At 40.6% G+C, this 72,089-nt stretch overlaps 1 protein-coding gene and 1 long non-coding RNA gene across 9 annotated transcripts; both read left to right on the top strand.

Annotated features, from left to right (window-relative positions):
• The first annotated feature begins 14,708 nt into the window (after positions 1-14,708).
• On the top strand, positions 14,709-20,366 carry LOC118570709. The gene is made up of 4 exons (XR_004943221.1): positions 14,709-14,771; positions 15,084-15,288; positions 16,401-16,545; positions 20,218-20,366. It is a non-coding gene; the product is annotated as an uncharacterized LOC118570709 (long non-coding RNA).
• A 13,340-nt stretch (positions 20,367-33,706) lies between these two features.
• On the top strand, positions 33,707-64,198 carry Bclaf1 (BCL2 associated transcription factor 1). Of its 8 annotated transcripts, none has more exons than XR_004943166.1 (13): positions 33,707-34,077; positions 42,209-42,269; positions 44,224-44,337; positions 45,177-46,079; positions 47,416-48,081; positions 48,222-48,391; positions 50,626-50,731; positions 51,709-51,793; positions 54,825-55,000; positions 55,134-55,296; positions 56,172-56,352; positions 57,225-57,371; positions 63,748-63,961. XR_004943166.1 is itself a non-coding variant. In XM_036168561.1 (13 exons), the coding sequence occupies exons 3-13, from the start codon at positions 44,234-44,236 to the stop codon at positions 64,111-64,113; spliced, it is 2,757 nt and encodes a 918-aa protein (XP_036024454.1). In that variant the 5' UTR covers positions 33,721-34,077; positions 42,209-42,269; positions 44,224-44,233; the 3' UTR covers positions 64,114-64,198. The 8 variants fall into 8 exon arrangements, 4 of the variants coding, with proteins under 4 accessions (XP_036024456.1, XP_036024455.1, XP_036024454.1 ...); XR_004943163.1 differs by having other exon boundaries at positions 33,709-34,077; positions 45,171-46,079; XM_036168561.1 differs by lacking the exon at positions 55,134-55,296 and adding an exon at positions 64,108-64,198 and having other exon boundaries at positions 33,721-34,077; positions 63,748-63,960.
• Positions 64,199-72,089: the final 7,891 nt, after the last annotated feature.

The raw sequence follows: 72,089 nt of genomic DNA, 5'->3' as shown, positions 1-72,089 counted from the left end.
TTCTAACTAAAAGTCATTAGCTTACACGATCCGCTGGGTTCTTAAACTTCATTTCAAGCATTTTGACTCCATACGGTTTCCTGGCAACTGCTTCCCTTTCAAGCTGCATTCACCGAGGAAAAACCTATAATATTCCTTATGCTAACCAACACTGCTGTTGACATAGATGATGAATCTGGTATTTCATATGCTAAGGGACTCCCAAGGCAAGATAGAAGTTAAATTACATGTGCATAAATATGCATTGTAAGACTTTTATGGTTTTATTGGGGGGTAGTGTAGTTTGAAATGGGGTATCATTTTGTAACAGACTCATCTCAAACTCATCATCCTCCTGCCTCAGGCTCCTGATCCTGGAATCACAGTGGGTTACCACACCAGCTCACATTCAAAGTTTATAATTGTGACTTTTGAAAATATTTCTTTACAATGGTCTTACTGTTTAGCCCGGGCTGGCCTTGACCTCATGGCAATTCTGTGTCAAACTCAGAGGCTGCTATGACAGGCACTGTTACTAGAACCCCAATCAAATTATTGCATATTAAATTTAACAGTCACTGATAAGTTCACCTATCTTAGTGCAGTTTTTAAAAAGATAGTCTCACTATGTCGTTTGATGCTCCGTTCATATTTTCTTCTTGCTCACTCTTGTGATCACTCTCTACGAGACAGGGTTTTGCTAGCCTCACACTGGCCATCCTCCAGTCTCTGCACACACACCCTCCCACTTTCAACCAATGGAAATCAACTACTCTTAAGTCTTTTCTGTGTTAAACATTAAAATACACAATGAGCTGTAGAATTGGATCAGGTTAGCAAACACATGTTTTTGAAAGTTAACTTTCAAGAAACATCCTCCCTTCCTCCCTGCTGCTTTTGTTCTGAGAACCAAAGGACACTTAAAAATACTTTAGGTTGAGCTGGCAAGATGGCTCAGCCATTAATGGTTCACAACCAAAACATCGAGAGACATTCTAGGTTGTCATTTCTTTACACCTGGTTGGCCCCTCACTGTTTGGAGGAGACACTTCGAAGGCTTTGAGGAATGTGGGAGAAAAGGGTATCATGTAACCAGAAGGGATGTTTTGTGTTGATTGCAAGTAAATTATCTTGTTAATTATTTCCTGATGACTGGTTTTTTATGTCTGACAAATTTGACTACAAATCTTAGCAGTGGTAAGTCACTTTAGCAATCAGTGCTAAGATTAAGAAAGTTAAGAGGAAATGTAACTTATGTAAAGTATGTGCTAAAAGAAGTAGCCATGGCATGGAGAGATGGCTCAGCAGTTAAGAACACTGGCTGCCAGAGATCCTGAGTTCAGTTCCCAGCAACCACATGGTGGCTCACAACCACCTATAATGGGATTTGGTACCCTTTTCTGGCCTGCGAACATGCAAACAGCACTCATACCAAGTAAATAAATAAATAATAACCAGAGAATCCTGTTTGAATGATCAGTTCTCTGATGGTTCACAGGACAGTAGAGAGAGAGGGTCAGAAGAAAGGAGAAATAGAAGAATGACTAAAAGTTGTCATCTGGAGCCCTGCTGGTTCAGATACCAGGTCTGTAGCTAATTAGTTGGTGAGTTTCTTGGGTTTTGTTGGTTTTCATTTCTCTTTTGCCTCTTTGGTCTTTGGGGGGCCCACCACCCAGTTCCCAAATAAATGGAGGCTTATTCTTACTTATAAATGCTCGGCCTTAGCTTGGCTTATTTCTAGATGGTTTTCCTTAAATTATTCCATCTACCTTTTGCCTCTGGGCTTTTTCCTTGTCTTACTTCTGTATATGTTGCTTTCACTCTTACTTCATGGCTAGCTGGGTGGCTGGCCCATAATGTCCTCATCTCCTTGTTCTCTTGCTCCTCGATCTCCTTCCTCCCAGATTTCTCCTCCTATTTATTCTCTCTACCTGACAGCCCTGTCTATCCTTTCTCCTGCCCAGCTATTAGCTGTTCAGTTCTTTATTAGATCAATCAGGTGTTTTAGACAGGCAAAGTAGGGGTTGGGGATTTAGCTCAGTGGTAGAGTGCTAGCAACATAAAAGAATGTAATAAAAACAAATGTTCCACAACATAAACAAATGTAACACAACTTAAATATTCCACAACACTTGTGTTTCTCCTAAACTTTTCTCTCTAAATGGGAAACAAATGCCCAGCTCAGTAACTAGAGTTGAATGGTAAAGCCTTAAGCACATTAGTAATTGTTCAATAAATGATACAATAGTTTTGAGATGCCTGTGGAAGACGGCCTTGGAGAAAGCAGACTCGTAAGCAATGGAACTGATGGGTGGGAATGTCACTGTTTTCGCTTTCTAGCAGTATCCTTAAATGACATATGCACTGTAATGAGATGCCCACTGTGGGCATTCTACCAGGTGAGCTAAGGGGAAAGGAACCATTGTCTTGAGACAGTATAGCAAGCTTAGGGTTCCTAACCCTTTTCAGGTGTTACTGTATGTTACTGTTACAGTTTATCATCAGGCTTGCCCCAGCCTCTCCCAAGAATTACAGGTACTTGTTATTTCTGTATATTTGAGGTATCCTTTAACACTTGTCCTATTGACATGAGGCATGCTAACCGTATTTCCAGAAGTCACCATCATCAGCCGTGCTCACAGAAGGTTCTAGAGGAAGCTGGAGAAGCAAGTGGGCACCGGAGCAGGCAACAAGGGAAGGAGGGAGCACTTCACGTTCTGGCTTTATTTAGAAATGGCCTTTCTGTGTGCCCTGTTGCATGGGAAGATAATGATAGACTCAAAAACAATATAAAAAAAAGGGGTTGGGGATTTAGCTCAGTGGTAGAGAGCTTGCCTAGCAAGCGCAAGGCCCTGGGTTCGGTCCTCAGCTCTGGAAAAATTAGTAAATAGATAGATAAGTAAGTAAGTAAATAAAAAGCGAAAAGGGCTGAATCTTGTTAAATAAATAAATAAATAAATAAATAAATAAATAAATAAAAAAAAAGTGAAAAGGGCTGAATCTTGTTTGTCTTCAGAAACAGAATGAACAGATAAGCTAGTAGTGTAGATAACTGGAGTCAGATTTCTCAGTGTCGGACTTCTTAGGTATAGATAATGAGGGTCAGAGGCGAGGATGGATCACTACATGTTGGATCAATCTGGAGGTTTGATATGAAATGTTGTTTCAGATACTGGGTTCTATGTGTATACATATGTGTGTGAGTGCATTATCTCTTAGCTCTGCCTACTGAGAACAAAATGACACAGATGTATTGACAGCCTACTGACAATGAGCAAGCGAAGAACCTGGACAGTGATGACTAAAACCTGCCCCTCTAAACGGAACCACGGCCCTTCGCAGAACTGACTGGTTACAACAAATCTAGCAGGAACAATAGTTCCTTTCTGTGGGAGTCTGTGCATGTGACTAGCTCACTGGATATGTGTTAAATCATCCTCCCAATAAGCCAGGAGCCTCGGGAGCTGAACACTTTCCCTAGAGACTGTGACCCTATGCAACTGTGAAGGGGCAGAGGTGGGCTAGAATTCTCACCCACTCCTGGCTGGTTCAGGCTGGTTGCTGCTCTACTACACTCATTTGTAGAAAGAACAAATTGCGATGGATGGATGGATGGATGGATGGATGGATGGATGGATGGATGGTGGATGGTTGGTGGATGGTTGGGTGGATGGGTGGGTGGATGGTAGATGGATGGATGGTGGATGGATAGATGGATGGATGGTGGATGGATGGATGGTGGGTGGATGGGTGGATGGATGATGGATGGATGGTGGATGGATGGGTGGGTGGATGGATGATGGATGGATGGATGATGGATGGATGGTGGATGGATGGGTGGATGGATGATGAATGGATGGTGGATGGATGGGTGGAGGATGATGGATGGATGGATGGTGGATGGATGGATGGGTGGGTGGATGGATGGGTGGGTGGGTGGATGGATGATGGATGGATGGATGGCATCCTATGGCACTGGGATTCTGCAGGACATACTTCTCAGCTGCTTTTCTGGAAACTGATTCATTTAGCATGGTTGTGAATGTTGGCCTGAAGTTATAAGTCTTAGCAATCATCCCAAGTGATTCTTAAAATCTAGCCCATGTCTCCCTCTCTCTCTCTCTCTCTCTCTCTCTCTCTCTCTCTCTCTCCTCTTTCTGGGGGGGGGGGGGGGGGGGGTGATGCCTCCACCAGGGCTGACATGTTGAACTGACTTTTAAAGACCCCTTACCTGGTACTTTGACCCGCATCTCAGCTGGGTTTGTTCCATAGCAGCCCTCCTGGAACTGAAACTGTCAGCTACTCTCTTGGGAGGAAACTAGGGAGTGCATGCTTCCGTGTCTTTCTAGTAGTGACCATAGTTACCTGGACTGAAAGTGAGCCCTGGTTATGCCTGTCCCTCAGGGGAAGCATTAATAGGGGCCTAGTTACTCTTCAAAGGGCTCTGGCTGGGTACAGATTAGATCTCCAGGCCATCAGAGCGCTTGCCTGGTTCCCACAGGCAGCTCTGGTTTGCTCCCATCTCTAGTCAGCAGATCTCTGACCAGACCATGATACACTTTGTCCCCGAGACTTAAAAGAACCACCAGACCGTGAGAGCCATTTGTAGCCTCACTGAACACCAGCAAGCTGAGTAGCCTCAAGCATTCTCTCTTCAAACCACAGAGATAAGGCTCTTCAGTTCTTCTCCGTCAAAGGCTGCCTGAGTGCTGGTTGCTGAGGGCCCCTCTCCTGGTCTCCACCTCTGACAATGCAATTCTCCATCATCCTGCGGCCCTCTCTTGATAATGACATCATTACTCACTCTCCAGATGGAGGTGACAGGGTTGCCATGACAAAGCAAATAGGCTGTGCTGGCAGGGGCTTTCCTGTGGGTGTGTGTATACTCTGAGCCAAGGCTCTCAAGGCTGAGGAAATCTGCCTGTCTGACAGCCTGGAAACAACAACAATTATATAGAAACGGCCCGGGCAGCTTGACAAGATGTTTAAAAGCATGCGGCATTTTATTTATACAGAGCGATGTCCACAGCACATCAATACAATAAGGCCATGAAAACGGGATCCTTCATTATTATGCTTCTTAGGGCTGAAGAATACAGAAGGTGGCTATTTCTAGACTTAAACTATGTTGATAGCACTAGACTATGCAAAAAATGATTACTTTCCTTTTGTTTCTATCTTTTCTTTTCCCATGGGGGTTGGGAGGGGTCTCTCTGAGACAGAGTTTCTCTGTGTCACCCTGGCTGTTCTGCCCCTGCCTCCTGAGTGCCGGGATTAAAGGTGTGTGCCACCACATCCGACATTCCTTCTGTTTCATATCTCCAAGTTATTTCTCCCTCCATCAATGAGAATGATTACGTTTAAGCAGAGAGTCGGCAGCAATATGGATAACAACGGCCATCACTGCTAAGGGCATCCTCTGGGCAGGCCCCAGTGGCCTCTCTTGTATCCTCCCAACGCCTAGTAAAGGTTATTAATATTCAAATTTCAGAGATGAAGAAATTGAGGACTTTAGCTAGTCTTATGAGATCCCTCTCCCAGACGCAGCCAAAGGACAGTGACACAAACCCTCCCTAACCAATGTCACTGTTCGTGCTGAGAAGAGAATGTATTAAAAAATGAATTTGAGAACGAAAACATCCAGGAGAGATGCACGCCTGCTCCTACTTTGGCCCTGGAATAGCGTAAAGAATAAAGCACACATACAAAATCAATGGTCATGGGCTATAAGGATTAACTTGTTTCCCCATTCTGTTCTCCCTGCCGTTCCCATGGAGACAGAACTCCTCAATTTCTCTGGAATTCAAACCACCCAGGGGATACAACTGGGGGAGCATTGAGAGAGGCCCAGTAGAGACAGGCCCTGTGTAAAAGCCTCAGGCCCTGTCTGGTGTGTTCCCTTTCCTGCACTCTCTCTCTCTCCCTTTTCCAAGCTCCTCAGAAGCTGAATGGTATGGATCTTATAAAGAGACACAGATTTCATAAAATGGTTCTCCATTTGCAAGCCTTCTCTAGGTGAAAAGAAAGAAACCTCTGTGGTGATGGGGGTGTTTCTGGCTCACAGCAGCAGCAGCCACCTCACCCAGAACAATTCTCTGAGGGCTGGGCACCATCTACAGACCGGCAGACGTCACCTATACCCATCGGGACCAATTAGACATTTCACATTATGTAGCCCAAGCTGGCCTCTAATTTATAACAATCCTCCTGCATCAACCTCCTTGGTGTTGAGATTAAAGAGAAAAACAAACAAAAAAAAAAAACACCACACCTGACTAATTTAAGTTTTATTGCTTCTATTTTACATTGAGATATATTTCTGTCTCCCATAAGCATCAAGGATGCCTAAAAACAGAAATCACCTGTATAGAAGGCATAGCGCTTTAATGTGTCCCCAAGTGGTGTCTACAATATGCCTAATCTGGCACGATTTCTTCCTTGTTTCTCAAGATATGTATCAAAAACAAATAAACAAAACAACAAAGACTGACAAACAAAAATCTTAGTTCATAACGGGGCCAACAGGACAGCCACTGAGTGGTGACCGTTAACAACTTGAGAACAACCTGGGGACATCTCTGAGACCCCCCTGATAGAAGGAACAAACCAAGTCCCTTAAGTTACACGCTGACTTCCACATTTGCCTGTGGCTTGCACAAGTACACACACACATGCACTAAATACAGAAAGAGATTTTAAGCTCCAAGGTCTGTCAAAGCATTACTAGCATATATATACTGTTTACGGAACATTTAATGGCAAATAGCACCAGAATTAAGCCATATTAATAATGGTAAACTTTGCTGTCCTGTGCTAAACGATTGCCGGTCCCTAGGATCTGCATGGTAAATGCTCAGTGGTGAATTGTCATTATTTTGTTAGTGAGTCTCTGAGCCTAGACATTGTGTTTCCTTGTGTCTGTATAATCAGGTAGTAATAAAAAAGTTTGTATCACAAAAAAAAAATGATAAACTTAATTATCATGAAATGACGACAAATCTATGGACAAGCTCATTTCTATATTTTTCTTTTTTTCCGGGTATCTCTATAAGCATATTTATAAAGATGGCTTTTTTATTCATTTCATTTGTTTTGGTTTGGTTTTTGACACAGGTTCTTGCAAAGTTGCACAATCTTCCTGCCTTAGCCTCTATGTTCTGGGATTACAGACATGTGCCACCATGCCCCCAGCACAAAGAATTTTAATGAATCTCTCTATATCTTTCAGCCATGCTTCTACCTGCTCTTAGCTTTGCCCAAAGGACAAATCACAACAAAATTGGAAAGGGAGCAGACATGAAAGCTCAGGACTCACTTCATACATGTACATATACATATACATATACATGTACATATACATATACATATACATATACATGTACATATACATATACATATACATATACATACATATACATATACATATCTTACTGAATAGGAAAAATAAAAGTAACCATGACATACATGTTGGGTGTTGCACCATAAACCCACCTCATAAGCCCTTCATTTACATTTCTCATTTTCACTGTTTTGCAAGACAGGTTTTAGGAGAGCCATTTACCATTTATAAACGAAGCTATGATTATAGCCAGAGCCAATTTAGAACCTAGGTGTGTGGTAGATACTCCAGGTGACCGTTTTTCTTTGTGGGGGCCCTACAGTTCTACGTAGTTGTCAAAAATATAAAACACATGTTGATTCAAGATTGGCCCCCTAGGACCAGGTGTGTTTAAACAATACATTAGAAGATTTTCATCTAATCTAAGTGTCTGGTAAAATAGGAGCAAAAGCAAACAGCCACCCCTTCCCTTGAGGAAAGAGAACTCTCCTATTCCAGAATGTTCTGCTGACTCCGTGATATTTTAACATTGCAGCTCCACTAGCTGCTGGCTGGAAAAGGTCTCACAGGCTGACAGAGCAGTTCTGTAAAAAAATCCTGGCACCCACTGTTCACTGTCCAGCTCCCCCCATTTCAGATATCTCCTATTGCTCCCTATGAGGTGGCCTAATTCTACTCAAGGCCATAGAAAATGGGATTAAAGGAAACAGAGTTAGGAGAGAAATGCTTTTTAACCTTCGTTTTGACTCTGCGGATTTTCTGGACACAGTTTATTATCTTTGTGAGTGCTGGGTGCCCTCCTTATCATGGCTTTTTCTAGTAGGATTTGTCCTCCCAGGAAATATATTACAGAAAGCAAGCATGAAAGAAGTTATTGTGTTATTCAAGCTTTTGCCTGAAATAAAAAAGCAATTGACCCTTTTCCCTTACGTGACGACACCTGATATTCCAATTGTGTGTTCCTATGTAGTCTTTCCTCTCTCTCTCTCTCTCTCTCTCTCTCTCTCTCTCTCTCTCTCTCTCTCTCTATTTTGTATTGTTTTATGAAACAAGGTCTCACAGTAGAGCTGGGTTTCCTTGGAACTTGCTATGTAGGCCAGGCTAGACTCAAACTCATGATCCTTTTGCCTTAGTCTCCTGAGTAATGAGATTCCAGGCATTTGTCACCCCCAAAGTGTAAGTTTTTCAAAGACAAAAATCTGTGCTAGTCAGTGGATCCATAGGACAGCAGTTTTGTGATAGTCACTAACAAATCCCCAAAAGCCGCATCCGATGTGGGTGATCACACTTCTTAGCAGTCTTGTAAGGTGAGTTTGCTGTTGATTAGAGTATATTTTGTTTTCTTTTCTATTAAGTTGTTTTTCTTTCGATATGGTTTCTCGGTGTGTAGCCCTGGCTGGGCTGGAACTTCCTCTATAGACCAGGCTGGCCTCGAACTCACAGAGATCTGCTTGCCTCTGCCTCCTGAGTGCTGGGATTAAAGACGTGTGTCACCACTGTCCAGCTATTAATATTTTTTAAATTATTTTATGTGTGTTTGTGTTTTGTCTGCGTGTATGTAAGTGCTTTGTGTGTGTGCCTGGTGCCCCCTGGAGACCGGAAGAAGGCATCAGATCTCCCGGAACTGGAGCTATAAGTGGTTATGAGCTGCCATGTGAATGCTGGGAACCAAACCAGATCTTCTGGAAAAGTAGCTAGTGCTCTTAAGCTCTGCACTGTCTCTCCCACACCTTGTCTTATTTTTTTTTTCCAAAGATTATTTTTTATTACTTTTAGTTTGTGCATCGGTGTGGGTATGTGACTGTGAGGGCAGATGCCTGTGAAGGCTGGACACATCAGCTCCCCTGAGCTGGACTTAGAGGGTACCAGGAACCGAACTCCTGTCCTCTGGAAGAGCACAAGAGCCCTTAACCCCTGAGCCATCTCTCCTGGCCTTCTTTTGCTCTCTGAGGGTTAATTTCAAGGGAAGAACCTGTGCCCTTTATTCTCGCCCTCATCTTATCTTTCTCTTCCTTCTCCTCCCCTTACACCTCAGATTTCACTGAACTTCTCTGTACACTGCAGTTGATTTTGTTGGTTTTAGTTTGTAATGTTGCATTGTTTACCCAATATTTATTATTCTATTTCACACCTTCTCACAAATAAGTGCCTCATCAAGACTTCCTGTAGGTTAATAAAAAAAAAAAATATTTTAGGGGCTAGAGAGATGACTCAGTGGTTAAGAACACTGACTGCTCTTCCAGAGGACCCAGGTTCAATTCCCAGCACCCACATGGCAGCTTACAACTGTCTGTAACTCCAGTTTCAGGGGGACCAAATATCCATGGCAAAACACCAATGCATATAAAATAAAAATAGGGTTGGGGATTTAGCTCAGTGGTAGAGCTCTTGCCTGGCAAGCACAAGGCCCTGGGTTCGATCCTCACCTTAATTAATTAATTAATTAATTAATTAATTTTTAAAAAGAATATTTTAAATTAATATAAATATTCAGTTTAATTCCAGACAGAGAGACTCCTCACTCTGTGGTGTCTAGCTCTAAACAGCTGCAGAACTGAACGCAACAGCAATTTTTTCCTGTGTTTTTTTGTTTTGTTTTATTTTTATTTTTCAAGACAGGGTTTCTCTGTGTAGCCCGGGCTGACTTGGAACTCACTTGTAGACCAGGCTGTCCTCAGACTCACAGAGATCTGCCTGCTCTTCCTCCAGAGTGCTGGGATTAAAGGCCTGGGCCACCACCCCCAGGCTTGTTTGGGGTTTTGTTGTTGTTGTTGTTACTATTGTTGTTTTGTTTTGTTTTAAGACAAGGTGTGTAGCCACAGCTGACCTTTCCAGCCCCAGTGGGCTCTAGGATTACATCCATATCCTAGCCCACACCCACTCAGCTCATTTTGCAAAATCAATTTTCAAAAACCCAGAAAGAAAATAAGTTAGCAAGCGATTAAGATACAGTAACTTTTACCTGCGTGCGTGCGTGCGTGCGTGTGTGTGTGTGTGTGTGTGTGTGTGTGTGTGTGTGTAATAAAAAAAAAAAAAAGGCATCTACTCACTAAAGAATTACAAATGGCAAAGGATGTGGACTCTGGCCAGGGAATGGTCCTTTTCAGACATAAACCTCCTGGTTTCGGTTCTTATTTGTGGGCGGGGCTGGAAGTGCCCAGGCTGGGATGAGAGCGTTTCCTTCCTGCATGACATGGATCTGAAAGAGCTGGGAACCTGGAACCTCCCTGGCAGGAACAGCGTCTGGTAGGAGGCAGAAGAGCTGAGACAACACTGTGCTGTGACGAGAACCCATGGCTTCCAACCCCACTGACGACACCAGGAACTCCCCCTTCTTCCGCTGCCACTGGAGGATGGGCCTCCTAGGGAGAATGAGGACCAAATGAGACAAGATGTAGGAAACAATCACAACAGGGTTTGATGGGAAAACTGGCTATCACCTTCGTGGCTGTTTCCATCACTGTTATATAGTATGGAAGCCGCTGTGTCGATCACCCAGAGAGATGTCACAGGGGTTGGAGTCTGTGGGCGCCTTTCACGGGTATGGTTTTGTTGTTGTTTTTTGTTTTTATCTTGGACAGAGAGCACAACCTCCTCTGTGTTTGCCTAGGATTTTGTATGTTTTGTTGTTTTCTGTTCCTAGGGCTCAGATCCAGGGCCTAGCTTATGCTAGGTAAGCCATAGCCTACCCCGTGCCCACGTCCAGTATTTTTTTTTTTTAATAATCTTTTGTATTGTAACAGAAACATAGAAACCATAGCCAAATACAAAGTTCAGTTTTATGTATTTATTGATGAAGCAAGGTCTCAATATTTAGCCCTGCTGTCTTTTGCTTTTGTTTTTCGAGACAGGGTTTCTCTGTGTAGCTTTGCGCCTTTCCTGGAATTCACTTGGTAGCCCAGGCTGGCCTCGAACTCACAGAGATCTGCCTTAGCTTCGCTGTCTTAAGACTCACTATGAAGACCAGAGATCCACCACCTCAGCCTCCCAAAGGCTGCACCACCACACCCAACCACCCCCTCCCCCCCTTTTTTTTTAACAAGGCATGAAAATCTTTATTTTCAAAATGAGAGTGTATTTTTACATAAATCTACAACAGAGTTCAACTGTAGGAAAAAAAAAAAAACTATATTTGGGGATACCGCACTCAGCAGGGCAAGCAAGCTCCAACCCTCAGGAAGGGCTGCAGACCAGGCCACAGTGGAAGTACCTCAGCTACCTTCAGGAACTCCACAGCAACATGTCCACAATGCTGGCAAGAACCCCAGTACATCTGTCTATCCAACAGATGCCAGGGACCCTGGAACCCACATGTCAAAGACAAGCCACCCTCCTGTAACAATGGCTTCTTCTGTGAGACAGCCCATGAGCACATCATGTCCCCAGAGGAAACAGGAGTGTGTAGGAAGTTCCTTTCCCAACACCTTTTAGGATTCTTGTCTTGCCACCAGGGAGTGGTCAACTAGGCCACTGCTGCCTCAGCAAAAACCGAGCAGAGGAGCCACAGGCTGGGGTGGCTTGGCTTCAGATAGGTCCGTGCTGGCTCCAGCAGCCAGAGCAAACCCAGAGTGGAAACCCAGAACGCCTCCGCCGCCTGTGCCCCACAGCTTCACCCACCCATCAGGACAGGAAACAGCCAGAGGACCTCTGCATTCTGTTCCGTGTTGGACCACCCCGGGGACAGCCAGCAGCAGCTGTGGAAATGCTTTGCATCTCTGAGCTTGGCCATCATCTCTCCTGAGTCCTGCTCACCCAGAAGTCAGGATACGGGAGGCTCCAGTTGTATGGCTTTCTTTTTTAAACAGTCTGAATCAGCTTAAATAATTTAGAGTTATTTTCAATGTAACAGTCACGTGAAAGTCTCCCATATCCGAGTATCTCTGGAGTTGTAAAGAACCTCCATACGCCCTCCCCACAACTCGGTCTTCATTTCTCAGAAGAAACCAGCATTCCTACTCACTGATCTCTTCATGCTCTTTGTATGTAGTTCCTTCCTTCCTTTCCTCTTCTTCTTCTTCTTCTTCTTCTTCTTCTTCTTCTTCTTCTTCTTCTTCTTCTTCTTCTTCTTCTTCAAGATTTATTTATTTATTATGTATACAGCATGTGTCCCTGCAGGCCAGAAGAGCCCCAGATCTCATTACAGATGGTTGTGAGCCACCATGTAGTTGCTGGGAATTGAACTCAGGACCTCTGGAAGAGCAGTCCGTGCTCTTAACCTCTGAGCCATCTCTCCAGCCCCAGCATGTAGCTTCTTTGAAGATCTTTATTGATTACCTTTCTCATGTGAGTCTACATCTTAGTCAACTCACAGTGCCCCGATCAAATACTATATATTAAGTGGTTTAAAAAAACATCACAGTTCTAGAAGCCAGGATGTCTAAGATCAGGGTTCTGTAGGTTTGGTAGTGATAAAGGCCTTTGTCCAGGCTGAGAGGCCCTGAACGCTTCCTTTTCTTGTAAGGACACTAATCTACTTGTTCACTGGAACCATACTGTGAAGCTAGGCATCACATAGTGTACCTACAACCTCACCACTTGGGATGCTGAGGCAGGATGACTGGACGTTCAAAGCCAGCCTGTGTTACATACCAAGACCTTATCCTGACAAACCACAGTCTCACTGTTCATCAAGGGACCCTCAGACCTTTGCCTCTCCTAGGAACTTACAATCCAGTGGCTTTGCTAATGACCTTCTTCTGACTGAGTCTGCTTCCCCAGGTGAATGCTTGTAGACAACAAAGTCCTTTTTCTCTGTATCACTGCTTCAGAAAAAATGCATTATTTGTTGACAGTGAATCTTGACGCAAATTTGAGAACTGATCAATTTATAATACTGTATCTTCTGGTTCACAAAAGTAGCATATTGCCTGGTGGTGGCAAGGTGGTGGCAACATACCTTTAATCCTAACTGATCAATTTATAATATTGTATCTTCTGGTTCACAAAAGTAGCATATTGCCCGGCAGTGGCAACATACCTTTAATCCCAACGCTGAGGAGGCAGAGACTGGCAGATTGCTGTGAATTCAAGGCTAGCCTGGTCTACAGAGTGAGTTCCAGGACAGCGGAGGCTACACAGAGAAACCCTGTTTCAACAAAATAAAAGCAGCATATCACTTCTTTTATTGAAACTTTAATTTCCCTCACAGTATCTTAGTTTCCTGGCTAAAAGTCTCATACATTTGCTTTAGATTGTTAGATCTTTGTTATTTCTTTATATTGTTAGAAATGATTTCTTTTTGCTATTTAGTTTCCCAGCTGGGCTGGAAGATCAAGAGTTGGAGCCCCTCCTTGGCCACACAGGGAGCTCAAAGCCAGTCTGGACTACAGGAGACACTGTTTCAAATAAACAAAAGCCAGGGCTGGGCGATGGCTCAGTGGATAAAGCGCTTCCTGGAGCAAGCTGTCTGGCTAGGATTGGCAAACTCGGGTTCAGCCGGAAACTGCCTCAGCAAAGGAGACTGACCCAGGAAGACTTTGATGTCAACTTTGGGCCTCTACCTGAGCATGCATACACATGCACTGGAACACACATGTGCGTGCATGCGCGCGCGCGTGCACACACACACACACACACACACACACACACACACACACACACTAACAAAGCCAATAGCCAAAAGGTTTTCTTTTCTTCTGGGAACAGTGACACACACCTGTAATCCAGCATTTAGGAGGTTGAGGCAAGGGGACCTAGAGTTTGGGTCCATTCTGGGCTGCGAAGTAAGACCCTATCTAAAAAACAAAACAAACAACAACAACAAAAATAGAACACTCACTTTATATTTTATAATAACTAGTTTCTGGTAAGTGGAAATATTGCTGTTTTTCCTTTCCTTTCTTTCTTCCTTTTTCTTTCTTTCTCTTTCTTTCTTTCTTTCTTTCTTTCTTTCTTTCTTTCTTTCTTTCTTTCTTTCTTTCTTTCTTTCTTTCTTTCTTTCTTTCTTCCCTCCCTCCCTCCCTCCCTCCCTCCCTTCTTTCTTTCTTTCTTTCTTTTTTAATGGAGCTGAGGACCAAACCCAGGGCCTTGCGCTTGCCAGGCAAGCACTCTACCACTGAGCTAAATCCCCAACCCCGCTGTTTTTTCTTTTAATTTGTCTTATATCAATAATCTTGTTAAACTGCAAGAGCTCAGGGAGCAGCATGGGACTCTGGGTAATCTGTTATCTATTTTTCTAAAAAAAAAAAATGACATAAAAAAGAGTGTAGCATTTTTAACCTTCAGATGCAATATTTTGACATAATAAATTTTATTGTTTGTGTCAATATTAATTTCCAGTTATGAGAATGGCAATGAGGATTTATAAAGAAAAAAACAGAACTAATCAAACAGGAAAGGCTATGTCTGCACATCTCCAGAAGAGGGAGCCAGTGAGCCATCAGGAAGCTAGCTCAGCCGGTTTTCAGCCTGCTGCTCTTCCCAGCAGAAATAATCCTCACTAAAGCTGCTCGAGGTAAGGCTCCCGCTTCCCTGCTTCGGATCTAATTAAGATGCAATGCTATGATAGGGTCCGATCAATCTACAGAAGTAAAAAAAAAAAAAACAAAAAACCAAATACCCGAAGGGGCCCTTTGGCTTCCCAAGAAGCAACTGAACTCACTCCCTGTAATGGAGGAGCAGACAGAGGCGGGCGTAAATATTGTAATTATCATCGCCTCTTCTGGCTGCTACTATAGGTAAATGACAGCAGTTTTGGAGGATGGGAAGGTAGGGCCACAGTGTCAACTAATCCAGGGTTTGGTCTGACTCCCTTCCTGTATTCCAGGTGGTTACCTTTCTGCGCACACATAGTAAAGAAAGCCCTGGGTTCTGTCCACCTGAGAAGGAAAGAAGGAAGGCAGGTTTCCTGGCAGGCCCTTGACCTTGTCTCAGCATCTCAGGTGTCTCTGTGAGTGACAGCACCACCTCCCTGTGAATGCTGGGAAGAGCCACCTGTGGACACTGAAAGAGTCCTCTACATCTGTATCCTTGTAATTACTTTAGTTTCTCTTTGGTTTGTGTTTTGTGACAGAGTGAGTCTCTAGATGTATTCCTGGATGGCCTAGAACTAACGGTAGCCCAGGCAGACCACACATTTGGGGAAATTCTTTGGCCTCAACCTCCTAAATGCTGAAGTTACAAGCCACCAGCTGACCAATTCCTGTTTGGTGTCCAATCACTTTTCAGGACTCTCCTATCACGTGTAATGATAATTGCAATGGCAGTGTTAGTGGTGGTGATGGGTCCACAGTAATAGTGCTAACAGCAGTAGTTAACTGAGGCTGAGGGCTTCCTGTGTGCCAGATGCTGTGCTAACTGCTTTATATGGCTTGCCTCATTCATATACGCTCAAATTCAGAAGGCTTTAGAATTTATTTTTTATTTTTATTATTTGTTTGTTTGTTTGTTTTTGGTTTTTCAAGACAGGGTTTCTCTGTGTAGTTTTTGGTGCCTGTCCTGGATCTTGCTCTGCAGACCAGGCTGGCCTCGAACTCACAGAGATCTGCCTGACTCTGCCTCCTGAGTGCTGGGATTAAAGGCGTGTGCCACTACCACCCAGTGGTTTTAGAATTTAGTAAGGACATACATTTACTATAAAATATAAACCACATCAGCAAGATCTGAGTAACAACTTAGGACAAGTGGAAACATTTACAATGAAGTGCCTAACTATAGCAAATCCCCTAGGTTACCACCCTGAATAACTTCAGATAAGGTTGATGATAAAAATGTTCTGCAGGTTTGCCTACAGCCCGATCTTAGAGAGACATTTTCTCAATTAAATTTCCCTCCTCTCAGACGACACTAGCTAGTGTCATAAAAACTAACCAGGACACACAGAGATCTACGTAGTCAGTGCTTTTTGTTCAACAACATTTTCATTTCACACACACACCCCCAATTGTTTGCCAACTTTGTCAGAAGACACTTGATGCCACATGCATGGGACTATCTGTAGGGCTTACCAGGCTATCTATTCTGGTCGAAGACCGACTTGTCCATCCTTAAAACAATTAACCCCCTTAAACATCATTTTGACTCATTGCAAGATCTGAGTTTAGGTGGAGTGAGCCCACCACATTTATTTGTTCTCTTCGTTCAGACTCTTCTAGGTTAACTGCATTTTCAAGCAAAAGTTATAATCAGCTTGACATCTCCACACACAAAAAAGAAGACATTTGTGATGCAGAGGTACCGGTAAATGATGGTACAGAAGCAATGATGAAGTTAATCGAGTGATAAATAGAGTAAGTCGAATATGATGCCAGGTTTGGTGTCCTACTCACATAATCCTAGAGGTTGAGGCAGGAGGATTGTGAACCTGGGCTACATACTGAGCCCCCCAAAGGGGGAAAGGGCTAGTAAGTTGGTTGCGTGGGTAAAGACACTCACTGAAGAGCTTGGGGCTTCGAATTTAACCCCCAGACCCACGCGGTTGAGGAGAAACCAACTCCCACGGGGTGTTCTTGACCTCTGCAAAAAAAAGAATAGACTCACAAAGTAACCAGCTGGAGAGACACATGTGGAGGAGAATCTCCAAATGGCAGAAAGGGGTGACCAAAAGATGGCATCTGTCACACTTGAGAAGGATGACTCAGAAACCACCTTTGCTCTCTCTAGTTTGTAAATTTATTTTCTCATATACCCCAATCCTAGCTTTTCTATGAAGCTAGACAAATACTTAATTTCATGTGGAAAATAAACATGCAAGAATAAATCCTAGAAACATATGTATTTTATATATATGGAGAGAGAGAGAGAGAGAGAGAGAGAGAGAGAGAGAGAGAGAGAGACAGACTGCTAGCCTGCTCAGATGAAAAACATACTATAGAGCCTGTATGTGTAAAGCAATACTGTGTTGACAAGTGAATATACGGGTACATCAGTCAAACAAAACAGAAAATCTAGAAGAAAATCCAAGCTCCTCAAAACTTCATTGTTCTATGATAAAGGTGGTGTTCAAACTACTGGGACCAATATTGAATTTTAATAAATAGTACTGGGGCAAGTGGTTAGTCATCTAGAAAAAAATAGAATTTTGATTTATGCTCTCCCATCATATAGAAAAATAAATTCCCAATGGATCAGTAATTTAAATGTAAGAAGTAAAACCACACAATCGCGGGAAGAAAACTTGAGGGACTTACTGTTACCTTGGAGTAGTGGTAGGGGCTCTGACAGTGACCTGAAGCTGAGATTCAGGAAAAGAAGAACTGACATGTTGTTATAATGTGAGTAAAAACGGGACAGCGCAAACCCCTTACAGAGTCAAAGTCTCTGACCGACAAGATGGGCCAGAGACGATATAGATCAGAAAGGTTAAAATGCCTAATGTTTTTTAAAAAATGGTTTTGAAAGCGAAAGGAAAAGGGCGTGAGCAATGTGAAGACAGATACACTGTGTGTATGCTCACTGATCCGTAACGTGTTGTGGAATATTAGCTGAAGATGGGTTACATTCGTTTATACTGTGGAACATTTGTTTAATGATGCAGAGATGTGTTGCATTCTTTTATGCTGCATTTGTTTAACTCTGTGAAGCTGTGGTACTGTGCCTACTTAAAATGCCTGATTGGTCTAATAAAGAGCTGAACAGCCAATAGCAAGGCAGGAGAGGGATAGGCGGGGCTGGCAGGCAGAGAGGATAAACTGAGGAAGAGAAGAGAAGGGAAGGAGCAAGAAAAGGAGGAGAGGAGGATGCCAGGGGCCAGCCACCCAGCCAGCCAGGGAGTAAGAAGTAAAAAAAGGTATAGAGACTAGAGAAAGGTAAAAGCCCAGAGGCAAAAGTAGATGGGATAATTTAAGAAAAACTGGCTAGAAATAAGCCAAGCTAGGGCTGGGCATTCATAAGAAATAATGTCTCTGTGCATTTACTTGGCAGCTGGGTTGCTGTCCCCCAAAAAACAAAGAATAAAAACAACAACAACAACAACAACAACAAAGACATAGTAACGGCCCTTAACACACTGCTGCCTTTCCTTCCCCTCTCTTCTGCGTCCTTGTCACCCTCCACTTGTCTGCTTATACCCAAGACTCAGTTACCAGACCCTCTGCCATCAGCCCTGGGCCTCCCTACTGGGTAAGACATGATATCCCTCTCCATAACAGCTCACCTCTTCTCCAAGGTCTTGCTTCTTGCCCAGGCCAGGTTTAAACTTCCGGTATTCCCGCCTCTGCCTTTGCCTCCCAGGGATATGTGTCACCAAGCCTGGCTGCACCACAGAGCTTGTTGTAGGAAATACAAATGTATCTGCCATGTCATGACTCGCCTTCAGCAAGAGTTTAACCAGAGGCAAATTCTGTTCCGTGAAGGGAAGTTTAGCCGAGAAGAATTATTGCCGAGTATTTGGTGAAAAGCTGTGGGTTTATCGCAGGGAGGAAGAAGAAGAAAAGGACGAGGAGGTGGGGGAGGAGAAAAGAGAGGAGAGAAAAGAAAATATGTAAATATTTCTCCCAGACCTGAATTCCTGTAAGAAGGCAATCTACTGGAACCTTCTACATCAACATCATTCCATGTAGCTTATAAAAATAACCATTCTGTAGGATGGGAGTGGTAGACTGCATACTTAAGCATGTGTGTGTCCATGAGTTCAAATCCTAGCCCCTCACCAAACAAAACAAAATCTAAAATCAAGCCGGGTGGTGGTGGCGCACACCTTTAATCCTGGAACTCGGGAGGCAGAGCCAGGCTGATCTCTGTGAGTTTGAGGCCAGCCTTGGCTACAGAGTGAGTTCCAGGAAAGGCGAAAAGCTACACAGAGAAACCCTGTCTCCAAAAACCAAAAACAAACAAACAAACAAAATCTAAAATCATTCCTAAAAATTATGCAATGATTTGAATACCTAATACATAATTTGAATATAAAAATGAATGTAAACCCAACTTACCTACCAGTTGTCTTACGTGTTTGCAGCAGGAGAAAACAAATGGCTCTCTGGAGTATTTTCAGAACAGGACTGGGGTTTAGGACTTCCAGAATGTTCCACCGAAAAAGAATTTGAGTTTCTACAAATGTGAAGTGATGAAACAGATTTCACACCGAATGAAAACATTTACCTCACGGAAGTTAACAGAATGCAGAAAGTGCATAAATACACTTATATGATTCATTAGTCTTGTTCAGGACTACAGCAGAAGACCTGGGGAAGGCTACTTGCGAGAAAAAAAGGCTCATGTAGCTTAGCTCCCAGTTTTGGAGGTCCAAGGGCATGTTGCTCACATTGGCTTAGTTCTTATGATGCCCTTCTTGCTGGCTGAATCCTAAAACAGCACACATGTCACATGGCCAAGAGACAGAGAGCATGACTGTCCAATTTGAGTGCTGGTTCCTGTCTCTTCATATTAAGTCACCAGAATTCGATCAAGGAGGCTCCATCCTTACAAACCTTACCAAAATCTAACCACTTTCTAAATGTTCCACCACTAAACACCACTGCTGGATTAAGTTTCTACCCTTTTCATACTATTAATGTATGACTTTAGGAATTACATTCCTGTGTGCATTTGGAAGGGAGCACAAACCATATTCAAACTATATCATATAGTAAAATGTGTATAAAGTCAGGCTTGTGCATATGCGAAGTAGGGTTGATTTGAAAGGTGGAAGGTGAGGTAGAGGGAATTAAAGTTTTTACTGAGGTTAGTGTGTGCTCATTCCTTTATTTTGGCTTGTGGTTTTGTACATCAGTTCATAGTTGCCTTGTTCCATGTGCGAGGCCATGTGACAGAGGACCACCTTATGCCTCATTCTGGAAATGAGGCAAAGGAGGTTTAGGGACCCGTGTGACCTACTTCCTCCGCATAGGATCCACTTTCCCCCAAAAATGCCACCAGCTTCAGACCAAGCATTTAAAACATGAACCTATGAGAGATATTTCATATTCATATCATAACAGGGCCATCTGTATTTTTATTGCCAGTGGCTCAGGATGTGGAACATGGATAAGCTGCTTGGAGATGAACACCAGTGAGGATATAAATAATAATTTACTGGAGGTGCCAAGAAGACAGAGCCACTGCTGGGTGAAGCAAAGAAGCAAAAGAAAGACCCTTCTCCTCTTTTAATAAAAGTGAACGTCAAGGGTGGAATTTATAACAGTTGTTTAAGATTTATTTCTTGTACAAGTGTTCTGCCTGGTTGAATGTATGTGCACCACGTGCATACCTGGTGCTCGTGGAGGTCAGAAAAGGGCATCAGATCCCCCTGCATTGGAGCTAAGGATGGCTGCAAGCCACCATAGGGTTGTTAGGAACAGAACCCAGGTCCTCCGCAAGCACACCAAGTGCTCATAACTTCTGATCTCATGTGGAGGGGTTTTTTGTTGTTGTTGTTTTTGGTTTTGTTTTGTTTTTTGTTTGTTTGTTTGTTTGAGACAGAGTTTCTCTGTGTAGTTTTGGAGCCTGTCCTGGATCTTGCTACATAGACCAGGCTGGCCTCAAACTCACAGAGTTCCGCCTGGCTCTGCCTCCCAAATGCTGGGATTAAAGGTGTGTGCCACCACTGTCTGGCTCACGTGGAGTTTTAATGCAATGAAAGCTACTTAGGCAAAGAGAGGCAGAACTCATTTGAAGAAAACTTGAGAGACTGACCGGTGGGTAACAGCAGCACATGTAATGTGTGAGCCTTTTGCTGTGGTCACAAAACCAGGAAAATACTTTTGAGATAATCAACTTAGAAAGAAAAAGACTTATCTGGGTTTATGGTTTCGTAGCTTTTAATCCATGGTCAGTTGGCTTCGTTGTTTGAAGTCTAAGGTAGGCAGAGAAAATAGGGTGGAAACCTCCTCATTTCATGGTAGCCAGGAAGCAAAGAATGGGGCAGGAAGAGGTTGTGGTGACCAAAACCCAAACTCCCTTCCACTGGACCCAGCCTCCACAGATTCCACCCTTTATCCAGAGCTCCATCACCTAGGGTTTTGGTCCATGGGCCTTCAGGGCACTCCAGAAGCAAACCATCCCATAACAGAGATCTTTGTGCTGAGAGAACTGCTCTGAGAATGACGGACCCATGGTGACTTCCAAGACCCAGAGTTGAGAGTTGATTGTAAAGCAGGGTCAGCAAATTGCTTCTGTAAAGGCCAGTGTCTTATTCAGTGTTCTGTGAAGAGACACCCTGACAGAGGCGACCCTTAGCAAAAGAAAACATTTAATTGGGACTTGCTGACACTTTCAGAGGTTGAGTCTATTATCCTCATGAGGCATGGCATAGCATGGTGGCATGGAGGCTGATATGGTAGCTGAGAGTTCTACATCCAGATCCGCAGGCAGCAGGAGAGAGAGAAAGACACTGGGCCTGGCTTGAATGTTTGAAACCCCAAAGCCCACCTCCAGTGACATGTTTCCTCCAACAAAGCCACACCTCCCAATCCTTCCCAAGTAATGCCAATCCCTGATGACCAAGCATTCAAAAATATGAACTTATGGAGGCCATTCTTATTCTTATAACTATTCCAGCCAGATAGTATGTCTCAGGCTTTTGCAGGCCATGTGTTTTCTATTGAAAGTACACAATACTGATGCAATAGCAGGCATAGGCCATACACAAATAAATAAGCCTGTGTTCTCCAATACAACTTCATTTATAAAACAGGCTACAGACTTGTTTAGCCCATGGGGTGTAATTTGTCTACTTCTTAAAGGCGGCCTGGAGTAAACCTTATATGTGAATGTTCTCTTGGAATTTCCAATGCCCTTCACTTCATTTAGAAAGTCTAATTTGATAATGATACAAAGCAAGCCTCACCCCCTTCAGAGTGCCCAGGCCCACCTTCAGCTGGCACTGAAGGGCTCTCTAACAGACCTGAGCAAGGCAAACACAGAGCCAGCAGGTCCTGCCCTCCCTCCCTGCTTCCCTCTCTCTCTAAAGCGTTAGATTACATTCCTAAAGCTAACCCCCAAGATCTGTTCTGGCATTTGGCCACTTCCTTATGCCTGACTACAACTCCAAGGTATAACTATCAAAACACCAAGGTCCAGCAATCAAAATTCATTATTTGACTACCCTGGTTAACGTGTCCAGTCAGGACTTAACCAACTCATCCTAACACAGACTTAGCCTTTTTTCTCTTTAAAAACCACTCCTGCAGAGAGTCCCGCTGCTGTCTTTGCCCGATCCAGAGGCAGCACCCGCCCCCTCACCTTGTCCCTCTGGGGTAACAAATCTCCTTTGTTCTGAGAATTTGGTGTCTGAATGGCCACTTCAGTGCTGTGAGTACTAAGACCGCAGAGGTATTGAGTAGCTAGCTGGGTAAGAGCACTGGGGGCACTCCTCTGTTTATCCCACTTCTTCTCTGAGAACAAAGTGACATTGCAGGTGACAACAGTCAATCGGAAGCAATCATCTGATGGACCTCCAGCTTGAAATCTGAAGGTGAGTGGAGAAAGCCAGCTATAATCACAATTACAGCTGCCTTCCCAGAATGAGAACGCGGCGTCCCTTGAGTTCTCCGTCCAAACCACAATAGCATTCTAAGCAGTTTGTTCCCATTCCAAAAGCTGTGTGAATTAGCATGAGATGTGATTTGTGATTTTTTTTTTTTTTTTTTTTTTTTTTTTTTTGAGCTGAGGCTTGAACCCAGGGCCTTGCACTTGCTAGGTGAGCGCTCTACCACTGAGCTAAATCTCCAGCCCATTGATTTGTGATTTTTAATGATAGATGGACAAAAAAAACCCTCCAGGGTCTGGGGCCTCCTATTTTGCTCCAATCTCCCTATCCCGAGCCTCAGCCTCCCCAATCCCCCTTAGCCCCTTCTCAAGCCAGGTGCCCCACACTCTTCCTCTGCCTCTCCCTGCTGGAGAACTTCCTGATATGGATTTTTTTTCTGCTACTGTTGCCTTGAAACCTGGATGGAGTCTTAAAGCAGCAAGCCTCTCCACAGATCGTTGGCTTTGAAGTGCAGCGGGGAGTGTTGTTCAGTTCAGCTCTCCCTGCCAGGGGCCGCTTGGGCCAGTCTTGGAGGCTTTCATATTTTCAGTAGCCCAGGGACACGCAACTGCTAATGGAAGCATATTTTTCTCCCTGGCGTCAGATTTCCTTCCTTTTATTATCATGACTATGACTCTGTTTATGAAGTAATAAACCTAACCTACTGTGTTGAAAGTTCATTTGATTCTTTGCTGAGTTTATTTACCCTGCCAAGTCATCAGCAAGGAACAGGTCCATTTCAGAGGTCCTCAAACTCCCTCAATGATTTGTTAAATCCCAAAGAAAAGCCCAACTATAAAGGCATGTTAAAATGAAGAAGTAATCGTGACTTAGTTTTCTGTTAGCAGATTATTTTTATTTATGGCACCCTGTAATTACATATGTCACAATGTTCTGTGAAAGTGCAGAACAACTGTGGATTTACTTAATTGACCCAGTCCTCTCATCTTGCATCTCTGGGAACATAAGTTGACTTTGTCTGTTTGGGCTGCTAGAGAATTTCCCATAGGCCGCATGGCTCATTGTGGTAATATTTTATTTGTGCTGAAATGTGATTTTTTATTTGTATGTTAATAAAGTTTACCTGGAGATCAGAGGTCAAATAGCCATAAGCAGAAGTCAGGGGGTGGTAGCCCATGTCTTTAATCCAATCACATGGCAGGCAGAGCACGTGTGGTCAAGGACCCAGCTAAACTTGGTGACACAAGCCTTTAATCCCAGTACCAACCATAGAGACCTGGAGGTCTGTATGGACAGACAGTGATGAGGAAGTGACGTGGCTGGGCTTAGAGCCAATGAGAAGGCAGAACAGGAAGGCAATAAAAGCACAGGTCAGACAGGAAGAAGCTCTCTGTGGAAGCTACTGCGTGGTGGTAAGCTAAGGCTAATCCTGGCTATTAGCTCTGATCTCTTTGGCTACTACCTCTGTATTTGGCTCTGTGTTTCTTATTTAATAAGACTGTTTAGAAATTCATCTACAGCTCATGAACAGAAGATGAGTTTTGGAGGTTGGATGTCTGATATGAGGGTTCTAGTGTAATCCCCTTCTGATTTGTAGACTGCTACTTTCTTGTGTCCCCAAATATTGGAAAGAGCTCACAAGCTCTCTGGATTTTTTTTCTTTTTAAATAAAGACTTGAGTTCCATTCATGAGTGTGCCATTCTCAAGACCTAATCACTGTCCTGAAGTACTACCCCAATATCATAATATTTCCATGGGCGCTTCCTTGTAGACATTCATGAGTGATACAAATCTTCAGCCCATTGCAGTAATCTTACCTTGATTTTGGCAGTCTTATTCTCCAGTAGCTGCAACATAGTGCCTGTTACACAACAAAACTTCAACAAGTGCTTATTGAACACACAGATTGGTATAGAAATGATAGGAAAAGGGGTAGATTATTATGATGGAAAAAAGGGTAGAATATTGAATCTATTTTAATCTCAAAATATTTTACATTGGTATGGATTTTAGTTTATTGATACAGATTTAATTTTGTTATACTGTATGTATATTTCTACTCTTTTTTTTAGGTTTATTTATTTATTACCTATACAGAAGAGGGCGCCAGATCTCATCACAGATGGTTGTGAGCCAACATGTGGGTTTTGGGAATTGAACTCAGGACCTCTGGAAGAGCATTCAGTGCTCTTAACCTCTGAGCCATCTTTCCAGCCCTCTTTTTTTTTTTTTGAGCTGAGGATCGAACCCAGGGCCTTGCACTTGTTAGGCAAGTGCTCTACTACTGAGCTAAATCTCCAACCCCTGTATATTTCTACTCTTGTTTAGGGTATTGTGTTTCTGCAGCTCATTTAAAAATGTAATATATAATTAAAATATACAGATTAGGGTTGGATATTTAGCTCAGTGGGAAAGCGCTTGCCTAGCAAACACGAGGCCCTGGGTTCGATCCTCAGCTCAAAAAAAATTATACAGATTAATAGTCATCTATAATAGTCAAACTTACAGTCATGTTACTTAGGTTTTCTAGGTATACAAAGATATATTTTAATTAGATAGATAATCTTCAAACACTTCAAAGACCTACAGAATATGGCATGTAATATGTTTAATAACCTAAGGCTTTTCATTATAGTGAGTCATGTCTGTTACTGGCAGCAACAATTATTTCAAAGAGGATGATGGACATTGAAGAAACTCCATTTGGAGCTTGTTTCCTTTATGGCAAAAGCTAACCATGTGGGCAAAGAAACTGCCCTTGCCTCAATTGCTGATAGTTACTGTCCAAACTGGACCAGCAGGATCCAAAAAAAAGTGACTGCCAAACTTTGCCAAGAAAAGATAGGACAGTCCTTCAAAATGTCTTGCTTCTGAAAAAAAGTCTGTCAGGTATACTAGGTCTGTAGGCCAATGATAGATGACTCAACATTACAGAGAAATTTTGGGTGACTATTCAGGTAGCCTGAAGTCCCTGTCATTAGGTAACATTGCATCCTTCTGGAGTCTTTGATGGAGTTGGAGACTAGACAGTTATAGTTACAGTTCTCTCAAATATTAGCTAAAGACATATTGGGTATAAAGCTTACATTCTTCCGGAAAGGACAACTTTTAATCTCTATGAATTTGCCAATTATCTATGGTTTGAACATCAATAATGTGTTTCTTGATATCTGTTCTTGTTGTATGTAGTTTTAGTTTTTCTTAAGGTTATTGCCTTTCCTTTCTTCTGGACAATACTTGATAATAGTGATTATTGTATATAGTTTTATTGTGTTAAGATTAAAACCTTCCTTTTTGATTAGACAGAAAGGGGAAATGCTGTGGGATGATCCTTCTGTCCACTGTGAATGTGTGTTGCTTCCATTGGTTGACAATGAAGCTGTTTTGGCCTATGGCAAGGCAGGATAAGGTTAGGCAGTACAATCAAAATGAAGACTGAGATGAAGAAGAGTGGAGTCAGGGGTGAGTAGTGAGCTAGGTGCAAAAGGAGCAAGATGCCAGAAAGCAGGTAAATCATGGGACATGTGGCGATGCATAGACCAATAGAAATGGGTTAATTTAAACATAAGAAAAATGTTAGTAATGAGCCTGAGACATTGGACAAGCTTTTATAATTAATATAAGCCTTTGTGTGGAATTTGGGATGTGGCTTCTGGATATTTGGGAACAGGTGGGATAAAAGGCTCTACCTCCATTTACACACAGATACATGAACAGCCGTGACTCTAGTCCACAGTGAGTAACTTCAAGAATGTTAAGATTCTATGCTCCTAATCTCACAAGGTGTGTTCATAAGGAACACACATAATTATTTGATTTCCAATTTTATTTTCTGGGTTCTGGATTTCATGTCTTCAGACTCTAGCTGTCTTGATTTTCAGACTCTAGATTTTCACTTGGAATGAAAAGCACAAAACCTTTGCTTTGTTCAATGGACTCTATGTATTTTCCAAATGAAATTTAAAAATCCCAAGTCTCTATAGTTCTATTTTATCAATAAAGACTTGAGAGTCAGATGCTGGAGTGAAAACCTACTGGCACAGAGAGGCAGAGAAAGCAGCCAACTGCTTCCTCCTCCACCATCCTTCCAGAAACGCTCCCAACAGGATGTCCCTCCTTTTGACTGCCTCTCTCTGACCTCCAGACTCCCCTCACTCTATGGTAACTTCCAGGTAAGTGGTTGCTTGCTCCACCTCTTGACCTACAGTTGACTGTTTACAATATTCAAGCAGAAAGTTCTTGGGTTAATGGTGTGAGCTAGGGCTGAGCCACACCACAACTAGAAACGTATTTTTCCAATAAATAATGCAATCTTGGGGTTCACAGTGTGATCAAATATCCTGTAACACCCTGTCCCAAAACAAAACAAAACAAAACAGATCCTATTACGATATTATCTTCACTGTTTTACCAGTCCTTCAGCTACTTGCCCAGGCACTGTGTAAATGGTTGCCAATGGCATTTTACTCAGAAACTCCATCCCCCCCATTACATCAGTATGGCTATGTGACTAGTTGATCAAACATGCCTCACTTCTGCACAGAAGAAGCCAGTATACCTGTCTATGCTCTCTCTCCTTTTTCCAGGTAGTGCAAAGCAACAATGAAACCACACATAATCTTATATGTACCATGGATTCTTTAGAACATGGAAGATACTGATGGATCTCATATCAGAACAGTACCTTTAAAACATAGTATTTTAAAGGGAAAAATACAATAAATTGTGAAAACATTTAGAGAGTATATTAATTACTATCCGGTTGCTATGATAAAATATGACCAAGGCTTATGATTCCAGAGGGACAAGAGTCCATTGTGGCAAGGAGGCACAGCAGCAGGGCAGGTGGCAAGCATGGTGGCAGAAGCGGAAAACAGAGACTGGCAAGCAAGAAGCAGAGAGAGCAAACTGCAAGTATGGAATGGGTAGAACTCTCAAAGCCGGATTCCAGGGATGTGCTTCTCCAGCAAAGCTGTACCACCTTCCTAAACATTGTCACCAACTGAGAACTAAGTGTTCAAATATTTGAGCATATGGGTGACCTACATTTCTTTCTTTCTCTCCTTCCTTTCCTTCCTTCCTTCCTTCCTTCCTTCCTTCCTTCCTTCCTTCCTTTCTTCCTTCTCTCTCTCTCTCTCTCTCTCTCTCTCTCTCTCTCTCTCTCTCTGCCTAGAATCATAATTAAGTCATATCACAAATTTCAGTTCAGTGTTATCAAGGATATTAACTTTACCATGAATGCACTGACAACATCTCATGGACAGCATTACATAGCCGCGGACACTTCGGGCGCTGATGGAACTTTGAATTCTATTCATGGGCTCTGTGCGATGAAGGAGCCACAAGATGGTGTAGGGTACTGATCACTGTGTGAAGGAAATACTTGCCAAGCTAATACAAGTCCCTCGGACTGACTAAGAGAGAAGATGGCTCTATTGCACATGAGTAATAATATGTGCTAGTCTGTTTGTATCTCTGACTTCATCAGTACTGCATATATTTACCAACTGATCATTATCCTATTACTGTTGTCTTGACTTTGTTAACGGTTGTCCTTTTCCTTTGTGCTTAAGCGTGCATACGTGTTGATACAAGGTCATGCTAACCCAGATTGACCTTAAACTCATAATCCTCCTGCCTCAGCTTTCTAAGTGCTGGACTCTCAGGCATGAGTCACCACACCTGGCTTTAATATACACTTTAAAGTAAAATTTTAACTGAACTGTTAAATTCCACCCATATATCTGGCATTATGAGACATGTCATAACACCTGTAGGTAATGGGCTGGACTTTATACATCAAGGACATATGGAAACTAAATTATGTCTGGCCCAGTGACTTTTACTTCTTTCCGTTTTCAGTGTGTACCAGATGGTTGCCAGCTGGATGCCTATAACTAAATCAGAAATGACCAATATTAAGTATTTTTGAAGCTCCCATTCCAGGACGAATTTTAGGCATGTGAATGGAATTCGTTTTTCTAACAATGAGCAGCTCATCTTGGGGACGGTACAGCAAGTCACGTGCCATGGCCAGGCTCTCTTCCGGGATGAGAACCGCTGCACAAAATGGTGTTGTTTGTGCACACAACTGGAAACAGTGACAGTGCAAAGTTACGCTCGCTTCAGAGTGTGAAGAAAACAATGACTTCAGTTGGCCGGGTGTGTGCCTAGCATACACCAAACCCTGCGCTCAATCCCTAGCACTAAATAAACTGGGTGTAGCAGGCATGCCAATGATCCCAGAGCTTGGGAGTCGGAGGCTGAAGAAGTAGAAGCTCGATGCCTTCCTTGGCTATACAGTGAGTCCCAGGCCGGACTGCACTACAGGAAACTGTCTCCTCCACGCCCCCCCCCCCCCCAAATGATTGAATCACTGTACACTTTAAAAAGTCAGGCTTGTAATTTTTCTAAAGTGTAATTAAAAGATTGATTGGCCAGATACCAATATAAAAACAAATCACATACATTTTATTATGGGTTGTTTGTTTGTTTGTTTGTTTGTTTGTTTTGAGGCAGTCTCACTATGTAGATCTGGTTGTCCTGGAACTCACAACGTAGACCAAGCTGGCCTCAAATTCAGAGATGTACCTGCCTCTGTCTCCTAAGTGCTAGGATTAAAAGCCTGTAGATTTATAATTAGCTGATTAGTCTCTTTTTCAATCCCGAAAGACGTTTTCTCCTGAACAAAACAGAGATAACAGTTACATTTCACTGGTGAATGTATATACAACAAGACAGTGTTGTGAAATGGCTAGCACATCATTCCTGTGTAAGGAGGTGCCATTTATATTTTATCTCCATTTCTGGACATGTAGACTGACATTGAACTTATTTCTCCTGTCTCAACTCTCAACTTCCCAAGTACTAGGGTCACAGGCACACACCACTGTGCCCTGCCTCTTCAAAATAAAGATACTTTAGCTTAAAAATTTTAATTTTTTTGCAGATAAATGAGATATGATGTGTGTGTGTGTGTGTGTGTGTGTGTGTGTGTGTGTGTGTGTGTGTATGTATGTATGTGTGTGTGTGTGTTTGCACTCACATAGAGGGAGGCCAAAAGAGGATGATGGGTATTTCTGCTCCATCAGTCCCTGCCTTGGTTTCACTGAGCCTGGAACTAGACTGGCAGTGAACCGTTTCTGACCCCTACAGTGCTGGGGTCACAGGCTTGCACAAGACCATGCCCCACTTTTTATGTGGGTCTTGGAGATTTGAACTTGGGTCCTCAAGCTTATGCAGCAAGTGCTCTTATCCAGTGAGCCATCTCCCCAGCATTTTAAAAACTCTATTAAGCCGGATGGTGGTGGTGCATTCTTTAATCCCAGCACTTGGGAGGCACAGGCAGGAGGATCTCTGTGAGTTCGAGGCCAGCCTGGTCTATAGAGCACCTTTGAGTTTCAAAGGCAGAAATACTTCGTTCTGTTTTGTAACCCTCTTGTGATGGCTATTCTTGGTTGTCAACTTGACTACCTCTGCAATTAACTAAAATTAAAAAATGGAGGCACACCAGTGAGGGATTTTTACTTAATTTGAAGTAGGAAGATCCACTTCTAATCTGGATTTTTTTTTTTTTCCAGACAGGGTTTCTCTGTGTTTTGCGCCTTTCCTGGAACTTACTTGGTAGCCCAGGCTGGCCTCGAACTCACAGAGATCCACCTGGCTCTGCCTCCCGAGTGCTGGGATTAAAGGCGTGTGCCACCACCGCCTGGCTAATCTGGATCTTGATGCAGAAAGATACTCGCCTTTAATTCAGATCTTGATGCAAGAAGACACACCTTTAATCTGGGCCCCGTCTTCTGCTGGAAGCCTATATAAGGACTTGGAAGATGGACACTTTTGCTCTTTGCCTGCCTGCCCTTGCCTTGCTAGCAAGTCCATCCTTCCCTGGCATTAGAGCCTTCTTCAGGATTCCACAGTCTACTGAAGACCAGCTTGCAGCACGAATTGTTAGAAGGCCTTATTAACAAAAACAAACCCAAGGCCAGTTATTGGGGTGAATGCTAGAAGATTAGAGAAGCAGAATAAGCCACAGCCAGGCCTGGTGACTCACACCTTTAATCCCAGGCAGTGACGGCAGAAAGGTATATAAGGCATGAGGACCAGGAACTGGAGCTGGTTAAGCTTTTAGGCTTTGGAGCAGCAGTTCAGCTGAGATTCATTCTGGATGAGGACATAGAGGCTTCCAGTCTGAGGAAACAGGATCAGCTGAGGAATTGGCGAGGTGAGGCTGTGGCTTATTCTGCTTCTCTGATCTTCTAGCATTCACCCTAATTACTGGCCTTGGGTTTGTTTTTATTAATAAGACTCTTTAAGATTTATACTACACCAGCTAAGACACCCAGACTCATGGACTGAGCAACTTCTGGATTCTTAGACTTTCTGTTCATTGCCAGGCATTGTTGGATTAGCTGGACCGCAAGTCATTCTAATAAATCCTCTTTCTCTATATATTCATTCTATAAATTCTGCTACTGTAGAAAACCCTAGTTTACCTCTAACACCTAGATAATAGGTTTCAGTAATCACTGGTTCTCAGGTGTGTATGCTGATCCCTACAGATTCTGTCTCTCTGTAGAGACTAATACCAGCCCATCTCTGCTGGGGATTGAATCTAGGGACCAGAACATGCTGGGTAGGTGCTCTACTACTGAGTCATATTCCTAGGCCAACGGTCTTTTAAATTAATAGGATTATTCTCATAAGGTCAATCTTGAGTTTGTATATTTTAAGAAAAATTATTGGGGTTTGTTAGTATTAATGGTGACTTCATAGAGTAGGCTGAATTCTTTTTTTTGAGACAGTCTCATGGAACTCAAATTAGCTACAAAGCTGCTGTGTAGCTGATCACAAGCAGACACCATAGAGCTCATTAATCTATTAGTCATAAAATATTATTGCAGCATTCTTTTGTATATTAGTAAAGTCACCAACTTTACAATCTGTATTTCTTCTGGGAATAATTTTCTACTTTTATGAAATTCTCATTTGGATTTCTTCCTCCTATGCTGTTTTCAATTTTTTTTTTTTTTTTTTTTTTGTATTGTAACAGAAAGTAACAGATTGATTACAAAGAATAGAACAATAATGGTGACATTTCAGGTCTTGAAAAATAAAATCAAACACTAGACTGTCTAAATTAGTATCTAAACAAGAACCTGAAGCTTGGTTAGAAAAAAGTTATTACATATCAAATGGATCTAGTTCATCCTTTATTTCTTTAAAAAATGTGTGTGTGTGCACGTGTGTGCATAAGTGTATGGTGTGTATGGTATGTGCTACAGCTCCCTGTGGAGTTCAAAGGACAACCTTAAGGAATCTGCTCTCTCCTTCTGTTGTAGGGTAGTCACTAGAAAGACTGCTCAGACATGGCTTTAAGTCAACAAAGTCATTTATTAGCTGGCTGGAGGAGACTACACTGAGTGTTCAGGATCCCAGCGCAGGCCCAAGCCTTTCTCAGGGGGAGCTTTGAAGCACAAAAACCATGTCCTGGGTTGACATACTTCTGTTAACAAGATGAGTTAGCCAGAAGAGGAACCACAGAGGCCAAAAAACAAGGTTAGTACACTTAGAGACTTTGCCAGAGCTATGGACTTCAATGGATGAGGCCTTTGTTTTAGTTTTGGCAAGTGGTGCTGTCTACAGGCCGAGGTTTACAGCTGGAATGGTACTTCCACTATGGGAGTCAGTTGTGCTAAGGTCTGGGGCCTTGTTACACTTCTACCATGTGAGTGCCAGGGGTTGAACTCAAGTTATATCAAGACTGGCAGCAAGTTCCTTTACCCGCTGAGCCCTGTACAGGGCCTCAATTCATTTATTTGTTCCAATGTCTTCATTCTTTGGTAGTACACTAATTTATTTAAAATCAAAGTTAGGGTTGGAAGGTGTATATACTTCTGTGGTAAGGCAATTGTGTTGCATGTACCAGGCCCTGGGTTCAAGCCCCCCACCCCCTCGAAAAAATTATAGTGCCTTAGACGAAAAGATGACTTTTCAACATATTTATAATAGAATTGCAGAGGACTTGTGGCTGCAAAGTGATTCGATTTTAGTGTTTTGAATAGATTAAGACCTATTAGCATTCATTGTCTCATTAATATGAGTTGTGCTGTCAACGGTTAGGGCTTTTGTTTCATTTAAATACAGTTCGCCTACCTGACAGTTTTCTGAGCTCCTACTTGCTAAATGCTTTGCTCCTATCAGAGTCCAGCATACGCCACGATCGCAGCTCTCACTGCTTTGAGAGTGGGAGCTGGATGAGAAGCAGATTGCCCAATTAAAACACACTCGAAACCAGGATTCGTTCCAGTAAAGTCAGGTACTTCCGCTTTTAGCTGGCAATTCGGCTTGTGAGCGGAGACTGCCCTGAGCAGGGTTAAATATCAGACTCAAACTCTAATGCGGAATTTAAGTGACAGGTTGCTAATTACAACCTTGAGATCCTTCAATCAACTTAACGTAGTCCTAAAACATCAAAGCAGTAACGGTTTTAGTCCCTCACCTAGTCCAGCTTTGAAAAGAATAGCAAGAACACGCGCTAAAGGTCTTTTTTTTTTTTGTAATTTGTTTCCAATCAACCCTGGCTCGCCCATTTATAACCAGATTCACGATTCTGGCCGATCGAGCCACGGTGTGCGGTTTCCGGGTCGGCACAGACTTCAAGGCTTCGCGTCCTTTACTGTTCCGTTCACACCAACCTTGAGAAAGCCCCGGGGGGCCAGGCTTTGGCATCTGGCAAGTTAGGAACCATCCCATGACGCCATCGCCCGGACGGCCTGAGCCTGTCTCCGGAGCCGCCGAGTCAATACGAAGCGACTCCGGAGACAGCCGAAGCCGTTCGGTTTTCAACTCAAAAAGCGCGTCTAGCCCTTTAACAGTCTGGGAAACGCGGCGCTTCCGGGTCTGCGGACAGAGCCGCGTGGGCGTGCCGGTCTTTTCCTGCTGCTGGCGTGCTCTGGATAGGCGTCTCAGAATGCCCCAGGTCAGCTAACCGCTCTAGGAGCTCCTCAAAACGAGGCCGGGTTACCGGCGGATACGGTGTCCCCCACCCTCACCCCCTCCCGTCCACCGTCGCTCCGACGCAGGAGGGCCGCCCCGCCGCAAGGCGACACCGACCCATCCTCGCGCGAGATCGGCCACGCGACTTCCCAGAAGGCCTCGGGCACCCTCTCTACATACAGCGGTTGCAGAGGCGCGCCGGGGCGGAAGGGTGGGAGGGGCCTGCCGGGGTACTTAGCGGCCGTCGAAGGCCACGCCCCAAGTCGGAAGTGACGGAGCCGAGCTAGCGCGTCGAGGCTACCTCTATGGTGTTTCGTCTCCTCCTGGAGTCGGGAAATGGCCGCTGTGTAGTTAACAACGGAGATAGATCCCGAAACTCGTGCTTCGGCGTGTCAGGTAGGCCTTGCGCTGTGTTCGGAGTGACTCAGGAAGCGCCGCGGAGACGGGAGGGTTGGGGATTGAGAACTCTTTTTTTTTTTTTTTTTCCCCCGTGCGTGGTGACGGATCGGCGGCGAGAAGAATCTGGGAGACCCCGTGCCGTTATCTGTGCGTGTCATCGTCAACAGTTCCTGGGTGTCTTTTTATTTGATTCTACTTTTATTTATTTTTTTACGGCGCCATGGGCCGCAGGGGTGGGGGATGGGGAAGCTGTGCGAGCCGCGCGGGCAGGGCTGCGAACCTGGCTCGGGTCCGGAGACCGTGCGGCCTTCCCGTGCGCGTGCGCAGACGCCTTTGCGAACCCTCCTCCCCCTCCCCCCCACCCCCCACCCTTTCGGCCCGGACTCCTGCGCGCGCCCGACCCAGGGTTCTGCGCAGGCGTGCTTCTTTCCTTTCTTTTCCCCCTGCCTATGGCAACGCGGCCGCGTGTGTTCGCTTGGGTGCCGGCTTGTCGTTGGCCTTGGGAGGGAGGGCGGGAGTGTGTGTGTGTGGGGGGGGGTGGGGTGGGGTGGGGGGGGGTGGGGAGGTGACTTTTCTTCCTGGCCTGGCTTTTCCGGGGCCTGGATAAAATAACGGTGACCTGCGACAAAGTTAGTTAAGCGGGCGGATCGACCGCTTCCTGCGTTGCGATTCAGCTAGCTGCCTCCCTCGCCTCTAGGGTACGTGCCAGTTTAGGCCCGGTGGAAGTGATCAGGTCGAGGCTGCGGCTCTGTTGTTTGTAACCGACCGCCCAGCAGCACCTGGGTGTTGGCGGGAAAGTGTCGTCCCCCCCCCCCCCCGCCCCACGTCCCCACCCCCCTCACTTGTGAGTCGTTTTGGTTTCCTAGCAACTCACTCTGTTGTTTGGGGACAGTCGTTCACTTTTGACTATAGCAGTCAAAAGTGCCTGGTTAGTGTTTTCGAGAGTGAAATTTGGGTCCCAACGGGTGCGTGTAGGAAGGGCCGGTTCTCCAGTAATGCAAGCTGCTGACGTGCCTTTTTGGTAAGAGTTGGCACTCCGTAGACTTTACACTCCCGGGACGTCGGCAGCGGTGATTGGGGGGGTAAACCGGTAAGGAAGAAGTTGAGGTTGTAACCCGGTGGCCCGATGCTGAACTCGAACTCTTAGCTAATCTCCTGCCTTAGCTTCGGGAGTGGTGGGGTAACAGTTTTGTGTCACTACTTCTGGTCCCTATTGAGTTTTTTTTAAATTAATTAGTTAATTAATTAATTAATTTATTTATTTATTTTTCTTGACCTGGGGATTGGCCAGAATATTGGATTCCTTATGAGCCCAAGTGGCTTCGAACTACGGGTTCTTTATGTGTTTGGGTTATAGACGGTCAACACAATGCCCAGCATTTTAGGTTTATCAGAGCTAGGCGGTGGTTGTGCACGCCTTTAATCCCAGCTTTTGTGAAGCAGAGGCAGGCGGGTCTCCTTGAGTTCGACGCCAGTCTGGTCTACAGAGCGAGTTCCAGGACAGCCGGGACCGTTACACAGAGAAACCTTTTCTGCAAAAAACAAAATTCGGGGCTACTATGTAATTTTTATTTTCTATTAGAGTTGAAAAAGACAAACTGAAAGCAAATGCGCCTAGAACTGATGAAAACCATTAGTCACTTCAGACTTACAGCCTGTTGCCACATGTATTTGTTTTATATTAAAAGGGAAACGCAGACAAAGTTTCTTGTCTTCGTTGAATTTGCATTCTAGATAGCTCTAACTGGATTAGTTGGGGGTACTGTTAGGTGATGAAGGACCTTTACATAGAAAAGACTTAGCAGTTTATTTGCATTTTTGTGTCCTAACCAAATTCAGGGTATCAGTGATGGGAAGAGTGTCCCTACGTAGTTCATAGTAAACAGCTGAGATTTCCTGTGTTGAATGAACAGGCTTGAGCTACCACCAAACGCAGTTACCGTGTGGGAATCAAACCCAGGGCTTTGTGCATGCTGGAAAGCTCTGTCGACAGAGCTCCCTCCCCATCCCTAGAGATGACCTTATCTCTGGAAACAATTTTAGGACCTGACAGCCGATTTGGTGAAAGTACTGCCCAGTGATAGGCTTGCATCTAGTTAGTTGAATTATTGAACAGTCTATATGGGGAGCACACTAAGCTGCACTAGATAGATTATCTGTGGTGTGAAAGAAGTGAAGAACATGTTTTTCAGTTGTGTATAGATCGTGGGATTAGGAATGCAGGACCTACATTTGAAATCCTTAGTTGAACACTATGCACTAGCTGAAATCAGCTGTGTAACTTTTTTGATTTGTTAGTAAGAGAATCCAGACCAGTGTATCTCTGGGTAGTAATTGTAAGTGGTTGGAGGACCTGACTTTGTGTATTATTGGTATCTAGCTTCTTAAACATTCTTAAAAATACTGAGTATTACCTCTGAGTCATAAGCATTTAATATTTTTGACTCTTGATTTTTGAAAATCAGTCTGACCATGAACTTTATAAGTAGTACTAGTCTCCATTCATTTAATTTTTTAGGGATTTCTAAAGCTTTAATTTTCTGGATCCATCATGTCTCTGTTTTTTGTAGATGGAGTCCAGAATGGTAGAAAATTAGAGCACATGAGCCAGGGCTTGTGCTACAGCTTGGTTTAGAGTACACTGTGGTTCTTAGTTCATGTTTAAAAAAAGGGTGGGGTAAGTAGCTGGAACAAACTGAAAGTTTGTGTCTAACCTGTTTCACTTCAAATTATGGACAGTGTCTGGTACAAAAATAAAATAGTGAACCTGGCATCATGACTTACACCTTTAATCTCAGCACTTAGGAGTTCAGAGCTAGCTTGGTCTATATATCGAGTTTCAGGACAGTTAGGGCTACACAGAGAGACCCTCTCTCAAACAAAAAAGTAAGATAAACTCCCATGTTCTGGTTGTCTATGCTTACTAATTTTCAGAATTTTGTGTCTTCAATTTTTTTTGTCCATTCTGTGAAACATTTAAAAATTCCAAACATTTTATTGTTTCTGGAATGACTTTATTAGAATACTTGTTGATGCCATATTGAAAACAGGAGTACTCTTAAATAGATGAGTTGTTTGAAGTAAATTTATGGATAGCCTGCAGAAAACCTGTAACAAACAAGGCTAACCAGTAATTGTAACTAATGCCTGAGCATACACCATGTGCCAGTGAGTTAGTTTAGCTTTTTCTATTTATTATTTAGCTGTAAACTTGTAAATAGATTTTTATACCTATTATATCAAATACCTGTATTTGAACCTAATATACATACTTACATACAAACAATGTATTTTTCAGATTTTAAAAGATGTGAGTGGCAATAATTTTCTTTAAACTTGGGTCCTAGTATGCTAAATAAAGTCTTAGCTTAAATGTATTTGAAATCAGATAGGCACTGGTGGTGCATACCTTTAGTCCCAACACTCTTGCAGAAGTAGGTGCATTTCTGTGAGTTGAGGCCAGCATGGTCTACAGAACTAGTTCCAGGACATGCAAGGCTACACAAAGAAACTGTCTCAGAAAACAAAAAAAAGTTTGAAATCATTCTTTGAGCAGCTTTTAGATTTTTTTTTTTAAATTTTGTTTTGAGACAGGTCTAATTGAATAGCCCTGATTATCCTAGAACTTGCATTGTAGACTGAGCTGACCTTGAACTTGCTGAGATGCTTTTGTCTGCCTCATGAGTGCTGGGACAAGAGACTGGGTTTACAGATTGTGATATCATGTCTAGATCAACCCATTGACCTATCTATCTGTCTGTCTTATCTGTCCATATCTAGTCAATCCTTATCTGTCTGTCTGTCTGTCTGTCTATCTATCTATCTATCTATCTATCTATCATCTATCTAATATCAAGATTATCTATCTGTGTCTGTCTGTCTGTATCCATCCACCTGATAGTCCAGGCTGGTCCTTACACCTGTGGTCCTTCATGCCTCCCAAAGGCTGTAATTACAAGCCCATGTAATTACAAGTCACCAAGCTTGATGAACATTTTCTTTAATCACTTGTTTTCTAGCCAATCTTAGACATTGAAAGAAAAAGGGTTCTAAGAAATTTATAGATTTAATTTAATTAAACCAATTAATTTGTTTTTTGAGACAGGGTTTCTCTGTGTAGCCCTGGCTGTCCTGGAACTCACTCTGTAGACCAGGCTGGCCTCGAACTCTGCCTGTCTCTACCTCCTAAGTGCTGGGATTAAGTCTGTGCTCCTGCTGCTGCCACCACTGCCACCACCAGCAGGCATGCTTTCATAGTTAAAGACAAAACTTGGCTCACTCTCTTCTGAGTTCCTTACTGTGGTGAACTAAAGATTCATGAGGCAACTTGTTCTCCGTTTACAGTTGGAGTCTTTCAGTAGGCAGCCTTGGTTTGGCAGATGAAAATTGATGCTGGAGTTTTAGCCCCATAAAGGCACTTGTTAGTGCAGTGACCAAAACACAGACTTTGAGGTCTGGAATTCAGTCAGGTTCTGGGTCAAACTTTTTATAGTCTGTGACTGTCTATCCTAAAAACCACAAACATTTCTCTTTGTTTTTGTCCCCAACATGTCTTTCTCCCAGATGGGTAAGTATCAAACTGTTAGAGATTGAGGTCTCCATCAGTTTTTCTTACTTTCATAGTCTGTGTACTCTACACTCCAAACAAATATGTGAATATTGTAAATGTAACTTGACACGAAATTCTGGATCTGTGTCCCCCACTTTGCTACCATCTTTTCTAGATAACTATATATTTAACTTTGAACTGTTCGATTTGTCTACTAGGTTATTATCCTCTACACGGCAGCACCCGAAAATGTAGATCAGATAATTAGGAATCTCCTCAAACCTCAGCAGAGTTGGAGTGGGGTTGATGGAGGGGCTCAGTTCAGTATAGTGCTTGCTGCAGAAATCTGGGGATCTGAGTTTGGATCCCTAGCACACAACTGAACAGCCAGGCCTGTGATCTAGTATGAGGGAGTGGAGATAGGAGTGGGCAGAGGTTTGTGAGTCACTTCAGTCTAAAGGGTGATGAGATCTGTGGAGAACTGATTGGAGAAGATTTTCTGATTCCAGCCTCTGGCCTTGCACCTGCGTGCATGCACACATGCATACATCACACAAGGAAAGAAAATCCTGGAATTACATTGTTTACTGTGGCCTACTAGAGGCTATTAAATGTGTTCCATTTGTACGTGTCCTTTGACTTAATACCCTCAACTCTTCATCTCAGTGCTTCAGCTTAATTACCCTTTCTGTTCCATATAGGTCAAGTTTGGATCTCTGCCTAGAACCTTGTGCCTTCTGGGTCTTTGTGCTTTTCTTGTCTTTAGCTTAAATGGTGCCTCATTACCAAAGTTCTCCTAATCATTCTTGTTAACACATCACCTTTTCTTGTTTTTTTTTTTTTCAGCCCTCCAGTGTGGTAATTGTCACTACTTGATGTTCTCTTCCTCCTATCATCCTCTTGTGTAACTCAGGCTGGCCTGGAATTTAAGATTCTCCTCCCTCTCCATTGCTGAGAGTACACGTTTCCAGCCCTTGCGCAGTCTTTAGTGCTGACCATTGGATGTCACAAACTGTTTGGCGTGAATTCATGGATGTATCTGAACAAGCATATATGCTCATTGGTTTCAGCAGCCTGCAGTCCATATTTTTTTCCTTAGTTTTCTCTTTTTAGTGTGCATTTTCTTGGACCTTAAAAAAGTCATGACTTGGATTAAAGAGACTTGGGGAGAATTGGCAGTTGATTCTATGAATATACAGATTGAAATTAGCTGTTTGGAAATGTTTAGGTCAAGTGTTAGCCAAAATTCTTATTTCTAGTGGTGAAATCAGTGATAATGACTTCTAAGTCAGAATATAGTTTTTTTGTTTTGGTTTTTCAAGACAGGATTTCTCTGTGTAGCTTTGTGCCTTTCTTGGAATTCACTTGGTAGCCCAGGCTGGCCTTGAACTCACACAGACCCACCTGCCTCTGCCTCCCGAGTGCCCGGCCAGAATAAAGTTTAATGTGTAGTGTGTGGTATGTGCATATATGAGTATGGCTGTGCTCACCTGTGTGTGTATGGGTGGGGATTTGGGAGTATTTCCCTATTGCTCTCAATTTTATTTGCTGAGGTAGGTCTCTGATGGAACTTAGAGTTCAGCAGTTTTCTAGGTTGACTTGACAGTGATCTCCTGGGGCTCCTGTCTGCCTCCCAGCTCTCAGATGACAGGTGTGCATCACCATCATACTAGCATTTTACATGGGTGCTGTGGGATTCAACTCAAGGGAAGTGATAGCCCAGCAAGGACTTCAAACTCTGCCGCGTTGCTCCCGATTTAGAAAGTTAACTTTTTCTAGAATCTACTTGGGGATTTTGGTATTTAAAAAAACCTAACTTGTACAAACTTTAGAAATATATTTAATTTTGTGCCAAAGTCCACTTGGGTTTTTGGTTCCACTACTTTCTGAATCTTTGCAGGTGAAGGGCAATGGCTATTTGTGGGATGCTATTATTGAGTGTTACGATTAATTGTATTATTTCTTCTTTGTAGTTCCAAAATAGCATTTTTAAATTTGGTGATTACATAGTAAGATTTATGGATTTTTATTTTAGTATATGTATCTCAAGTCTATTTATGTGCTGGCCTCTTAACAGTTATATATTCTTTAGTTTAATTTCTGTTCTGGTGCTGGTGATGGTGCACACCTTCAATCCCAGCACTTGGGAGGCAGAGGAAGGCAGATCTCTGAGTTCAAGGCCAGCCTGGTCTACAGAGTGAGTTCCAGGATGGCCAGGGCTACACAGAAACCCTGCCTTCAAAAATAAAAAAACAAAAACAAACACCCTGCCCCAACAAATAAAAAAGAACCTGAGCAATTTCTGTTCTGGTGGTTTTGGACCTTTGTTTAAATATAACTGATAATTTCTGTATATTATTCACAAAGTTGGAACTTTTCAGTATTGATAAGTGTGCATAACATTAAATGTACTTGCATAGTAGTGGCCAATTAGCTTAGGAGTATTGATTCCCTATAGACTCTGTCATTGCTGTCTGTATCTTAGATGTTTAATCTGATACTTGCATAAGAATGGTTTTGCCATAAGTTACTGTGGTTGCAGTTGAAGGAATTTTTTTAAATTGGTTTTAGATAATAGGAAGTTTTAAGAAAATGAGCAGAGCTGGGCTGTGGTGGTACACACCATTAATCCTAGCACTCAGGATGCAGAGGCAGGAGGATGAGTTCCAGGACAGCCAACGCTACACAGAGAAGCCCTGTCTTGAAAAGCAAAAAAAGAAAATAAGCAGAGCTGTTGTAGATGTTAGAAAAATATAGCATTATGACTATTAATTTCAGGCTGCTTACTGTTTTTTCATATGTGAAGATGATTTTGAGATTCTTTGGATGCAGTAACATTTGTTCCCTAAAGGTCAGGTGGCTACAATTAGAAATCAGCTATCAGTTACATGATACTTGGCTGCATTATGTCTAGAAAGGTTTGGTTTTGACAGTTGTGTAGGATCTCATGTAGCCTAGGAGCTTGGAACTCACTATATAGCTGAGGATGAACTTAACTGACTCTCTCTTGCCTTCTTGACCTAATTTGTGGATTATAGGTGTTATTGTTGTTGGTCGAATTATTTTATTTTTGTTCACATTAGGTCTGCACCAGGTTTGTGTTTGGTGCTTTTGGAGGCCAGAAGAGGGTGCAGATCCCTTGAAACTGATTGCAGGTGGTTATGAACCACAGTCTGGGTTCTGGGAATTGAACAGCCCTCTGGAATAGCAGCCAGTGCTCTTAACCAATGAGCCATATTCTCCAACCATCTTTGTCACATAGCTAATAGCTCAGGCTAACCTTAGAATCACTATCCTCCTAATTAGCTTTGCAAGTGCTAGCATTATTTCCCATCATGATCAGCTTATGTAAATTGTTATGATAAAAGTTTACTGTTTCCTAAGTCAGGCAAGGTGCATGCCTGTAATTTAGTACTCGAGAGGCCAGAGTGGAGGTTTGGGCTACATAATTTATTGCTAGCCCTAATATATGTATTATAAGTAGTGTATATCTAGTTTACCATAAACTCAAACTCCTTTTAAAAAATCTTTGCTAGGAATTTGAATTTAGAGTTTAATTTCCCATAACATTCTCTACAGGAAGAATCTTGGCCGTATCTTAGAGACATCCCTGACTTCTGGATCCTGCGTAAAGCCCAAGGTAAATGACATTCATGTTCTATAGGTTTTACTTTTGACTTACTTGAGAAAATGGGCTGCCAACCTGAATCAGATGAAGTGATTGAGTGTTGCATGCAAACTGGTTTTTGAGACAGTCTTGTTCTGTAGCCTTGATGGATACCCAGTGCTGCCATGACACTCCTTTCTCATCATGCTCAGGTCAAAACCTTTCAATTTTTTATTTTGGGTTTTTTGAGACAGGGTCCACCTCCCCCTCCCTCCAAGTCCTGGCTGGCCTAGAACTCACTATGTAGGCCAGGCTAGCCTTGAGCTCACAGGGATCAACCTTCCTTTGCCTCCCAAGTATGGGTTAAAGGCCTGTGCCACCCCCATGTTTGGCTCAATATATTATCTTCCATAATGTACTCTAGTACTGTTTTATAATAGCAAACTCTAAATAAGTAAGTGCCCTCAGAATTATTTAATGAGAGTTAAGATTTAAATATATGAGAATTAGAATATATTAGAGAATTAATTACAAGATTAGTAAATTGAGTTTTATGGATATGATTACTTATGTTGACTAATAAGTTAGAAATTTGGAAAGTTGGCTGGGTGGTGGTGGTGCTTGCCTTTAATTCTACCACTCGGGAGGCAGGCCAGGTGGGTCTCTGTGAGTTTGAGCAAGATCCAGGACAGGCACCAAAACTACACAGAAACCCTGTCTCCCCCCCCAAAAAAAAGAGAGAGAGAGAGAGAGAGAAAGAAATTTGGAAAGTTATACAATTGGTCCTTGACTAACATTGAACTTGAAGCTGGTGAGATAAGATGACTTAGGAGTAAAAACACTTGCTGTGGAAGCCTGACAACCTCGATTCAACCCACTGAATGGAGCAAGAAGAGAGCCAACTCTTTATAAGCTTTATAAAATTGTCTGATTTTCACATGTAGACTGTGGCATTTTCTCATCTACACACACATGTTGTATACCTACACTAAAAAAATAAATTGAGGCTGGAGAGATGCTCAGCAGTTAAAAGTACTTACTGCTTGCTCTTCCAGAGGACATGGGTGCAGTTTCCAGCACCCAAATAGTACCTCACAACTACCTGTAACTCTATAGTTTTGGAAGACCAGACGCCTTCCGGCCACAGCGGGTACCAGGCATGTATGAGACCACATATGAAGGCAAATCATCCATACACATAAAACAAAAATTTAATGAATTTAGTTTTCCATTTGCCCCACCCCCTCTTAAGTGCTGGGAAACAAACCCCATATGGACCTTGTGCATGCTAAGCAATTACATGCTCAGTTCTTATTTTTATTTTACTCTAAGGATTGAACCTAGGACCTAATGCTTGCCAAGCAAGTACTCTACTACAGAGCTATATGTAGCATTAACCCTCTTCTCTCTCCTTTTCTGGGCTTACTAAGTAGCCCAGGCTGGTGTTATCCTGGTTAGGCTCTGAACTTGAGATACTTTTCCTTCAGCCTTCTAAGTAGCTAAGAGTGTAGGTCTGCCACCTGGGCTGGTTAGTTACATGGATGGTTTAAAAACTTTGTAGTAGTTTGAAAAGATGTGTAGACCATGTAGATTAGAAACAATTGAAAAAAAAAAAATGGAAAAAGTCACTTGCTGCTTATTCTTCCAGAGGACATGGGTGCAGTTTCCAGCACCCACATAGCACCTCACAACTACCTGTAACTCTAGTTTTGGAAGACCCAACACCTTCCGGCCTCAGCGGGTACCAGGCATAGGTGTTTATTTCATAGAAATATTTTATCTTGAGTATATAGTATCTGTTATGCAAGTGAAAACTTTTATTTAGAGATAATATACCTGTTTTATTAATAAGTATTCATTTGAAAAGAGTAATGATTGAAAAAATCTAGGTGGCATCAGGAAATAAATATCAAAATATCTTTATCTGTATTGATTTAACCTATTTTCCTTTCGTTTGATTTAACCCTTTTCCTTTTCATTTGATTAGGAGAAAAGAAATGGGCCGCTCCAATTCTAGATCACATTCTTCAAGATCAAAGTCTAGATCTCAATCTAGTTCTAGATCAAGATCAAGATCACATTCTAGAAAGAAGAGATACAGGTGAATTAATATGTTTCTGGTGTTTTGACTAATGAAATAGTAGCTAATAACACAGTGTATAGTGCTAACTCCATTAATGTATCCATTCTCAGTAAAACACCATGGATTGGATTTATCTTCGTTAGAATTGAAATTGAGAATTGTCCAAGTTGTAACCCAGTTATCAACTGTGACTCAAGCTCTGAGATTCTTACTGTACTGTGCTAACACATGATGAGCTTCTTTATATTTTTCCGTATTAAGAGATGAACTGGATATTTTAAGAATTCTTTGGCACTGATCATAATATTTATTGTTTTCTGGTTTTCTCTTTCTGAGTCTGTTTTTTAAAGGATGATTTCCCTTTTTCTGTTGTTTAAAAATGATTCATTCTTCAGATAATATCCATAGTACAGAAAGGAGAGCCTATTGAGAATTAATACTAGTTCGTAATTTTTCTATGTTTTATATAATCAGCTTTGCTGAATATCAGTGGTATTCACTGTATATAATTCCTTTTTCTCTATTAGTAATTGATGGTGCCATTTAAATTTCTATTACACTATGACCTTTAGTGTCAGCCTAGGTGTTTTATATACTCTTCTGTTGTATATATCGAGACTCACTCCCGTATTTCCTATGCCTACTTTCTCAAGGCCTATTATAATTGTATTCTCATTGTTTACTTTGGACACAAGCTTTAAACATGCCAGAAACAGTAAATTTTCATACAAATGAGGTTTTTAAGTATCTATAATTGTACCTTGTATATATGTTTTAATCAGCCTGATCTATCTAAAATGGTAGAATGAAGTACTTTATTTTTCTTAAATTGATACTTATTTCATTTTTAGTTCTAGGTCTCGTTCCAGGACATATTCAAGGTCTCGTAGTAGAGATCGTATTTATTCTAGAGATTATCGTCGAGATTACAGGAATAATAGAGGAATGAGACGGCCTTATGGGTACAGAGGAAGGGGTAGAGGGTATTATCAAGGAGGAGGTGGTAGATACCATCGAGGTGGCTATAGACCTGTCTGGAATAGAAGGCATTCTAGGAGTCCTAGACGAGGTCGGTCACGTTCCAGGAGTCCAAAAAGAAGATCCGTTTCTTCTCAAAGATCCCGAAGCAGATCTCGACGGTCGTACAGATCCTCTAGGTCTCCAAGATCATCATCATCTCGTTCTTCGTCCCCATATAGCAAATCTCCTGTCTCTAAAAGACGAGGGTCTCAGGAAAAACAAACCAAAAAAGCTGAAGGGGGACCCCAAGAAGAGAGTCCTTTGAAAAGCAAATCCCAGGAGGAACCAAAGGATACATTTGAACATGATCCAGCTGAGTCTATTGATGAGTTTAATAAATCTGCCACATCTGGGGATGTTTGGCCTGGCCTTTCAGCTTATGATAATAGTCCGAGATCACCTCATAGTCCTTCACCTATTGCTACACCACCCAGTCAGAGTTCCTCTTGCTCAGATGCCCCCATGCTTAGTACAGTCCACTCTGCCAAAAATACCCCTTCTCAGCATTCACATTCCATTCAGCACAGTCCTGAAAGGTCTGGATCTGGTTCCGTTGGAAATGGGTCTAGTCGATATAGTCCTTCCCAGAATAGTCCGATTCATCATATCCCTTCACGAAGAAGCCCTGCAAAGACAGTCACACCACAGAGTGCTCCAAGAGAGGAATCTAGGGGCCGGTCCTCTTTCTATCCTGAAGGAGGAGACCAGGAAACAGCAAAGACAGGAAAGTTCTTAAAAAGGTAAGAACCCATAGTAGGACATTTATATTATCATAGTAATGATTTAAAAAACATTTTTAAGTAATGATTTTAAAATAGCTTTGTGGTATATGTTTAACTCTTTGTACTTGTTCCTACTTGATAATTCTAAATTGTTTTAATTTGTTTTAAGTGTTTGGTGATGTTTCTAGTCTTTGTTTTAATGTTAGCTATTTTCAGTCAGTTCACAGTTATAAACAAGGAAAAACTAAGTAGCTAAGATAACTAATGATATATTCAAAATAAACAATTTTGTGTTAGGGATTTTTTTTTTCCCTTTTTGCTTTAGAATGTGACAGTGTGGTCGTATTACATGTTATTATGTGATAGTACAATCCAGCTGTCAGTGTTTAGTGAATTCTGCCTGACTTAGAAAAAACATCTTGATATTTCTCAGTGAGTCTAATGACATTTTAAGTACTTTGTTTAAATTATATTTTCAAGCAGTACAGAAAGAGATGCTAGTAAATTAATGAAAATTTGACTCTTAATATAGTATGATTGGCCTAAAAAATGAGAAAGTAGAGCAAATACGCTGTTTATGGGATTTTACTGTGCAACCTAGAACTTTTTTCAATGAACTGGTTATTAGCTTATATTATTTCCAGAAGTCATTTTTTAGAGTAAATTTGACACGAGCTATTTTGTGATTGAATATAATATTGATTCAACTTAATATTATTAAAGTGTCTGTAAGCTCTTGTTTGTATTGATAGAAAAAAAGGTAAATGTGGTACATACATACCTATAATCCTAGTATTAGAGAGGTGGAGGCAGAAGGTTCAAGAGAAGGTTCACTTCATAGAAAGTTGGAGACTAGCCTGGGATACATGAAACCCTATTGCAAAATATAAAAAGTGAAATCTGAAAATTTGAACATAAATATAGATTGAATTTTAGTAGGTATTTGTATAGCTTACAATTTTGATTTGTTAGTGTAAACTTGTGGTAGGTGACTGCAGAGAATAAGTTTTTGAGGATGGCTTTACTTTTTAGACTTTTATACATTCTGTGTGAATGCTTTTAATGGTTTTAAGAGTAAGGTTAGGTGGTAGTGGTACAGGCCTTTAATCCCAGCACTTGGGAGGCAGAATTAGGTGGATCTCTGTGAGTTTGAGGCCCAACCTGGTCTACAAAGCGAGATCCAGGACAGGCACCAAAACTACACAGAGAAACCCTGTCTCGGAAAAAAAAAAACAACAACAAAAAAAGGTTACTTTTTGGTAGGATGATTTTCTTTCGTTGGACAGCACATTTAAATATGCAAATTGTATACAGTGAATGCAGTCCAGAGTTACTGTCCTTTTCTCATTCACAGGTTCACAGATGAAGAGTCTAGAGTGTTCCTGCTTGATAGGGGTAATCCCAGGGAAAAAGAGGCTCCAAAGGAGAAAGGGTCAGAGAAAGGCAGGGCGGAGGGAGATTGGGAAGACCAGGAAGTTCTAGATTACTTCAGTGATAAAGAGTCCGGAAAACAGAAATTCAATGATTCCGAAGGGGATGACACAGAGGAGACAGAGGACTATAGACAGTTTAGGAAATCGGTCCTGGCAGATCAGGGGAAAAGTTTTGCTACTTCATCTCATCGGAATACTGAGGAGGAAGGACCCAAGTACAAGTCCAAAGTTTCACTGAAAGGCAGTAGAGAAAATGATGGGTTTAGAGAAGAGAAAAATTACAAACTGAAAGAGACTGGATACATAGTGGAGAGGCCTAGCACTACAAAAGATAAGCACAAGGAAGAGGACAAAGGCTCTGAAAGAATAACAGTAAAGAAAGAAACACAGTCACCTGAGCAGGTAAAGTCTGAAAAGCTCAAAGACCTCTTTGATTACAGTCCCCCTCTACACAAGAATCTAGATACACGAGAAAAGTCTGTCTTCAGAGAGGAGAGCCCACTTAGGATCAAAATGATAGCCAGTGACTCTCATCGTCCTGAAGTCAAACTCAAAATGGCGCCTGTTCCTCTTGATGATTCCAACAGGTAATTCCACATTGCTGCCTGCTAGTAATCTAGAGGTAGTTAATGGTAAAATTATTTTTCTGAACTTGGAATTTACACATTCAAACCAATGCTATATTTTGTGTGTGTGTGTATGTGTGTTTGTTTTTGATATATTCTAGGCCAGCATCCTTGACTAAAGACAGGCTACTTGCTAGTACGCTTGTCCATTCTGTCAAGAAGGAGCAAGAATTCCGATCCATCTTTGACCACATTAAGTTGCCTCAGGCCAGCAAAAGCACTTCAGAGTCATTTATACAACACATTGTATCCTTGGTTCATCATGTTAAAGGTATGCTTAATATATTTAGCATCATAAAGTGAACTTTTCTTGCATGCAAAATAAAGAGTTAAGTTGAATCATAGCTGTGTTAATTGAGCTAGCAGATATGATGTATCAGTTCTATTAAATATTAAACGTTTGGAAAATATTTTGTAGAGCAGATACCAGTGTTAGCATCGAGACCAATGAATGTAAGATGACCAAATGGCTGAAGTTAAAATAATAATCTGTATTATGTCAAAGTAGAATACAGGTTTGTTTAATGCTGAAAATTTAAATATGTCATACTGCATGTCAAGTGAAGACGAAGACTGTTTAAAGATGAACTGTCATTGTATGCCTATGACTTGGTGACACATGGTGCATAAGTTTATAACAACTTTAGGCAGTATTGTTACTATTATTTTACTGAGAATTTGTAAATAGTTTAAAGAATCTGAGGCATTGGAAAATAGTTGCTGAATTTGTGCTACTTAATTTGTTTAATACTTCAGTTCTCTTGGTTTATTATTTAAAATAGTCAAGAATTCTTAAAGCAGTAAAAGCTTAAGAAATTTACAACTGTATTAGTGATTATACGAGTAATGACTAATTAGATAGAGTAATATTTCTTTAGGTTCTTTAAAAAAGGGGGGGGGTTCATTGTAGCTGAAGTCATGAATTCATATTTTCACCAGTATGTAGTTTCAGTTTAAAAGCTACTAATAATTTTCAAAGGTGTTAGGGTACAATTTTGTTTAGGGTCAATTAGGTAAGTTTTGCTTTGGTTATTTTTGTGTTTAGCAGGTTCTTTCCCAGGAAACTTGATGGCTGTTGGTCTCTGTCTCTCTTTTTTTTGTAAAGTTGTTCGCATGAACAACTCACAATAGCTGAAATTTGTCACTCACATTCCTTATACTGAGTAATAGTTAATGAATTTCTTTTTGGCTATAGTCAGCATGGTAACAAGAGAATCTTGCTGTTCGGCTGTAGATAAGCTTGTGAACCATAGTATGACCTTTATGACTATAGTACTGCGGCACATAAAACTAGGAAGCATTAACATTTTTTTCTTTTTTTCAACCTTTTTTTTTGACCTGTCTCCACACTTTGTTGAATTTTGAGATCAGATTTTGATACATTTTTTTCCTTTTTCCTTTTCTTTTTTCTTTTTTTAGAGGATCTGTAGTTATGTTTCATAATTGGTGTTGTGCAACCGATCTGAACAGCTCTTACTTTATATAGAGCTGAAAATGCCCAGTGATGTTTTCTTTTTCATTGTAACTAGGTCCTGGAATATGTTTTGAAATGGCAAAATCCATGTTTCAAAGTAAAATAGCTGTTGAAAGATACAGGCAAAGTTGAATCTTCTGTCTTCCTGGCAAAAATGGCATAAAAACTGAGTTGCTAGCTCAAATTCCTGGGTTTCATGGAATTATGATTGAGGCACTACCCTTGTAGTGGCCGTTTCAAGTTGTAATGATTGGTTATGAGACATGTGCTGGATATTGGGCGGTAAGTTGACACAGATGTATGTTGACCTGTTAAGCAGATAGCTTGCTTCATAATGTAACATTTCATAGTTCATGACTTTATATGTCTCTTTTACATTTACAGTGTATCTTCAACTGGTGTAGAAACTAATCAATACTGTTAGTACTAATTTAAAAATTGCTTAAAGAAAGATACAGTATCATATGTGTTGTCAGGTTTGCCAAGATGCCAGATTTTTTTTGGAGGAGTTAGTGAATGTAAATCAATTTGAGTTTTTTCCCAATTGAATGGCAATATTCACTTTTTTGTAAAGCCATTTCTGTTGATATGTCATCATAGTTAAAATAATTTTACTAGTTTACTCAAACTATTGATACTATTTTCTTTTATTTTTGCTTTCTGCAAATGATTAGTTGAAGAGACAACTTTGTTTAATTGGCAGTGTTAAGGACATACCACCTATTATGGTTTTTTGTTCTGTTTGAGGAAATAGATTATCAGCATGGAGTTAAAAGTCTTGATTAATCTATTAATTGTCTTGGGGTTGTATTTAGTATTGACAGGGACCTGTGAGGACCTTTGATCATGTGTTGAGGTACAAGGAAGTAACAAAGAGCAGGAATTTTTATTTTAAACACTTGATTCTCTTCTGCTAGCTTTCTTGAGTATTTTTATTTTCTTTCACCTGCTCCATGCCCTTCTATCACAAATGAAAATCCCCCCTTAAAATTAAGATTCCTAATTCGGCAGTGTTTCTCCTAAATCAACAGAGCAATACTTCAAGTCACCTGCAGTGACCCTAAACGAGCGGTTCACCTCATACCAGAAAGCTACTGAAGAACATAGTAGCCGGCAAAAGAGCCCTGAGATCCACAGGTGTGTCAAGTACTGAATTTGCATGTATCACTACAGGATTCAAACAGCTGTAGGTTTGGGTGGGGCGGCCTGGGTTGGGGAGTGAATGCCTAAAGGAACCCTTGAATTTGCTGAGTCCATGTGAGGTAAAAATGAGAAGCAGATGAATTTATCATGAAAAAGAGTAAATATTGTCTGCCAGTTGTGTTCAGTCTGGGTTTTGGCACTTGGTTGCATTGGTTACAAGTTAGTTAATGCTAGACATCAGTATTTCATCTACAGATGACTTTACAGGATAGTGGTAAAACCTTGCTGCTGCTAGTTGCTGAAGTATTTTGGTGGCTGGTGACTGCTAAAGAAGCATTGAAAAGTTTTTAACTAACAAGAGTTTAAAACAGAAAGGTTCAGAATCACAGAAAAATTGAACCAAATGCATGAAATTATAAGAATTCTTAGAAACCAGTAATTTATTAGAATGTTAATAGCAATATTAATATTGAATATACTAATGTGTTATAATTGCATGATTATTTAAAATGATCAGAATATTTTTTCTTTTTTTGTGGTTTAAATATTAATAATGCTTAAAAGTTCTGCTATCATTTATATATAAAAATCTATCCAAAACATTTTAATTGGTTTGTTTTGTGTTTGAGGCAGGATTTTGCTGTGTAGCTTTGGCTGGCCACATACTCATGTGGTGTATGTGGACCTCAAACTCAAAGGAATCTTTTTTGTCTCAACTTGTGGATTAGAGGCATTTACCACCCTATCTATCTAGTTTTTCATTAATTTTATATATATATATATATATATATATATATAATATATAATATAATTTTTTTGTTTTAGGAATTAAATCAATAGACTTAAAGTGACAAATTGGTTTCTGTAGGAGAGGCATAATTGTCTAGTACCCTCCAACAATGGGCAGAACTGTTCCTTTTGAATCTGAAAGAAAATTTTAAAACTTAAAATACATTTTCTTTTATATTAAGGAGGATTGACATCTCTCCAAGTGCTCTGAGGAAGCATACCCGTTTAGCAGGGGAGGAGAGAGTTTTTAAAGAAGAAAATCAGAAGGTATGTTTTTAAAGAATACTTCCTTTAATGTGAAAATCTGCTTAATGATACTGTAATAACATTGTTTTTCTGAGGCAAAATGATTACATCTTTTTAGAATTATTTGTAAATGCATTATATTTATGGGATTTTAAAATGCTTATCAATGGTAATGTCAACCCTAAGAATAGGGACTCGGTGAGTAAGTTTATAAACATTGTGATATAAATTTATATTGTGGTTTTTACGAGGTTTTGAGGTGAGATCAGTGAGTCAGAATTTGAGTGTACCTTAAAGTTAATTGTATTTCTGTTTCTTCAAAGATGTTACCCTAATGCTGCTAGGCCTTTTGAGGGTAGCAAGTTTTGACAACCCAGGCTGTCCTTGAACTCACTGCAATGCTCCTGCCTCAGCTTCCTGAACATTTAGATTAGCCATGTGTACCATCCTACCTGGCTAGTGCATGGTTTTTATATGATTTAAGAAATAGGCATGTTTCCCCCCCCTTCGGCTCTTTCTGGTTTTTTGGTCCTAATTCAGTTTGTTTTGTTTTTTTTATCTTCTGTCTTAACATATGCCTGTGTGTGTTCTAACACGAGACAGAAAGGGGATGGATCCAGATGGAGGGGAGGTGGGGAAGAACTGGGAGGAGTAGAGGGAGGGGAAGCCATAATTAGAATATATTGTATGAAAAAAATGAAGTTTAAAAAAAAAAAATGAAAGAAAGAAATAGGCACTTTAGGCTGGATACAACTTTATTCTTTGTACCCAGGAGGCAGGGGCAGGGGTAGGTGGATCTCTGAATTCCAGGCCTGTCTGAACTACATATAATTTGGATGCCAGATGTGGCTACATCATGAGAAAGAAAAGAAGTAGGCATTCTAGAAATTGATTTGCTAAGTGAACTTTCACTTCTATTGGACTACTTAGGAATTTGGCTTTGAAACTTGAAAAGAGCCTGTGTAGATCCTACAGGTAAGATGAGGAAGCTAGGGCCTTGGTGAGCCTGCAGGGCAGTCACTGTGGGTTCTGGTGATGCAGGATTGGCACTTATTAGGTACACTAGTTCATATGACTGTCTATAAAGTGCTTAGTAGTGAAGTATGCAGGAGAGGTAGCAAGGGACCAGTTCTATTTTGAAAATGCTAAGAGTTTGGAAAATAACTTCTTTATTATTATTATTTGTGGGGGGGGGGCGTTGAGACAGGGTTTCTCTGTGTAACAACAGTCTTGGCTGTCCTGGATCTCACTTTGTGAACCAGGCTGGCCTCGAACTGAGATCCACCTGCCTCTGTCTCCCAAGTGCTGGGATTAAAGGTGTGCGCCACCACTGCCTGGCTTGGAAAATAAATAACTTTTTGTTTGTTCATTTTTGTAGACAGGGTTTCTCTGTGTAGCTTTGGAACCTGTCCTGGAACTTGCTCTTTAGACCAGATTGGCCTTGAACTCAGAGATCCGCTTGCCTCTGCCTCCTGAGTGCTGGGATTAAAGGTGTATGCCACTACCATCCAGCTTTTTTTTAAACTATTTTTTTGGTTGGAAAATAGCGTCTTAAACCTTGACTTTCCTAATTAAAATAGTATGTCTGTTTTGTGGATTTGTGGAGTAATTGGGCTATCTTGGATTGTTTGCACTTTTTTTGGTAGGAACTTACTGACATTGCCAGTATACAAATTTTTCAGTAGGTGTGCTACTTACTGAATTAACTTTGAACTCTAGATTTAGGGATAAGGTGATGTCTGTGCACAGGAGATAACAGTTTTGGTAAAATGGACTGAAGAACAAACCAGTTCAATACTTTTAAAAAAATTTCTGACCTTAATACTTTAGGTTCAGTAAATGTTAATTGTGTTAATTTCCCCAACAGTTAATTCTGTCTTTGTGCTCTGACAGTATTTTTCTCCTCTTAGTACTCAGACTAAATTTTGGTCTGAAAGAGAAGTAATAGGTGATTATGAGGACATGATACTAGGGCTTTGCCATCTCTGTCTTAATTTAATGAATAACATGTTAATAAGAAATTAGATGCTTAGCAAACTTTACAAAGTAGTTTTCCTTAGGTTATCTTGTTTTTTGTGGAGTTGGTAATACCCACATAAATAGGAAAGCTTTGCTTATGAGTAGACTTGTTAGTCTAGGAACAAATTGGTGAGTAGTACTTATCACATTGAGAAATGCATACATATATACATATATATATTTCAGGTTTGTTCTTGCTTATGATTATTACAGTTAGACTTCCCGGAATAAATACTTCTCATTGTTGAATAATGTCAAGGATGTCCACATTGCTTAGCATCTTACTGATGTGTAATTTCTCTTCATTCCTAGATGCCTCTTTTCAACTCCTAAATTATATAGTATTTGAAAAAGCAATGGAACAAGGAGGAGGTGAACTGTGACCCAGTTAAACTAATGTCTGTTGCAATACCTGAATTGAGAAAGGGCAGTATATGGCCCAAGACACACTGAGTACAGGATTGCCAATACTATCTGTTTGACTTTGTTTGACCTTTGTTCAACCTCAGTTTCTTAATGAATTCCACTTGCATGTCATGAAAACTACAGAATCCCTAATTTTGAAGTATCTTTTCTTGGGTTTATCAACTTATCTGGGAAGAGCTTGATGATAATGAGGCTTGGTTAATGAGACCCCTAACTTCAGGATCTCAAGATCACAGGCTGAAAGCCACATTGCAACTATAGACGAGAACTTTTAACACTGTTCAACTATTTCCTAAAAGCTGTTTGGAAGAATGAGAGTTAATCATGATGCACTGAGTGGAAGGATGTATCAGTTTGTTGTTGGAAGATTATTATAGATTGCTTTGAATAAATACCACAAATCTAAGGGTTTTAGTGACTTAACTCTAGTGTATGTACACAAATGCTCAGTAAAAATAGGTATTTTTAAAGAATTTCAAGGATGATGGTTGTAAATGATGCATTGGTTTTTAATACTAAAGTGCAGTAGAATCTGGTGTAATGCTGCATGTATATTTGCATTTCTGTTTCTTCCCTGAATTCTGTATTTTATGTGTGTTTTCTACAGGGAGATAAAAAATTAAGGTGTGATTCAGCTGATCTTCGGCATGACATTGACCGTCGCCGTAAAGAAAGAAGTAAAGAACGGGGCGATTCCAAGGGCTCCAGGGAATCTAGTGGATCAAGAAAGCAAGAAAAACCTCCAAAAGATTACAAGGAATACAAATCTTACAAAGATGACAGGTAATTGTTAAAATTGTCTTGACTTAGGGTTAGCTTCTAATTAGCCTTTAATAATTGTCAGCTTAATTGCTTTCAATTTTGACTATGTAATCGAATGTTTAAATTTAAACAATTAAAATTATTTGTTTTACAGCAAAAATGTATTTGTCTTTTACACGGCTTATGGTGGATGAGGACAAAAACTTTGGAATAGCAAGCTAACACTGAAAAAAAAAATGACAAATTAATGTGTCCTATTATCCAGGCTACATCAGGAGGTTGGACTTCAATGCAGTGCATTTCTAGAAACAGTTTGTGTAAGAACTGGTTCGTTATGCTTGATTCCGCACTTTTTCAACTCATAACACCCAGAGTACAAGACTGTTAAAGTGATATCTAGTGGTTTAACATGGGAGAGATGGGGGGAGGAAAAACTAGGAAATAGGATTGTGCATTAGTCTTTGAAAATTATATTTCCGTGGATACTGTTAGCAGTGGTAAGAGTTACTGCAGGTATGACCTTTTTGGGTGTTGCATTAGAATCATGTAAATTTGATCATCGTAGAGTCAAATGTAGGAATATAATGTATTATATAGATAATTGTTTTTCTTGATGTTCATTAGGTAAATGGTGGATTTTACTTGTGTTTTTAAATTTATGACTGTTATTTGTAATGTCATGTGCCTTTTATTTCTATCATGATGTTATGGCCCAAACCGTACAAACTGTTCTGACTCAGGGTATATATAAACTGCAGTCATTTAAAACTTGGACTCAAGAACATTTTTGGTCTTGGTTGTAGCTTAGTTGTAGAGTGCTTACCTAGCTAGCTTGTGTCAGGCCCTGGGTTCAATCCCCAGCACTGCAACAAACAACAGAAACCCACTCTTTCCTTTCCTTTATTGAAATAACAAAAGATTATAAGTTAATGTAATGAAGAACTGAGCATCATTGACGTTTGCAAACTACCAGTTTCTAGCTGGTAGGCTGTAGTGTGTTTGTTAATTATATAAAACAATCATTGAAGAAGATTGGAAACAGACTGTCAGAGTTTACACCCGATTTCACTTATGTAATAAGTTAAAGGGGATAGGTTTTTTTTTTTTTTAAAACTTAAAAACATTCCTCATAAGATTCTAAAGAATTCTTTATCTTTTAAAAAAAAAAGCACATATTTTCTTTATTTTTCAGCAAACATAAAGGTAGAGAGCAAGACCATTCTCGATCGTCATCCTCTTCAGCATCCCCTTCCTCACCCAGCTCTCGAGAAGAAAAAGAGAGTAAGAAAGAAAGAGAAGAAGAGTTTAAAACTCACCACGAGATGAAAGACTACTCAGGATTTGCAGGAGTTAGCAGACCTCGAGGAACCTTTGTAAGTCATAGTTGTCCTTGATCATTCAGGAAACTTTACCTTGGAGACCTGTGACAAGGGAAATCAAATATACTCTGTAGATTATTAGCCATCTTATCCAAAGTCAGAATCAGAATCGGTCTTGAGAAATGAAATGGTATTTGAAATACTACCTTCATTCTGAAATGCCATTTTGAGATCTTGGAAGCATCTATATAAACAGATATATATTTTTTTTTTCCCAGATCAGTAACAGTTTAAAAAGTTCACTTATTAAATCACTACTTTGAAAAAAAACCTATTTTAGTAACATTAAAATCTACTCGTCTCTGTATTATTAGTTTTCATTTTTGTCTATTCAGGTCCTTGCTTATTTGTATACCAGTTACACTTTTCCTAATTCTACATAGCATGCATTATCTCCATGTTTTACAAAGTTACTGTAACCTACAGGCTTAAAGGTCGTGCATTTTCTCCTATCCCTACTTTTATCTTTGTCTAGTTGGATATTGCGACAGTCACTAGGTCATTTAGGTCAAGGAAGACATTTTCTTATAGGGTAACAGATGTGTTAAACAACTGGGGTTCTGGTGATACTTTTGGCTAGTGAAAAGGGGGGACCTAACTATATCATAGTTTTAAAATACTAGTTCCAGGTCATGAAGTACATCTTAAGTATATTATTTTTCTTAATCTACTCAACTTCCAGTAGGCCTATGGTATATTATAAAATGGCTACCCTTTTCATCCTCAGTGGCTGTGAAGACAGACAGGCAGACAGACACACATGCACACATTACATTTTGCTTTTGTTACTGCAGTAAAATCTAGAGTTTGCATGTAACTAAATACCTTTGATTGCATTACTAAACAGCTTTGTTAATGTTAATCAGTTTCGAATTAGAGGCAGAGGAAGAGCCAGAGGAGTTTTTGCTGGGACAAATACTGGTCCAAACAACTCAAATACTACTTTTCAAAAGAGACCGAAGGAAGAGGAATGGGATCCAGAATATACCCCAAAGAGCAAGAAGTACTTCTTGGTGGGTGTTAGAAATCTGTTTTATTTGGTTTGCGTTTATTTTCAAAACATCCTAGGTGAATACATTTCAGTGCAGATATTCACCATTATGAGATTTTACTGTAATGTGGATGAACATTTTTTTCTCCTAATACCATTACTTAAATTGTTTGAAGCTTTGAGTTCAGATGTGGGTCCCTTTAGTTCTGATTATATGTTTGACTTAACATCACATACAGTAGGCTGATGAAGGTAAATTAAAAATATGCCTGATTTGATTCACATTCAGAGAAAAAAACAACTGTAGTTAATTCTTTCATATCTGTCTTAAGACAGTTCTAAGTGTAGAAACCTCTTAATTGTATTTTCTATTATAACTTTAAAGACAAGAAAAGTAATGTTTTTCACAATTCTTGTAATGAAGGATCTCAAGGTTTTCAAAATTCTTTGGAATAATAGGAAAAACAAGTTTTGAAAAATATAATTGCTAGATATGCTGGCTTTGATCCTTGATTGTGATGGACATGCTTTTCCTGTCCAAATAGTTTTCCAAGGGTAAATTAGGAGGTTATTGGCCTTGAAGGATCTATAGATAGGATGGTAATTGTGTTGAGTTTGGCATGAGGAAAGAAAGGTGGTATGTTCTGTATGTTAAGGTACCAAAACTTATCAGAAGTATTAGTTTTTGTCATAGCTTTTCAGGGAAGTCTTGTTTCAGGGCTGGTTTTGAAAATTGGAAGCAAGTAAGGAAATAGTAATGGGCTTAGAGGGTGATCAGATCTGAGTGTTCATAGCAGATTTGCCTAGTTAGAGGTCAAATCTATATTCTGAAGTTAATCTGTTTGAAAAATTATCAGTATACTTCTTCCTCAAAAATGGATTTTTACTTTCCTGTTTACACCAATGACCCCAAATTTGGAAAAGTTATATAAACTTTTAGAATGCATGATGAGTAATAGTCATTCAGTTTGTGTTCTCTGCTGAGAAACTACTAACTTGAGGTAGCAATCTGGAAATAATAGGTGTGTGATTCAGTTATTGATGAATTGTTTTAGAAGACTTATTTACATTGGGTTTTGATCATAAATGGCTGGGTAGATGGTTCAGTGGCTAAGAGCACTTTCTGCTCCTACAGAGGACCAAAGTTGAATTCTCAATAAACATATCTTGGGAATCTGACACCCTCTTGTATGTATCCTCTTCTGTGGGTACCTGTGGGGCTGTGTGCACATAACCACAAATACATTCATTCATTCATTCATTCATTCATTTATTTATTTATTTTGAGACAGGGCTTCATAGCCCTGGCTGTCTTGGAACTCACTGTGTAGACCAAGCTGACTTCAAACTCAGAGATCCACCTGTCTCTGCCTTCCAGGAGCTAGGATTAAAGCATGTGCCATCACATCTGGCTTAAAAATGTCTTTAAATTAAGCATTCTGATCTTTTAAGAAAAAAATAGAACTTATAAATTACTCTTTTTTATTTTAAATGTCCTAAAAGGCAACTAGTTTAAAATCCTAGTTTGGGGCTTCAGGACGAGTAAGAGAAACTTTTGAGTTCTTGTGACTTTACAACTGAGCTGATTAGGAGAGTTATGGAGTTATTGTCTTGAGTCCTGACATAAAGATGGCCAGGTAAACTGAGCAAACTAGAAGAGTCAAAGGGGTTAGGTTTTTGTTATAAATATGTTTGAGAAAATTGAGAAAACCCAGGAATCAGGATTGTGGTAGGGCTGGCAGTGGTGGCACATGCCTTTAATCCCATCGCTAGGAGGCAGAGAATCTCTAAGTTTGAGGCCAGCCTGGTCTACACAGGAGTTCCAGGACAGCCAGGGATACACAGAGAAACCCTGTCTTGAAAACAAAACAAAAAACCCCAAACAAACAAGAAGGATTGTGGTAGTCCATAATACTTTAGTAATAAAAGCAATTGAAGAGGGAGGTAGCAGTTGCCTGAACCAAGGGTCTACATTTGAAGGAGGATTTTAAAGCATTTCCTGCAAGTTTTTTTCTTGCTATGGAGCTTTGACTGGCTTCATACTTGGCCTCCTGTCTCAGCTTCCTAAATGCTGGCCAGGTTTACAGTTGTGGCCCACCACCCCTGACTTTAATGGGGACTTGGAAATAATTTGATCAGGTGTAGTGTACCTGAAAACCTAGATGAAAGACACATTTTTCACGAAAATTAAATTCTCTTTAATTGTTTAATTGGAAGTGATTGGGCGAAAGCAAGAGTAAATCCAATGGAAAGTTGTTAATGAAGATTTAGAGAGACATCAAGATCCAAGAATCATCACAGGACAGTCACCATTAAAGATGGGATAAGATCACACAGGATACATGTTGTTAAAAGATCAGATGAGGAATAAAAAAAAATGGCAGACAAAAATAGTTCAAGTATGAGAGGTCAGAAAGTTGAGAGAATAAGCATTAACTAGTAAATATGTAACCATTAGGTCCTTTTACTTTTCTTCAAGATAAGGTTTCTCTGTATAGAGTAGGCTGGCTTCAGACTTACAGAAGTCTCTCTGCCTCTGCTTCAGACTGCTGGGAATAAAGGAGTGTGTTGGCATACTATCCCACCCCTTTAACAGTTTCAAAAACCAGTGTATTTTTGAGACATGCTCTCAAACCTGCTTGGTATATACTGGATGATGACTTTGACTTCCTGATTTTACTGTGCTTATTCCTGAGTTCTGGCATTACAGGCGTGGGATGCTGCACTCAACCAAAAGATAGAATTTAGACCAGACACTTTCTTTTGCTTGTCAGACTCTGCTGTCTCAATTTGGACATAGGCATTTTAGATTGTCTTATAATATGCAGTAATTTTATTAGTGTGTTATTTTAAGAATTTAGTTACTTGCTGGGTGTGGTAGTGCACGCTTTTAATCCCAGTACTCTGGGAGGCAGAAGCAAAGTGGATCTCTTGAGTTTGAGCCAGCCTGGTCAACAGAGCAAGTTCTAGGACAACTAAGACTACACAGAGAAACCCTGTATCAAAAAAACAAGCAACAAAAAAAAGTTTAGTTACTTAAATGGTGATAATTTGTTGCTATTGTGGGCTATCATTTTAATTTTTTGGTTTTGTTTTGGAGGCAGGGTTCCTCTGTGTAGACCTGGGTGTTCAAGAACTTGCTTTGTAGACCAGGTTGGCTTCAGATCTGCCTGCCTCTGCCTCTGGAGGTATAGGATTACAGTTATGCACCACTGCTGCCCTGTTGTGGATTGTAATTTTAAATTTTTGATCTGTATAATTTATGTATACACTTATCACAGACTGATGATTAGAGTTATTTTGGTACTTAAGAGCAATTGAAATAGCAGCTTGTTGGATTTACCAGAATTTTTCGTTTCTTTTTTTTTTTTTTTTGAGACAGGGTTTCTCTGTGTTGCCCTGGCCGTCTTGAAACACTCTTCTGTAGACCAGGTTGGCCTTGAACTCATAGAGATCCACCTGCCTCTGCCTCCTGAGTACTAGGATTAAAGGCATACATCACCATTGCCTGGCTTATTAGAATGTTTTAATTTAAAATATTTTTCATTTTATGTACACTGACTTTAGACTGTATTAAGAATAGATATACCAGCAAAAATAACAGTTCAAAAAAGATGAGGTTTAAAATTAGACATTTCTTTGGGTTTTTAACAGTAATATACCAGTGTAGAAAGTTTAACCCAGTAGAATTTTAATGCTTAGTAACATTCAATCTGGGCATGGTAGTGCATACCTGCAATCCCAGCATTCAGCATTGACATCCCAGCATAGACAAATATGGGATCAACATGGATTACATAGTGACCTACTGTCAGACATGAACAAATTTAAAGTTTAAAAAATCTTTCTGAGTTGAGACTGTTCTGTATTATAGATGAAGAGTGATAAAGTTACTGAGCAGTGTGACTAGTGGACTAGTAAGAATGGAGTTAGTATTTGAGTCCGTGCACTATGCTCCAAGCTGAATTTCTCATTTGTGGACCTCATACTGCCTTGATGAATTATAGTAATGCTTGTTACATTCTTACATTTCTTATCTCCGACCTTGGCTTTCTGAAGAGGTGTGATAATCAGTAATAAGAATTGTAGAAAATATACTAGTGTCAGGTACGTAGATCCTAAGAGATGAACATGAGTCATTGGAACAAGTGGGAAAATACAGAAAAGGGCAAGTTCTCAGAAGAAAAGTAAATGATTAATCCCTGGTAGAGTGAGGAGCTTATGGATGGCGGAGGGGTCAAGTTTATAGTAACTTTTGAAATTTAACTTTTTAAAAATACTTTTAAAATTGATAAACTAATGAGGGGAGCTTGAGACAGGATTTTGTGCTGCAGAACAGGATAACTTTAAAATGTGGTTCCTGTCTCCTGAGTGGGATAGATCTGCATGCCTGGAGGACAACTAAATCGGGTTGTGTTGGGGAGATGAGGATCCAGGAGAGCTTCAGTCCATTATAGAGTCCTTCAAAAACAAAAGCCATTTCAACTGTCATCTCTGAAAAGTTCAATGACTAAAATTAGGAAATTCAGAAATTCAGTGTAAGAATTTGAAAATTGAGACTGTTTAGAGTGATTGGGGAGGAGGCTCAGTGGTTAAGCTGGAATTCCCAAGATGCCCATGCAAATGCTGGGTTTGTGGTAATTCCTGCCTCCATGGTGGAGATAAGGGATTCTCCTAGCCATAGCTACCACCACATTGATGGGTTTGTTTGCAAGACCCTTCCTCAGTGGAAAAGGTAAAACGGTCAAGAATGTTCCCAGCTTTAGTCATGCCCTCCCTCCACAGGCATGCACACACCCTTGGCCAAGCACCCATACATAACGCATGCCGCACACACATGAAAATGGCAGAAGGAGGAAAACAGTGTTTAGTCTCCACAATTTTCACCTAGTTTCTGTTAGGTTTTCTCTGAAGGAAACATCTTAGTCTCCTGAGGTTCTGCTGTCTTTTGAATTAAACGTTCAGATGAGCATGTATCTAAGAGGAATGGCTAATTTGGCTGGCACCTAGCTTTGCTACTGCCTTTCCCCCCCATTTCTACTCTGAGTTGCCTGATACGGTTATTCATTTACTGCCCCCAGGATTTGTGGGAATTGTAGATAATGGTCAGTAAGAGTTTTCATTTTTCTTGGTTTCTTGGTGTTTTATAGGATAGTAGTAGATAGTCAACAGCATACCTGGTTCTAAAGATTGGATGAATGATTACATGTATTCAGAGCAGTGTCTTACCATACCTAGTAAGCACTATAGAATCATTGAGTTCTTGCTTCTCAGACACTGGGCCAGTATTTTACTGATTCTGTTCTCCAGTGTTCCCTCTAGGCTGTCTCTGAATTAGAATGAGGTAAATTCTCAGAGAATTGGGTTAGTAAATCGCAGGTGTTTTCTCCAGAACTACTTCGCTTCTTCCTACAAATTCAAGGACTAATAAATGCCACATCCAAAAGAAAGGGGCGGGGGGCTCAAAAATTGGGTATTAATCCCATGAGTGAGCATGAAACAATGTAATTATAGACATTGTTTTGAATGGCTCTTTTCTGATGTCTAACATTTTGTTGATCTTAGAAGTGACTCTTTATGGAATCATGCACAACTCCACCTAGCAATCTTCATTGGTTTGGTAAAGCTATCAAGATACCAGTTATTAACAGTTGAGAACTCTTCTTTAAAACAGTTTAATAATTGCCTGTATATTTCCAAGTTTTACATTGCATAAGGAGTTCATCTTTACAAACTGATTATGCATAAAGGCTTATTCTGTTTTGCAGTCAAGTCTTTGTGACACATTTTAAAAGATTTTAGAGTTGGGTAGTTGCTCAGTATACGTACTTAAAAGGCTGTGCAACATGACGTTTGCATTATGCTTGTTTTCTTGTAGAGGGCCATTGTTACGCCTCACTTTGCATTTTACAATTGGCAGATTTAATGAGTTAGGGAGACCTTTGGCCTTTTGTATTGTATTTTGGAATGGGAATACTTATTACAAACTTTTCAGCCTTGGAGATTGTTTTGCTTAATAGAACAGTTTGTAAGTTGGAGAGTAACAATTTAAATACAGCTAATGAAAGATTAAGTTAGAATGTAATAGCTTCGATACTTTAAAATAGCTGAGATAAATTGCCACGGGGCTCTGTCATTTACCATTCAAACTCCTAGGCTACAGATTGATGTATATTCACATCTAGATTTAAATCTCAGTGTAGAATTTTAAAATCTTTCCTGCTAGGCATAATTTATATAACATGTAATAAATGTTATTTATAGTATTATAGCGACGTTTTCTGGCTTTTGTAGTGGGGAAAGTTTGTTGAATCACATTACTTACAGTGGGACTTGCATTGATATCTTAACAAGAAAGCCATTTCATTGATGTGTTTTCTTTTTAAACCTTTCTATAGCATGATGACAGAGATGATGGTGTGGATTATTGGGCCAAAAGAGGAAGAGGTCGTGGTACTTTTCAACGCGGCAGAGGGCGCTTTAATTTCAAAAAATCAGGTAGCAGTCCAAAATGGACTCATGACAAATACCAAGGGGATGGGATTGTTGAAGATGAAGAGGAGACCATGGAAAATAATGAAGAGAAGAAGGACAGACGCAAAGAAGAAAAGGTAGACGTTCTCTGATTTTTGACAGATTTGATTTAGTATAAGCTTGGCAGGCAAGTCAGTTGATCAGCTTCTAGAAATAATTATCATTAACATTCACTATCCACAGCTTTATTGACCTCTAATCCTAATTTTTTTTTCTCTTTTTAGGAATAGCCTGGAGATTGCAACAGAGAGCAGAACTTGACTCACATTTTTTTAAACCTGATTTTTGTTTTCAAATAAGAATGTAAAACATTTTACTTAAAATTTACTGTTTGCAAGTAGTCTATAGAAATTTTGTTTTAAGTCTTCAAATACCTTGGAAACATAGTAGACTGAATGTTGAAAATTGTATTGAAATAAAGTAGGAAATGTTCCGTACCATATTTGTAACTATCAACTTTTAAAAACCTTTGACTGTTTTTGTTACATGCATTGTATTTCTGCTTTGTCTATAAGAAATGGTCAAGTCCAGCTCTGTGACAGCTCTGATTCTCTTGCCTCCCTGTTTGTTAATGTTTGATTCTGAAGTGAACACACAATCCACACAAAACCTTGACCAGGAGTTGTTTATAGTGACCACACTAATTGTTTAACTGGACACATCTGTTTAACATCTTTCTTAATTTGAACACACTACATTGTAGGACGACTAATTTTCAAAACTACCACAAAAGTTGCTATTCTGCTAAACTAAAACTAGTTTCACACTTCAGCAAATGTATAAGGACAATAGCTTTGTTAATAGCTAAAAAGTACAGATTATTAAAAGTTAGAAAGGTTTGAGAAAGTGGTATTTTTACTGAAAGCAAGCAGTGGCCTGTAAAATCATTTTAAGAGCCTTTCTGTATGAATTCAAAATTGAATATTCTCTTCCATTCTCTTTGATAGTTTGAGTCATGGTCTTAGATACCAGCCACCTAGGAGAGAGAGAAACTGGTTTGTAGTATCAGTGTAAGTAAAAATCCTAATTCCACAGCCCTGGTTGTATTTTCTAAAAACAAAACACAGCAAAACTTGGGAGTCCTACTTCTGAAGCATAATTTGGTGCACTCAGTCATTAAGTACCTGACTGGATAGCTTACATATTTATTGGATACTCTGAACAGCTGTAGATTAGTCCATAATTGAACCATATAATTAGGTAGGTCCAACATACTGTTTAGTAGTTAAATAATTTGTTTTCTCTTAATGTTACCAATAAAGATTTTGGCAGGAAGCTTGTAGCATTGATCTAACCTCCATCCCTTCCCCCATTATTTTAACTTTATAAAATGACTGTTCTCTTTTCAAATACTCTACCTTACCTAACAAGGTAGATAATCTTCTTTGCTATTTAATAGCCCTTGGAGGGATAAAGTTCATGCTAAGACTGATTTTTTTTCTAAACATGTTAAACCAGCCACCTTGCATCAGATTAGTTGTATACTTTTGCATTTAAAGGAGATATAATGCTTATTCTATTAATGTAAACTCATAAAACTTGTAAGTGTGTGGCTCTTTCATTCTCTGTTTTGATGATTTACAATGTGTCTTAGACTTTGAATATCTAGTGACATTTGCTAAGAACTATTGGCGACAAAATTAAAACCCAAAAGTCAACATGGATATGTTTAAGTTTTTCACTCAGTATCACATGATCTCTCCCCTTAATTGTCTATCTGGAATTATTTAGTAAATCAGAAAATATCTGCAAAGCAACTTCATTGCATCAATCTGGACATAATTAGTACCATTCTGTTCAGATTAATACTTACATAAAAAAGCAATATGTATTTAATTCCCTAACAATTTTCATACCATTCTGTTTTATATGAATACATTTAACTTTTATTTTAACAGTTACTTGTTTATACACCGAATCTTGGCATGTTTACCTTTACTATTTCTACAACAGAGAAAAGTAGATATACTGAACAATAATTTAATAGGGAGTAACAGGTTACATTTAAGTATGAATCCAATGCTGTAACCTTTGGTTACTTTCATTTTAAAGTTAAGAAAGAAGATCCCACTACATTAGTAAAGTATGGTGATAAGAACTCTGCAGTAGAACACCACTGTGAATCTTTCATTCTTCAGAGCCGAACATAAAGCAGCCTGCACATATTTTTTCAGATCACTATTTATTTCCCATTTCATGACATGTTACAAAGCTGGATGGCTCATCTTGGTAAAGCTGCTTGATTATAAGTGTCAGGCAAATAACTGTTAGTAGCTGCATTAACGTGCTTCTTTTGCTCAGAGAAAAGAAATAAAAATGAACCGAAGGGTTTTTCCAGGAAAAAAAAAAAAAAAAGCAGTTTCTGAAGGCCATGACTCAATTCTTAGGTGTGTATGCTTTTCAACATCTTAGGCATTTTAATAGAAAGCAAAGCCTTTTCCAGTTGCACTCTATTTCAAGGAGTTGAAATTATTATTGTTCCCTTTTGTCACAGTTAAAAATCAGTGTTGGGAATTAAATTATAATTTGAGGGAAAATAGTATCCCATGAGAAAGAATGTAGCTGGCTAAATGATTCTTGTTCAAGTGTGGTATATATTTCAACAGGGACCCTTGTAAATTGTCATATGCCAATAAAATGTCCTAAGTGGTAATAGCTGTTGTGTGTTTACCTGATTTGGAAGCTGTTCCTGGGTGTGCTTTCTACTCGGCTGTTTTTCTATGGCCTGTTTCTAGAATTTAGAATACCATCAACTCAATTGTAGTAAACTTGGTATGTGGTTTGATAAATGTTTTTATTTAAAGATTTTTTAAAACTGTCTTAATCACTTTTCTTTTCCTTGGAAGATGAGAATGCATGTAGTTTTTAGTGAGCCATCCTGAAAAACACAGGAATTCAAGATTAGTAGTCATCAAAGAAGGGAAGTTCTTGGAAAAGAAAAACATACTGAATGTTTTGTTTTTGTTTGGTTGGTTTTTCGAGACAGGCTCTGTGTAAGAAAGGCTGTACTGAACTCATTTTGTAGACCATGCTGGTCTCTCCCTCTTGTCTCCTGAGTGCTGGGATTAAAGGCATACACCACAGCCAAAATGCACAGAGCTTTAATCTTAGCAGATCTATCAGTTTGAGGTCACCCAGAGCTATATCTGTCTTTAAAAAAAAAAAAAAAAAGCATCCATGAGATTTTGCTTTGAGACAGTCTCATGTGGCTGAGGCTGACTTTAAACTCAATATGTAGCTAAAGATGACTTTGAACTTTTGAGCTCCCTGCTTTTGCCTGAGTGGGGAATGGCTGAGATTACAGTGGTCGGCCACATTTTATATGGTGCTGCTGGGAACTGAACTTTGTGCGTGCTGGGCAAGCACTCTACTGAGTCATACCCCAACCAGCTCCTGTAAAAAGTACAAAATAACTGAGTTGTTTCTCGTTAAGTTATCTTTTAGATCTACAATTGAAATATTTTTTAAAATTACTGGGAAGTACCAAAGAAATATAAAATATTTTACCTTTAAAACATTGTTATGTAAGTAGAAATTGATTTTTTACGAGATTTCTTATTTGGATGGATGTATTTTTTTGTGTGTTGCCGGAGTGGGTACTGGTGCCCACAAAGGCCACAAGAATGCATTGGATCCTCTAGATCAGTTAGTTTTGTGTACCACCTGATGTGGATGCTGGGAACTGAACTTGGTTCCGAAAGAGCCACAGGCACTTTGACCCATAAGCCATTTCCCCTTTATGGAAAATCGACCACCTCCCAGCACTGTTGTATGTAGATGTGTACAATGCCAAGTGTGGAGGTCGGTCAGAGCACGGCTGTGGGGAGGTACAGTGTCGTGGCCCCCCTCCCCTACAGCTTGTCAAGCTGGGCAGCAGTTGACCTCCACCAGTCTTCTTGCTGTCCCAGGAATCACAGCATTTACAAACTTTTAAAGTTTGAAAGCAGGTCTTACCATGTAGCTCAGGCGATCTTAGAATTTCTAGATCAGTTTTTTGGAGTGCTGGGATTAGAGGTGTGTACCACTATGCCTGGTTTAAATTGGAACATTCTGACAAATTGCAAACTAAACAAAAGTCTTTGATAGGGAAATAAACATTTGTAAGAAAGGATGTGTCATATTGTTAGTAACTTGAAACAGTACTTTTTATGGATTGTCTGTGCAAAAGCATGCTCCTTTTGTCAGGTTGTTTTTAGAGATACTCTGACACTATAGCAACCAAGGTGGCCTGGTCTTCACTGTATCTCCCAGGCTGACCTTAAACTCGAGGCCTGGCTAACTGAATTTCTGGGTTTGATTAAAAATTTTCTTTGTGGGTATACCCTAAGTTTACTAAAGAAGCAGATTGTTTTGTTTTAATTCAAGAAAGAATATTGGCTTGTTGAAATAAAGTTGCTAAATAGGACAGCAAATGGAGACAAGACAATTCATTATTGGGAATGTGTGTGGCTAGGTGTAGGGGAATGTTTTGTGGCTAGGTGTAGTTTCTTGAACACTAGATCCTGATACATGTTCTATAAGACTGGGAGTAGTATCTGTTTGATATTGGATACTGTAATAAACATCATGAGCAAGGCATCTTATAGTAGAGAAGAGTTTATTTGGTGCTTTTGGTTTCAGAAGGAGTCTCCCTTTATCATGGCAGAGAAATTTGGCAGCAACCAGAGAGCTGAGGGCTTACATCTTGAGCCACAAACAGGAAGCAGAGAGTGAATCAGGGATGGCCAGAGTTTAAGGTTTTTAAATCTCAAAGTTGACAGTTAGTGACACACTTCTCCATCAAAGCTACATCTCCTAAGCCTCCCCAGGGCAGCCAACAATTGGAATCAAGTATTTAAATGCCTGAGACATGGGGCAAACATCTCATTTAGAGCACCTCGGAGTACACACGTAATTTATTTCTGTAACATGCTGTGTTTGAATGGACATAGAATACTTTCACTTGGTATGAATTGAGTTGAGTTTGAAACCGTTTCACCGTCTCTCTGCTACCTGGAATAACTGCAGGAACAGTTTCTGTTCCAATTTCTGTTGCTACTGTTGTCCAAATAGGAAGAGCATGGCTTCACTGTAATACAGCATTACTCTATCTGTCAGATAAACTAGGTACATGTTTCTGGTGACTGCCATTGTTTGCGGAATGCTTCAAATGGACCTAACTGCATTTCCAGTGAAAGGAAACATGGAGTTGAAGGTAGAATTGTGACAGCTGCTAGTGCAGATTTGCTTTAGGAGTCTTTGCAAAAAGAATCCTGAAAAGAATGTAAGCCTTGACTTTTTTTTAGAAGAAAGTCTCCAAATCGGAGGAAGTAATGAGTTTTCTGTGCCTGCGTTTTGAAGGCACTCTGTTTCCATTCTGCCCCTCTCACGTTTGCCAAGCTGCCATCTTTCACCATGACAGTGGATTTGACTTTTCAAGGCTGTTAATGGAACTTTGGTGAATCAGTGGGCTTAAAGGTCCTGGAGCAGGGGCTGGGGAGGGCTCAGGTTAGGAGAGCTTGCTTACTGCTCTTGGCAGAAGATTGGGGCTTGGTCCCTACTGCCCATATGGCAGCACATAATCATTTGTAATTCTGTCTCTAAGGGCCTGATGCCATCACCTGAACTATGTAGGCTCCTGCAAGTTTGTGGAACACATAAACACAAAACACTAAAAATGTTACAGTAGCATGGACAGTTTACCAATGGCTATTCTACTGAAGAAAATCTCTCCTTCCCTTGGCAACTCTTTAATTGCCTGCCTACAAATCCTTAGGGAGGGACAGGGCATCATGAATTTCTTCCCCACTCTATATAATATTGTAGGGTCCAGTCTTGTGCTGGTCATTGGGTAGTGTCATTGCTTTAGAGGCATGGGACATGAAAATGGAGCGGAGAAATGAGATGAAATCTCATGCAATAACCAACTTTTTGGAGCCCCAGGCAATTGATACTCTGAGACTTAGGAATCACGGGAGTAAAGTTGTCATGAGTTGACACTATACAATCAAAAGGACAAGTCATACGTGGTAAGAACGTTTTTTCCATAAATGCATAACGTTTAATTGAACAGCAAACGAGGGAGCGGAAGTAAACTCACTCTTACCCAGTACACCTGAGAGGCACAAGGAAGTATTCCAAGAACAGTTCTGAGGTTTGAAGGAACAAGTGACAAGACTCTTGTTTTCTTTGTAGTCTTCTCACAAGTACTCAGGATTCTAATACAGTTCTATACCCGGACTGTGTTCCAACAGGTAGGTAGTCACAGCTACTGAGAGGTGAATGAACAGTTCATGGGAGGAGAGGAGCATGAGTTTGAGCCCAGCTTGGACTATACAGAGAGACACTTCAACAAAAGACCAAAACGAGGGCAAATAACCTTGGGAACAGACTGGCCACAAGATCGCTGTGTCCCAAAGGATAGTCTTACCTCCATTCTGCTCCCGCCTCCTGGATCCTGGGATTACAGGCTTGTGTCAGTGCCCAGCTACTAAAAAATAATTAACCTTTGCTTGTAATTAAAAAAGATTTAGTTGATAAGATTTATAGTAAAAATGTGAGGGCTGGAGAGAGTGTAACAGTAAAGAACAGTTACTCTCCCAGAGGACCTGAATTCAGTTGCCAGCACTCACATGGTGGCTCATGACCATCTATAAACAATACTAAGGAGCCCAACAGGCACGCACATGGTACATATACATAACATGACGTAAACATTGGTATAAAGTCAAATATAGGAAAATTTAAAATAACTTTTATGTGCATTCGTAGCTGGCACGTATGTCTATGTGAGGGTGTTGGATTCCCTGGACGCAGAGCTACATATAGACAGTTGTGAGTGGCCATGTGGGCACTGGCAATTGAATCTAGGTCCTCAGGAAGAACAGCCAGTGCTCTTACTGTAGCTGAACCGTCTCTCCAACCCTGATAGTGGTTACTTAAAAAAAGGAAACCCCAGAGCCTGCATTCCCAAGGACCCAATAGCTCCTAATGGCTCAGATACAGGTATCTTACCTTCTTTCCCTGGCACAGCTTCTTCCATTCAGGAAGGTCCATGGTTGCTTGCCAGGGATCCTGAACTTCCTGCTCCCTTTCTTTGGAACTGAGCAGATGGCAGGATAGAGGTGGTCTGAAAGGAGAAATGGTGGGGAGGGGTGGAATGGGCTGGGGAGAGGTAGGTGGGGTGGGGTGGTAAGATTTATGTTGGGAAGGGGTAGGGATTTAATACAGGAGGAGATGGGGGACAAATAGTACTAAGCATAATGAAAGCCATAAGGAATCTTTATATTTACTAAATTTACATTGAATACAATGAGTATATATGCATACATACCTATATGAGTGAGATTATGCCCCTGGGGTGATAATGGTCTCCACAAGAGTTATATAAAAAACCCAGTAATAAAAATCCCAGTACCAGGCATGAGAAACGCCCTTTCAAGTTGTTGGTTAGGTGAATATAAGAGACTCCAAAAACTATTTTGGCTATTGCTGGTGCCCTCAGTTGTCTCTCAGAAATTGAAGATACTTCCCTATTACAGCTGGAGACATCACACACTTAAGACTCAAGGACTTGTGTTGATCTGACCCATAAATAGTCCCAGCACTCAGGACACAAGGGCAGCAGTTTCAGTTCAACATATGCTAACATGTGATCATGTCTCAAAAAGCCAAACCATCATCAACAAAAACTGCCAGACATAGAAGCAAAACAACACATTCCTCCAGAGTATTTATGCAGTCTGGGTTGGTTATTTTTAGAAGTTCTGTGTTCCTTTATGCTACAACTTTTCTAGTTTGGATTTCCCATTCTAGATCGCTTGACATATTTCAATTACATATCAATGGTTTATTGTTACCAACTAAAATTGTTAGGATTAAGAAGCCATTCCTAACAAATTAGAAAAATGTATTATCCTTAAGATTTTCAGAACTTTATGCCATGTGCCCATGGCAGGCCAAATCTTTAGAATTATTTAACTGAGGTTTTGTAATTAAATATCAATTTTTTGGATTGGATTGTAGCAGGTGTAGATACACAGGCAGTGTGCTGCACTCTGCTTTCCATTATGTTTCACTGTCAATGCAAAAAAAAAGTTCTGTTTTCTTTTTTTTGGGGGGGGGGTGTAATTTAATGAGAACCTTTTTGATTTTCACTAGCTTTCAAAAGTTTGAAATGTAAAGATGTAAAAGTCTTGTCTTAGGGCCAGCGAAATGGCTCCGTGGA

The sequence above is a fragment of the Onychomys torridus genome, chromosome 19 (assembly GCF_903995425.1).
Source record: "Onychomys torridus chromosome 19, mOncTor1.1, whole genome shotgun sequence".
NCBI classification, from domain to species: domain Eukaryota; kingdom Metazoa; phylum Chordata; class Mammalia; order Rodentia; family Cricetidae; genus Onychomys; species Onychomys torridus.
This window is presented reverse-complemented; position numbering and strand designations above follow the sequence as displayed.

Coding starts and splice junctions, on each gene's coding strand:
- Bclaf1 (XM_036168560.1), top strand. CDS start 44,234: ATGGGCCGCTCCAATTCTAGATCACATTCTTCAAGATCAAAGTCTAGA. Junction 51,794..54,824: donor TTAAAGAAGAAAATCAGAAG/GTATGTTTTTAA, acceptor TGTTTTCTACAG/GGAGATAAAAAATTAAGGTG. Junction 56,353..57,224: donor GCAGACCTCGAGGAACCTTT/GTAAGTCATAGT, acceptor AATGTTAATCAG/TTTCGAATTAGAGGCAGAGG.